Raw genomic sequence first — 72089 nt, 5'->3', positions numbered from 1 at the left:
GGCTGGTGGTCCTCAGACCACCGGCCTTGCAGTGGTGGTTGGACTGCGTGGCAGTCCAACTGCCACATTACAAGCATGGCGGGCGGACCCACATAAAGACCGCCATCTCCATCAAGATCAAATATCCCGCTGGGGTGACGGCGGTCTTGGTTGTAGTCAGCCAGGGTGGCTCCAAGCTCAGCGCAGCCTGGCTGATACAATCTTTTTTTTTGTCAGCTTTTTCATGGTGGTTTCCCCACCATGAAAATTCTGGCGGAGAACAAGTGCCAGGGGCCCCCGGCCCAGCACCATCAGAATGCGGACTGTCTGCTTTACAGAGAGTGCACATTCTGAGGGTGCTTTTCGGCACCCTCTGTGCTACAAGATAGCACTCACCTTCTTTAAGAGAGCTGAGTGCTATTTCTTACCACTGTTCCTGCCAGTCTCACCGGTTGGAATGCTCTGTTAAAATGCTCACGCCCATCAGACTGGCGGGAACATTGGCAGTGGCATCCTCCCCATGAATTTAGCAGTCCCGCATTAGGACTGTTAAACTCATAATGAGGCTATAAATACAGATATCTGGAGGCATGAACACTTCGCAAATCTTCTCTCGGCGTATTCATGAACCATAGAACCACAGAAACACTCTCATTGGCTGGCCACATCCTGATCTGAAAGTTGCATTTTCTATAATGGGGAATGGTTCCTGGGGCTGAAATGTGGTGAAATAATGTTTGAAAGGTGGCCTTGGTTATTGTGGCAGGTTATGACTTTCAAAAATGGGAAATTGCTTTTCTTTTCACAACCTGGGTGTTCACAGATCCAGTGAGACACTCCGTGTGGCCCCCTGTCTAGCATTGCAGTGAATTTTCAAATATCAGAATAATAGCAAAAAAATAAAAATTGGCTCACTCACTCATCCACTGAGACAGTCATGCACCCTCCCACAGACCTACTCAGTAAAACATGCACCTGCTCACAGACCTACTCACACACCCACTCAGGCTGTCATGCACCCACTCAGGCACTCACACACACTCACAGACCCACTCAGACACTCATGCACCCACTCACAGACCCACCCAGGCACGCACAAACCCATTCACAGACCCACTCAGACACTCATGCACCCACTCACAGACCAACTCAGACACTCATGCACCCACTCACAGACCACGTGAGTCACTCATGCACTTACTCACAGAGCCACTCAGACACTCATGCACCTACTAGTAGACCCATTGAGACACTTACACACCCGCTCACAGACTCAGTCTGAGAAAGGGCCTCTTTTGAGATGGTAGCCCCTTACTTTTTGCCTGGAAAATGATGTGGTTTCAAACTGTAAGTGCCCGTGGGCCCAGCTAAACATGTTCCCAAGGCCAGATTTCTTTCTCCAAAACTGTACTTTGTATTGGCACGTCAGCCACCCTTGTAAGCCCCTGGTAAATGGTACCCCTGGTACCTAGGGCATGGGTACTCAAGAGGGCCCCCAGACCTGCAGCACCAATTGTGTCACTCTGAGAGACCCCACACCAGCCTCATGCAGACTGCCATTGCAAGTGCTTGACAAGGTATATTTTAAAGTCAAACACTCGACATGGCACTCACCAAGAGTGCCCTGTCCACTAACACTGCACGCACTCTAGGAAAGGCACTTCTGGCAGGCCTTACAGCCTTGTGGCAGGGTGCAGTAGAATGCATGTGAGAGCATATGCTTGCATGAACAAATATGCCACTACTGTATCTTTGGAAAACCTTATAACATAGTAAGTGTACAGAGGAGCCATTGCAAATACATGTACTAGACACGGGTCATTACAAGTTCCCCAACTACATGATGGTCTCTCTGAATACTGGGTTATTTGGTATCAAACAACTCAGAATTATAAACTCACCCTGGTGCCACTATTGGATTTATTATAAAATGTACCCAGAAGGCACTGTAGAGGTGACCACTGCATGCCAGGACTGGTTGCTGACTGGTTTTTACCAGCCTGCCACCACCACACACAAATCTGGACTTCTGGGATGAGATCCTTACAAAGCCTTTCCTGGGTGGAGGTGTTACACCTAGTCCCCCAGCCAGGCACCCAGGCCCAGAGTTCAGCTTCAAACACTTTACCGCCTTTGAGTCTGATATCTGACTTTGCAGCTAGCAGCAGATGGCCACCCAATTGTTTCCCTCCCCACTTTGAGTGATAAAACCTATGGGAAAATTTAGCAAGAGTATATATACGCCTCTCCCACCCCCCAGCCTGTACCACCCACCAGGTGTGACAGGTGAGGTGACCACTCCATTTTATTTCTCTCCATCTTGGATGCAGAAATACAGCCTATCATAGTTAGGGATGTGACCCCCTTCTTACAGGAAGTGGTCACATAGTGGGTGTAGCCTAACTGATGTAGGTGACTCATTGGCCACTACCAGGTACTCCCCTTAATGCCAACTGCCAACTAAATGAAGTAATTAGTGGGCATCCCTAGACCTGCAGATCAGATTTGATGGACACAAGAAGACCAGGGACAAATAAGATCCAAGTCTTGAGAACAGAAGTCATGCTGCAAGAAGGAAAAGGAGCCAAACCCTGCCTTCTGCACCCAGGACCCAACAATCAACTCTGAAGGGTCGACTGGACATCAGACAGACTCTAAGAAACCCCAGAGGATCTCCAACCTTCTAATTATTGCCAAGAACCAACCTCCAGAGTGAAGGCATTGCTCTCTGCACCCAGTAGGCAATGGCCAGTGAAGTACAGTTCACTGACTGGCTGCTTTTGAATGAACTGTACATAGCAGCCAGACCAACTTTTACCTGATAGACCCTGAGGACAAACCCTCGAAGTATGCCATGATTGGTGGCACTGCAGTTCCGGGGTCTACAACAGGCGTAGGTGGTCCAGTACTCTTGGTTCCACGCTAAACCATAGTGGCTTTTAAAAGCCTGAAGTCTCCCCGATGAGGCCCTACCTGTAATATTTGGTGGGTTTTTGGATTCCCGTAATGTGGAAGTCCCAATTGCTTTAAGGATTAGGTATGTACTATGGTCCTGAAGAATCGCATTAGACCATGTATTGGCTAAAAAAAAGGCGAGAAACATGTTGACCTATGATATTGAGTAACACAGGGGACCCTGTGGTTACTTCTTTTTTACTACTCTCGATTATGAGATTTAGTAAACATACTACTTTATTTTTATACGGGGAGTGTAGGCATTAATCTACCATATCCCTGTGCATTGTTTTTAATCATGTCAGAGGTTTCAGTATTAGAATAAATTTGCAGATCTGTTACCTCTAGTCATTTTTAATTTTTCCAACACCAATCCGTCACAAATTTTTGACCGGTTGTACATTACTTCCAAAAGATCTCCGGCAAAGAGCCCCTGTGTGGGGCCCGTCAGGCATTGCAGTGCCGGCCTGATGAGGAGCTCGGCCCTATGATGAAGCATGTCACCGGAAGGTGAGTGAGGGCTCTTGCTTCGACCATTTGTGGTTTCCATTGAATTGAGAACCACTGAGTGCGAAATAAACCGTTTGGCTTTTTTGGAACCGTGTGTATCTTTTTTTGATTCATTGACTGTCGGGAGCTTTACGCACGGGACCAGGAGGGTTTCCTCTGAATCTCCCACATTTGCCCCTCTTGTTGTTGTTTTTTGATAAGCAGTGCCATAGCCTGGCGTACTAGACCCCCAACGTCAAACACCCAGAAGAAAGTCCACTCTGGAGACCCCAAGGGCCAGAAGCAGGCATCAGTTGAGGGACTTCAGGACACCCTAGAACCATCCTTCAGAGTTATCCTGCTCACTGCAATCCTCCCACAAAATGACCTGCACCTGGCTCCAAAGACTTCTTGACGCCCGACCCGTGGCTGACCTATCTGTACTGCACCCGGATTCCCTGGCCCCTGCATCAAAAAAACAACTGTGTTCTAATGGTCCTTAACTCCTTGCAACCCCCTACACTCCAAGGGGACTCACCGAACACACATTTAATTCCACCTGTACAGTGTGTTTCTAAGTGGTCCCCTTCTCCGTTCTCCACCAGCTCCATGATTTTCAGCCGCTGCTCCAACTTGAACAGAGAACCACTCAAAATTCTCCTGCTGGCCCACAGGACATCTTGGTGACCTCGACCCAAAAGTAGAAGGTGACACTTGTGACAGCATTGCCTGATTTTATATGCATTTTTTAAGTTGTTCCCATTGACCCTAATGGTGCGTATTTAAGCACAAAAAGACTATGGGGGTTATTTCAACTTTGGAGGAGGTGTTAATCCGTCCCAAAAGTGACGGTAAAGTGACGGATATACCACCAGCTGTATTACGAGTTCCATAGGATATAATGGACTCGTAATACGGCTGGTGGTATATCCGTCACTTTACCGTCACTTTTGGGACGGATTAACACCTCCTCCAAAGTTGTAATAACCCCCTATTTCTGCTAAACTTTTAAAAATCATAACTTAAAAATCACTTACCCTATTTTGATGATCATGAATGAAACACTTTATAAAAATCTGAAGTATTTTTGTAAATTGGTCTTGAGTTATTATTTTGAGTGTGTCCACATTTATTTATACTGTGAGTACAACAAATGCTAGCACATCCCCAAGATAAGCCTAGCTGCTTGAGCACACTATCACAAAAGCAGAGCATTAGGTGGTCTGCTTTTAACTCTGTATTCCAAGGTGTTGTTGCACCATTTTTGTACACTATATAGAGAGCCATCCCCCTAAACCCAGTGAGACACTCACTCACACACTCACAGTGCCACTCAGACACTTATGCAACCTCTCACAGACCATCTCAGACACTCATGCACACATTCACATTTCCACCTAGACACTCATGTACCCAGTCACAGACCTACTCAAACACTCTTGCACCCACTCAGAAACTCACACACCAAGCCAAGACCCACTGAAACACTCATGCACCCAATCACAGACTCACTCAGACACTCAGGTACCCACTCACATGCCCACTCAGACACTCAATCAGACAGTCATGCACCCACTCACACACCCACTCACGTACCCATTCACATACCCACTCAGAAACTCATTCACCCACTCACAGTCCACTCAGACACTCATGCACCCACTCACAGACCCAGTTAGTCACTCATGCAAACACTCACAGAGCCACTCAGACTCACTCAGACACTCACACACACACTTACAGACCCACTCAGACACTCACACACACACTCACATACCCACTCAGACACTCATGCACCCACTCACAGACCTACTCAGACACTCTAGCACCCACTCACAGACCCACTCTAAAAACTCATGCACCCAGTCACAGACCCACTAAAACACTCATTCACCTAGTCACAGACCCACTCAGCCACTCACGCACCTATTCACAGACCCACTCAGACACTCATGCACCCCCTCACAGACCTACTCACACATCCACTCACTGACCCACTCAGACACTCGCACACCCATTCACAGACCCAGTAAGACACTCATACACACACTCACTGAGCCACTCAGGCACTCATGCAAACACTCACAGACCCACTCAGATACTCATGCACAAACTTACAGACCTGCTCAAACAGTCATGCACCAACTTACAGACCCTCTCAGACACTCTTACCCCAACTCACAGATCCACTCAAACACTCATGCACCCAAAGACCTACTCACACACCCACTAACAGACACTCAAACACTCACACACCCACTCACAGACTCACTCAGACACTCCTATATCCACTCACAAACCCACTGCACCACTCAAGCACCCACTCACAAACCCTCTCAGATATTCACACACCCACTGACAGACCCACTCATACATTCATGTACCCACTCACAGTCAGACAGTCCTGCACCCAGTGACAGACCCACTAGACAGTTATGCACCCACTCACAGACCTACTCAGACACACATGCTCCCACTCACAGGCCCACTCAGACTCTAATGCACCCACTCACAGACCCACTGATAAATCCACTTGTTTTGTATTTTTTTCACACCCTGAATATTCGTGAATCTACTGAACGCTTTGCACGAACCCCTGTGTACTGCTGCAGCAAATTCCTGAATATTGGAAAAAAAAAAAACATTGTCACACACACCCACCCACTCTGATAGTCATGCAGATACTCACAGAAGCACTGGGACACACACACTCAATCAATCAATCAATCAGTGCTTGTAAAGCACAACTACTCACCCATTAGGGTCTCAAGGTGCTTTTGGGGGGGAGTGTAGCGTTTACAGGTGAGGTGGTTCTTAAAAAAGCCATGTCTTCAGTTCCTTCATGAAGCTGAGCATGAAGGTGATTTGTCTGCTGTGGAGAGGAAGGGTGTTCCAGGCCATGGCTGCGAAGTAGGAGAAGGAGCGTCCTACTGTTTTGTTTTTCCTGATGCGGGGTACTTCTGCTAGAGAGCTGGGCTGAGCGTAGGGCCCTGTGGGGTGCGTCGAAGTTGAGTCTGTGGTTCAGGTAGGCTGGTCCGGTGTTGTGGAGGGCTTTGTGTGCATAGGTGAGGATCTTGAAAGTGATTCTTTTCTCTATGGGGAGCTAGTACAGTGTGCGCAGGTGTTGCGAGATGTGGCAGTGTCGAGGTAGGTCGAGGACCAGTCTGGCGGTGGACTAACAGATTCACTCATGCATCCACTCAGAGATCCATCAAGACACTTATGTACCCACTCACAGACCCACTCATACTCTCATATACACACTTACGGACCCAATGTGACACAAATGCACCCACTCACAGACCCACTAAACACTCACAAACCCAGTGACAGACACTCTCAGTCACACACCCACTGACAGACCCACTCATACACTTATGTACCCACTCACAATCCTGGTTAGGCCATTCTGCACCCACTCACAGACGCACTCAGACACTTATGTACCCACTCACTGACCCACTGAGACATTGATGCAGCCACTCATTTTGTTTTGTTTTTCACTACCTGGATAACATTGCAGTGAATTCGTGAATATTGGAAAAAAAATAAAAGCACTGGCACACTCACCCACCCACTCAGACAATCATGCACATACTCACAGAGGCACTCAGACACTCACACACACACTAACAGACTCAAACAGACACTCACACACCCACTCAGCCACTCACATACCCATTCACAGACCCACATATCCAGTCATGCACTCACTCACAGGACCACTCAGACACTTACACACCCACTCACAGAGCCACTCAGACACTTATGCACCCACTCACAGACATACTCACACACCCATCCACCCACTAACAGACTCACTCAGACACTCACAGACCCACTGAGACACTTATGCACCCACTGACAGACCCACCTAGCCAGTCATGCACCCATTTACAGATCTAATCACTTACAGACCCACTCAGACGCTCATGCATCCACTCAAAGTCCCACTCAGACCCTTACACAACCACTGAGAGACCCACTGAGACAGTTATGCACCCACTCAGACACTCACACATTTACTCACAGACCCATTCAGATACTCACACACCTACCTACAGGCCCACCCAGACACCTACACACCCACTCACAGACCTATTTAGACACGAATGCACTTACTCACAGACCCACTGAGAAACTCATGCATTCTCTAACAGACTGACTCAGACACTAATGCACCCACTCACAGACCCACTCAGACACTCACACAGCCACTCACAGATCCACTGAAAGAGGTACTCCAGCACCAACGTACATTAATGTACGCATTGTCATGTACAGACTTATTAAGGCAGTTGTACATTGTGAATGTGGTGGTATGGATTGAATTATTGCTTTTGTTTTGTGCATTCATGGCAGATTTGCAAACACTGAAAATGTCTAAAAAAAGGGATGTTAAATTAAAATTAACTAGTGTTTGAGAAATAGAATGGCTCTGAGAAGAGCCTTTGTGTTTATTATGCACCTGATGAGAACTACACATAATATAAGCTGCAGTGTTTCAAGTTGGTGAGACACACCCTGTTACCTTTGGCTCTGAAGTGAATGCCATGACTTCTATAAATTCCATCCATGTCAAACCCCAGTTCTCTGAGGAAAGTTGAAACAGTTGTATTACCATGTTTCGTGGCTTTTTCTATCTGTGGACAGAATTTGTTGGACCATCTCCATTTCTGCCTTTGGTATATGTTTGAAAATACCACAGGAGTATGAGGAAAAAGTGTCATTAATTGTGCAAAGGTATCCTTCATTAGGATTTCCAGTCCTACCCAGTGAGTATGCTCAGGTCTTTAACCACCACAGTGCACAATCATGAGGTGAGGTGGTTGGCAAACTTTAATGCTTTTTACCAAAGGCAGCAAATGATGCTACTTTAAACCTCCCTGGCCAAACCATTTTATTTCCATTTTTGACAAACCCAAGTCCCTGTCAGTGCCACTCTTCCTAGCACACTCACTAGCCCAAAACACAAAGCCGTGCTGTACAGTCCACACTCTGAGCACTGTGAAGAGAAGAATGAATATTTCAGAGAAGAAGGCTACACAAGAAAGATATATTCCAATAGTGGAAGGAAGTTAAAATGGAAGGAGCAGTTGTATGAAAAAGAAGGATACATTCCATTGGATGATTTTAATATGCAGATACCTAAAATTAGGTTGTGATTATTGACACTAAGTGTGATTGGCTGTGTTTGGAATAAAAAATAATGTATTCTTTGATATGGTTACATTTGCTTAGAGTGAAGCGCACCTGTTGAATTTCAGTTGAACAGTAATGTGCAGTTTCTAAAACATATGTTGCCTTTTTTACCTACTGATTCTACAGGGTTGCTATAGAAAGCCTGCCAAATAAGTGTTGGGGGTACAGTATTCAAGAGATAGTTCTACATTTAAGTGAAGTTAAACGTCTTTTCAGTTTTTATACTAGAATGAATAATGGCCTGATTACGAGTTCGGCGAACGGTTTACACCGTCTGCCAAACTTCTGACGGCAGGCTGCTGCCATACTGGCAACCTCCCTGCCGGGCCCATTAAGACGTTCCTGTTAGGTCAGCGAGTGGAAACCTGTGTTTCTGCCTTCTGGCCTAGCGGGAGACAGCCTAAAGCATTGTCTCTGGCTCATAATCGAGCCGGCAGCAATGCTGTAGGATGCAGGGTGCACCAGCACCCCATTTCGAGGGTGCTGGCCAGGGGGGCCTCTGCATTGCCCATGCCAAGTGCATGGGCAGTGCAGGGCCCCCTGCACCTATTTCCCCCAACATTTTTATGGCATTGCTTGCAGTGCTGCCCAGGTAGATTATGACCACCACCTACTGCCAGGCCGCCGGGTTCCCTGATCATAGCGGAGCTGACAGTCCCACCATGGCCGGACTGTCAGGGTAAAAATATGGTACTTGGACCACCGCATTGGCGGTGGTCCGACTGCCATCCACGAGTCTAGTGGTCTGTGACTGAATGACTCGTACTGAGGGCTCAAGTGTTTCCCTAATGAGGAGTTGTATTTGAAGTGTAGTATAACTTTAAAGTTTTTAAAAATTAAGCTAGGTATGTTGAAGGAAGTTGCTAGGAAGTGAAGAAAGGGTTAAGGATCAATAGACATTCAAAACTGTAGTAAAGAAAGATAAAAATGGAAGACATCTTTTGATAATTTGGCCCATATTTATACTTTTTAGCGCTGCATTTGCGTAGTTTTTTTACACAAATGTGGCGCAAACTCACAAAATACAATTGTATTTTGTACGTTTGCGTCGCTTTTGCATCAAAAAGCGACACAAAAGAGGCGCTAAAAAAGTATAAATATGGGCCTTTATCTTTTGCAGTATCATATTGTAAAGTTGAAAAGGCTGCCACTAATGGTTGCTTGGTGTGAGAGTGACATGCCATTCTTATGCTCAGTTTTAATATTTTCTGAGAGATTTGAAAGTATCTACTAAAAGCAGAAAAAACTAAGATTTTGACCAACAAATTAATTTTACAGGCATTTCCAATATATAAATTTATTTTAAAAAAGACAAGTTACCATGTAAATGTATGTGTCAGGTTTATAATAATTCATGGGAAAAACAGGGATCTTTGAATGGTTGTGTAACTCTTGATAATATTTAATATTTAAGAGATATATGTGTGATGTGCATTTGCACAGAACAATATTATTATAAATGTTCACACTTTAAGAGTCTTTTGTTCCACTGTTAATCTATACGGCAAGTCCTATAATTCATGGTAGAAATAATAGAGTGCAACAGTTTTTCACCAAGTTGTGGGTCTACTTATATATTTCACAAAGATATATGTGATGTACCTATATACAGAAAGATTGTTGTTTAAAAATTGGCATTTGTATATTCCTTAATGGCATTGTAAATAAATGCTACAATTCCCAGACTTCATAGTAAACATAGTAGACTACAACACTTAATCACATATTTACAAGTTGTCAGCTATGTAGTACATACTATATTGTCATGGAGTAGGTGTATTAGAGAAATAGTGCTTTAAAAATGGGTCAGGGTAGTACAGCTCAGTCTCAGTTCGTATTTTTACATGTCAGCTGCACTTGACACTAAAAAACCTGCTTGATAAGTCTTAATCTGATTTCTTAATGCAGACATGTCACCCCTCGCAGGCCATGAGCCATGGTGCTATATGATTAAACCGGAGACATGTCCTTGACAGCTTCTCTGAGTAAGATGTGCATTGGCACGCCCCTAGGTCTACTTACATATATAGAGTCCAACTCATACTGCAACTCATGTATCTACTTAGAAAAGGATAGAAGCACTCAGACAGGCAGTCAGGCACTGGAAAAGACACTCATACATTGATGCACACATCCAAACAGCAGCTGTGCAAACTATGGTATTAGAACAAGTTGCTAACTGATACACTGGCTCACATTTGTAGGCAACTATTGAGAGTTGCTAGTCTCCAACCCAGAAAAGTATTCCTTTAAACATGGGTTGGGCCTACTACTGCTGAGTCTAATGGTGCAGTTTTAAATGTCAGCTCAACTTGGCAGTAGAAAATCTGTTTGACAAGTTTTGTACTGACCTATTACTGCAGAAATATCACCCCTTATGTAGGCTGTAGGTAGGCCATCATCTAAGATGCTATGCATATAAAAGGTGAGATATGGCCTTGACAGTTTCACTGAATTAGCTGTGCATTGGCCCACCCCTATGCTCAGTTAGATATGCAGAGTCCCAATCATACTGCAACTCCTGTACCTTATTATAAAAGGATAGGAGCACTCAGATATGTAGTCGGACACTGAAAGAGCCACTCAAAAATTGATAAACGCATCCAGACAGTAGCTGTGAATGCTGCAATATCAGAACCAGTTGCTGATACACTCACTCACATTTGTAGGCAACTACTGAGAGAAGTTAGTTTCCCATCCAGAAAAGTACTCCTTTACACATGGGTCAGGCTTAGTACTCCTAGAAACGTACTCTTTTAAACTAGGCCTTGGTGAACAACTCCGCTCCGGGGGTGAGTTTGCAGAATTCAGCAAATCTGTGTTCCGGAAAGAACGCAGAGTTACTGATAGTCTCTGCACTCTTCAACGTAGCAGAGTTTTTTTTGTTTTTCTCCCACTGGTGCGCGCTTTCTGTCATTTCACTTGCACAAGAGTTGAGAAAATAGACTTCCGGTAATTGGCGAGCACAAGTGAGATTTTTTACCCATTTGCGAGAGTCAGCACTGCACCAGCCACTTCCGGTCACCCCCTTTTTCTGCCTGATGTCAGTGTGTTTGACTGTGTTCTCTGGGATCCTGCTAACCAGGACCCCAGTGATTATGCTCTCTCTCCCAAAACTGTATTTCACCCATATTTGGCACACTGGTGCCCCCATTATAAGTCCCTAGTATATGGTACCTAGGTTCCCAGGGCATTGGGCTTTTCAGGGGATCCCTGTGGGCTACAGCATATATTTTGCCACCCATAGGGAGCCCATGCAAAGGTTGTTGCAGGACTGCCATTGCAGCCTGCGTGAAAAGGTGGAAGCACCCTTTCACTGCCTTTTTTCACTACACAATGTCACTTATTAGTCACCCCTATGGTAGGCCCTCTATCCCAGAGGGCAGGGTGCAAAGTACCTGTGTGTGAGGGCACCCCTGCACTAGCAGAGGTACCCCCACAAACTCCAGGCCCATTTGTTCCGGACTTGCTGAGCATAGAGACGCCATTTTACTCTTGTACTGGACATAGGTCACTACCTATGTCCATCTACATAATGGTAACTTCAAACATAGGCATGTTTGGTATCAAACATGTTGGAATCATATTGCAAGGCTTTTGCAAGCATTGGTTGTATTAGTCCATGCACTCTGGGGGCTCCTCAGATGACTCCCAGCATTGCCATTTCAGCCTTCTGAGGGTTTCCAGGCAGCCCAAGCTGCTGCCACCTCCCAGACAGGTTTCTGCCCTCCTGTTGCTTGAGAAGCTCAAGCCCAGGAAGGCAGAACAAAGGATTTCTTGTGAGAGAGGGTTTTTACATCCTATCCCTTTGGAAATAGGTGTTACAGGCTGGGGAGGGGTAGCCTCCCCAAGCCACGGGTGATGCTTTGAAGGGCACATTTGGTGCCCTCCTGCATAAACCATTCTACACTGGTTCATGGACCCCCCAGTCCTTGCTCTGGTGTGAAACTGGACAAACGAAAGGGGAATGACCACTCCCCTGTCCATCACTATCCCAGGGGTTGTGCTCAGAGCTCCTCCAGAGGGTCCCTGGGATTTGCCATCTTAGATTCCACGTTGGCAGGGACCTCTGGGAGCATCTGAGTGGCCATTGCCGGCAGGTGATGTCAGAGCCCCCTCCTGATAAGTGGTCACCCAGTTAGGTGACCAGTCCCACTTTCAGGACTATTTAGGGTCTCTCCTTTGGGTGGTTCCTCAGATTCGGATTGAAAGACTCCTGCAGGAATCCTCTGCACCCTCCACTTTGACTTCTGACCAAAGAAACTGCATCTGGACTCTTCAGGACCCTACAAGCTGCAACAAAAAAGCAAGAGGCCTTCTGCAACATTGTATATCCGGCTCCTTCCAGCAACTGCAACATTTCCCCGGTCATGCATTCTCTGAGGAACGCTCATCTTCAGCATGCATCAGCAGAAAGAAGGAATCTCTGCTGGAGTGAAGGAGTCACTCCCTTGCTTTTGCAGGCACCAACTACTACGAAGAAAGGCTGTGTGGATCCCCTCTCCTGCCAAGCCGCATGGATCATGCATCACAGGTGTTGGAATGAAGTGGCCTCTCTTCCAACTGTGTAACTTTGGTGGAGGTAAGACCTGGCCTCCCCACGCAAGACAGGACCCCCAGACACCACATCCTTTGCAGCTGCCAACGGCTTGTTGGCATCCTTCCTCCACGATCTTTGTGCACCTTGAAGCTCCAGCTCCTAGCACTGCTTCCTGCGATGCACAGCTCTCTGATTGGTTCTCCAGCGGTGTGGGATCCTTTCTTGCAGTGCTGTGCGGGTCTCTTCTGTGACTTTTCTGACACCCTCCTGTGGGACTCCTGTGGGCGCTGACAGGTCTTCTGTCTCTCTGTGCTGCTGAGGGCCTCCTCTGACTCCCCCTTCTGGGAAAAGTCCACCTGGTCCTTCCTGGTCCCCAGCAGCCCCATTTTCCACTAACCGAGAGCTTTGCATGGGCCAAGGCTTGTTGGCAGATTCCGACGACGTAAACCTGACTGCAATCCTCCATCCAGTGTGGGACATCACCTGCACCCTCCAGAAACCGACTTCATCTTCTTGGGTGCAGTGCTGACCCTTCTTCCTCACCTGTGGTTCACTTCTTGCACCTTCATCCTGGTGGGTCAGGACTCCTGCCCTTCCTGGACTCTTCTGTGCTTCTTGGACTTGGTACCCTCTTTCCACAAGTCCTCTGGTCCAGGAATCCACTGTTGGTGTCTTGCAGTCTCTTCTGGGTTTTGCAATATTATCTGTTCTTCTTAGAGTGTGTTCTAGGAAACTTACTGTGATTTACTCCTGCTTTCCTGGTCACTGAGGTGGGTTGTGGTACTTACCATTGGGCTTTCTAAGTACTCCCAGCTCCCATCTACACACTACACTGACCTAGGTGGGGGACAGACTTTTGTATTCCATTTTTTTAGTGTATGGTTTGTGGTCCCCCTAGGCCTATTTCTCTCTATTGCAATTTTCACCAATTACACTGTTTTCTAACTGTGTTATGCCTATTTCTGCATACTAGTGTATTTAATTTGTGTATTACATACCTCCTAAGGGTGTACAGCCTCTGTGGTATTTTTGGTATTTGTGTCACTAAAACAAAGTACCTTTATTTTTGTAACACTGAGTATTTTCTTTCATGTGTGTAAGTATTAAGAGGGTCATTCTGACCCTGGCGGGCGGCGGGAGCCGCCCGCCTGGCGGGAACCGCCGGATGACCGCACCGGCCATTCTGGCTTTCCCGCTGGGACGGCGGGCGACCGCCAAAAGGCCGCCCGCCGGCCCAGCGGGAAACCCCCTGCAACAATGAAGCCGGCTCCGAATGGAGCCGGCGGAGTTGTAGGGGTACGACGGGTGCAGTGGCACCCGTCGCGATTTTCACTGTCTGCATAGCAGACAGTGAAAATCTTTGTAGGGCCCTGTTAGGGGGGCCCTGCACTGCCCATGCAAGTGGCATGGGCAGTGCAGGGGCCCCCAGGGGCCCCACAACACCCGTTCCCGCCATCCTGTTCCTGGCGGTGTAAACCGCCAGAAACAGGGTGGCGGGAAGGGGGTCGGAATCCCCGTGGCGGCACTGCAAGCAGCGCCGCCATGGAGGATTCCCTGGGCCAGGGGAAAACCGCCGGGAAACCGCTGGTTCCCCTTTTCTGACCGCGGCTTTACCGCTGCGGTCAGAATAGCCCAGGAAGCACCACCAGCCTGTTGGCGGTGCTTCCGTGGTCCCCGGCCCTGGCGGTCATGGACCGCCAGGGTCGGAATGACCCCCTCAGTGTGACTACAGTGGTATTGCATGAGTTTTTCATGTCTCCTACATAAGCCTTGACTGCTCATCCACAGCTACCTCTAGGGAGCCTGGCTTCTAGGAACTGAATACACTACACTAATAAGGTATAACTGGACCTGGCATAAGGTGTAAGTGCCGTGGGTACCCACTACACACCAGGCCAGCCTCCTACAGAGAGTGGTCGCGAATGGCTGCTGCTGCAACCTGGTGAAGCTGAAGCAGCTAAAATCCACAACTTTAAGTGAAAAATATTCTCTAATTGACTGTTTGCATTCATATTGTTGTGCGAAGAGTACTTTTTTCCCCAACAGCAGGAAGTGCCCCAGAGAGTCCAACTTCCTGTTTCTGCCCAGCAGGCTCCTCCCTCTGCTTTGTCCATTTCCTGGTCCCTTTTCACTTGGATTTTGAACTGGAAGGATCACTTTTTTTACCTCCTTGAAATATCATTGGGTTTAAGGACTTTGTTGCATTTGAGATTTAACAAGTAAGTTAAAAAACACTTGTATAAGGGTGTTGTACAACTTGTTTGTTTGCTAGAGGGCATGCACCAGGATTTAGCTACACTTTTATAGATTTTTTTTTAGATTTATTGTCGGGGTGGCCTGCATTTGGGGTGTTGTTATTGTTTTACTTGTACCTTTTTGTTTAACAAAGGAAAAAGTTTCTCGATGATTTGTTTTGTAAATTTTCGATGTGCATTGAATACACTATGTTAATGTTAAGTGGCCTAGCCTGCTAATAGAAAAGGCCTTCCAGCTGCTGGCCCAGTACTAGTCATGGGTGCATGATGAAACAACTGTTTGTGGTGACTGTGGAACTGAAACACCATGGGTGGCATTAGATTTAAGAGAACAAAATGTTGTTTTTGGCAGTATTTCATTTTTTTTTTTGCAAACAGTATGTGGTGGGGTTATAGTACTTGATGACTTTGATGACTGAGTGTGTTCTTTAATTTTACTTTTTGGGGTCACTAACTGTGAGAAAGTAGCCTCTTTCTAGCATGAATACCCCCATTTTTGGCTTGTTTGTCAGTGTGTTTTGACTGTGTCACCGGGATCCTGCTAGTCAGGACCCCAGTGCTTATAGTTTGTGCCCTACATATCAGCATGTTTCACTGTTTTTGTCAGTATGCTTGACTGTGTCACTGGGGTCCTTCCAATCAGAACTTCAGTGCTTATGCTCTCTCTGGTTCCAAATGTGTACTTACACACAGGTAACCCAGTATTCCATTCCAAATTGGCACACTGGACACCCTTATAAGTCCCTAGTATATGGTACCCAGGGCATTGGGGGTTCCATTTCTTTTGCCACCCATAAGGAGCTCATACAAACACTTCTTCAGGACTGCCATTGCAGCATGAGTGAAATAGTGTAAGCACTATTTCAGAGCCATTTTCACTGCACCAGGTAATTTATAATTCACCTATAAGTCTAACCTTCAGACCCTGAAGGCTAGGTGCAAAGTTACTGTGTGTGAGGGCACCCCTGCACTAGCAGAAATGCCCCCACGTTGTCCAGGCTCATTTTCCTGGACTTTGTGAGTGCAGTGGCGCCATTATAAGTGTGCACTACATATAGGTCAATACATATATGTAGCCCAGAGCTAATCCAGAGTGTCTCTGAGTTTTGCCATCTTAGATTCCAAGGTGTTGGGTTACTCTGGGAGCATCTGAGTGGCCAGTGCCAGCAAGTGATGTCAGAGACCCCTCCTGATAGGTCCATACCTGGTTAGGTGACCAATCCCTCTCTGAGGGCTATTAGGGGTCTCTCCTGTGGGTGTTTCCTTAGATTCGGATAGCAACACTCCAGCAGGACTCCTCTGCTTCACCTTCTACCATTGGATCAAACGCAGAACTGCTCCAGGAAATCTACAACTTGCAACAAAATGTCCAAGGCGACTACTGCAACTCTGTAACTCCAGCTCCTGCCAGCATCCGCAACAGTTTCCAGGTTGTGCATCCTCAGAAGCCTGCCTGTCTTCAGCCTGCACTGAAAGAATTTGAAGGAATCTCCTGTGGAGTGATGGAGTCACTTCCCTGCTTCAGCAAGCACCTTTCTGCAGTGACAACCAGTACTTGGGGTCCCCTCCCCTGATGACGAGCGCAGTCCCTGGAACACAGGTAGTAGACTGAAGTGACCGTGACTATCCAAAGGTCCAGCTATCCAAACTTGGTGAAGGTAAGAGCTTGCCTTCCTGTGTCAGACAGTACCCCTGTGCACCGTGTTTTTTTTTGCAGCTCCTCCGGCATCTGTGCGCTTTTCCAAGAAATCCTTTGTGCACAGCCTAGCCCAGGTCCCCAGCACTCTATCCTGTGATGCTCAGCTCAGTGATTTGTTCTCCAGCAGCGTGGGATCTCTTTGTGTAGTGCAGCAATGACTACCATTTGCAACTCCTTTGTCCCTGTGTACTGGGACTCCTCTGGGTGCTGCCTGGTCTTCTGAGGGCTTTCTGAAGTGCTGAGAGCCCCCTCTATCTCCTCATCCTGACTTAAGACCCCCAGGTCCCTCCTGGGTCCAGGCAGTGCCTTTTCCTGCCAAACACGTTTCTTGCATGAGCCAAGGCTTGTTGGCAGAATCCAGTGACGAAAATCCCCTGCACCAAGCAGTACCCCACAGCTGTCTTCTTTGGTGCATTTCTGACTTTTACTTCCAACCAGAGGTTTCACTTTTGCACCTTCATCTGGGTTAGCAGGAGCTCCTGTTCTTCCTGGACTCTTCAGCAACTCTTTGACTTGGTCTCCTCTTTCCACAGGTCCTCAGGTCCAGAAATCCATTGTGGGTATCTTGTCGTAGTTGGACACATGCAATAACGAAGATGCAGTAAGGTTTCAATAGTTTTTATTCAACACCTTCTGCAATCTGCGATAAATTATATGGGCTGTAATGATTAGGATAATGAACAGTACAAGAGACAGAATGGTAAAGATAAGAGTCATGATTATAAAGCCCCCACCATCTTGCAGTAGCATGGAAAGACATAGGTGGTCATTACAACCCTGGCGGATGGTGTTAAAGCTGCGGAAATACCGCAAACAGGCCGGCGGGAATTACGACCCTGGCGGAAACCGCCAACAAAGACAGCCACTTTAACACTTCGCCCGCCAAGGCGGTACATACAAGTAGCACAGCGGTTACCGCCAACAGACAGGCGGGAGACAATGTACCGCCCACACTATTACAACCCGCCAATCCGCCCCCTTTTCCGGGGCGGATTCACCGTGGATAAAAACACGGCGGAAACAGCTTTTGCTATTGCAAAAGGCTCACCTGAACACATCCCACGAGGAAGGAGGCCACCATGGAGCCGGAATTACAAATACTTCCTGCCCTGGTCTTTCTGCTCCTCTACGACCAACAGCTACGTAGGTGCCGAAGACACCGGTGAGTACTGCACCCACGACACGGGGGAGGCAAAAGTTAGGGGGACACCCACCAAACACCCCCACCCTCGCATATTACAACATACACACCAATGCATTCACAAAAAATCACAGTAGCAACCCACAATCCCCCCGGAAGAATGCAAAGACAATGCGAAATTCGGTCAAACATTATAAAGTGCCAATATACATGTCATACAAAAATATGCAGATATATATTTCAAAATCACTCATAATTATATATACAATACGAGAAGTAGTGCAGATATGTACACAACAATGTCCGTGCACCAACAGTCCAAAAATGCATGGGCGAGGCCCACAAACGATACCTGACCACTATCGGAGAGAACACTGCCGGAGCATCAGATCGAAATACTACAGGCACCTCAGGGTGAAGGGAAAGGGGGGCACCTCAGCCACATGAATGCGAAGCCAGATCCACGACGGGGCTCCATGCCCATTGATGTATCCTGGGGAGTGCAAAGCCACAGTCTCACAAGTCTCTACAGTGGCTGGGTTGCCCACTGTGCCATCCTGGGGAGTGCAAAGCCACAGTCTCACAAGTCTCTACAGTGGGTGGGTTGCCCACTGTTCCATCCTGGGGAGTGCAAAGCCACAGTCTCACAGGTCTCTACAGTGGGTGGGTTGCCCACTGTGCCATCCTGGGGAGTGCAAAGCCACAGTCTCTCAAGTAGATGCAGTTCTCTACTGGTACTGGGTGGGACTGGTGCCCAGACTGGATGAGTCTCCCCGTGAAAGTTCATGTCCTGTCACTGTCCCAGCTGCACATGGGATAAGGATGCCTGATGTGGCGGCCTTTTCATTCCTACACGGTGCTTGCCCTGTTCAGCAGTCTTCACCATGGCGGTCCTTGCCCTGTTCAGCGGTCTTTGCCCTGTTCAACAGTGCTTTGCCATGGCGGTCTTTGCCCTGTTCAGCGGTCTTTGCCCTGTTCAACGGTGCTTTGCCATGGCGGTCTTTACCCTGTTCAGCGGTCTTTGCCCTGTTCAGCGGTCGTTGCCCTGTTCAGTGGTGCTTTGCCATGGCGGTCTTTGCCCTGTTCAGCGGTGCTTTGCCATGGCGGTTCTGATACGGACATTGGTGTGTGGCATGACGATCTCTACACTGGGCATTGGTGTGTGGCATGACGTTCTCTACACTGGGCATTGGTGTGTGGCATGACGTTCCATCATTGCCCTGCGGGGCTGTGGCAGCCAGGGCCCTCCTGCGCTGTGACTCTGGCGGTGGTCTCTGGACCAGTGACGATACTTGTGCCCTCCTGGGCTGTGACTCTGGCGGTGGTCTCTGGACCAGTGACGATACTTGTGCCCTCCTGGGCTGTGACTCCACCAGTGGTCTCTGGACCAGTGACGATACTTGTGCCCTCCTGGGCTGTGACTCCGGCGGTGGTCTCCTGACCAGTGACAATACTTGTGCCCTCCTGGGCTGTGACTCTGGCAGTGGTCTCCTGACCAGTGATGATACTTGTGCCCTCCTGGGCTGTGACTCTGGCGGTGGTCTCTGGACCAGTGACGATACTTGGGCCCTCCTGGGCGGTGACTCCGGCGGTGGTCTCCTGACTAGTGACGATACTTGTGCCCTCCTTGGCTGTGACTCTGGCGGTGGTCTCTGGACCAGTGACGATACTTGTTCCCTCCTGGGCTGTGACTCCGGGGGTGGTTGCCTGACCAGTGACGATACTTGTGCCCTCCTGGGCTGTGGTTCTGGCGGTGGTCTCTGGACCAGTGACGATACTTGTGCCCTCCTGGGCTGTGACTCTGGCGGTGGTCTCTGGACCAGTGACGATACTTGTGCCCTCCTGGGCAGTGACTCCGCCGGTGGTCTCCTGACCAGTGATGATACTTGTGCCCTCCTGGGCTGTGACTCCGGCGGTGGTCTCCTGACCAGTGACGATAATTGTGTCCTCCTGGGCTGTGACTCTGGCGGTGGTGTCCTGACCAGTGACGACGGTGCTGGCGGTTGTGTCTGGACCGCCGGAAATTATGGCGCACTTCTCCGCCGTGACACTCACAACAGACTGGGCAGACTTCCTCTGGACCTTCCCCACCTTTGTTGGAGTCACAGCTGACTCACCAATCCCCTTCGAACCCATGTCAGTTGTTGTCCCACCAGGAGTCTTAACACGGTCCCGTCGTCCACTCTCCAATTTTAGAGCCTTTACAGGGGGTGGGCTGCCAGTGCCTTGGCTCTGGGTCCTACTGCCTGCCCTAGTGGCCGGTGCAGTCCACAAGCCTTGAACAGCCAACACTGGTATTGGAGGCTTTTTGGCTGAGGCGCTACGACAGGACTGATGAATTGGAGGGGTGGGTGGGGGCAAAAAGGTAAATTTTACACAGGGACAGTTTCTGACGAACACTGGGATGGGTAGCTGGAGGGGGTCTGGGAGTGGAGGAAGAGGAGGTGGTTGTAGGAGGTGTCACTTTAGCTGTTTTGGGTGCAGGTGCAGGTACTGGAGGCTGTCGTGAGGTGGATGGATGTTGGGTGAGTGATTGCCGGCGTTTGTGTACTTTGGGAGGGGGCGTCACAGACACACTGGGAGAGGACACAGGGGACGTGTACATGGCAGTGGACGTGGTGAGTGCAGGTGAGCGGAATGGGGTGCTGGGTCTCCTTGTGCGACTCATGGTGCCTGTAGATTTGGTGCATGCAGGTGTGTGTGTAGACGAGACTGGGAGGGAGGAAGGAGAAGAGGAGGAGGGGGACACAGTGGAGACAGTGGATGTTGCTGTGTCTGTATGGGTGTGATGCTTGTGTGAGTGCCTGTGGGATGTGTGGTGCCTATGTTTGCTTGAGCTACGTTTGGGTGTTGACTTGTGTGCATGCTGGTCTGTAGGTGTGCTTGGGATGGGCTGGGGTACAGAGGATTGGGTCTGGGTGGAGGAAGTTGGAGGGGGAGGCTAGACACAGGGACAATGGCTGCCATCAGTGCTGAGGCCAGAGATTGCAGGGTTCGCTGAAGGACAGCCTGACCAGTATGAATGCCCTCCAGGAATGCATTACCATGTTGCAACTCTCGTTCTACACCCTGGATGGCATTCACAATGGTAGACTGCCCAACAGTGAGTGACCTGAGGAGGTCAATGGACTCCTCACTGAGGGCAGCAGGGGGGACTGGTACAGGGCCTGAGGTGCCTGGGGCGAAGGTGATGCCCACCCTCCTGGGTGAGCGGGCACGCGGCGAACGCTGACGGGCTGCTGGGAGGGCGGTGCTGGTAGGGGAGGTGGCAGCTGTACCTGTTGAAGTGGGGGGCACAGATGGTGCCACCACCACAGGGGAGCTCCCATCGGCGGATGAGTCCGTGTCGCTGGTTGGTGATCCGTTGGCCGACGTGAAGCTCCCCTCACCCTCCGTCCCACTGGTGCATTCAGAGTCCGTGGTGTGGCCTTACATGGCCATGTAGGATGCAGCTTCCTCGTGCTCCGGTGCCACTGTACCTCCGCCTGTTGATGCTGATGTACAAAAGGACAGGGAGAGCAGGAAAAGGGGGGGAGACAGAAGAAAGAGAGTTTTAGTGCATGGCATTCCACTACCGTTGGCGGACAAGACAGACGCAGCAGGCCCCTGCATAACGCCGTGCTCCTGCACTCAGCACATGCAATTTCTGGGTTGTGGCCTATATGGCAATGGTGGACATCTGCGCACATGGATGCCACAGGGGCAACTATACCTCGACTTGGCACTCTGCTGAGGTGGGGTTGAGTGCCACATGGCCTACATTACCGAGGGGCCTTGCCTACCTAACTCGCACTGGCCTAGGGACACCCACAGCCCACCTCCCCCACCCAGACACCTCCACTGCATGCAAAGTCCGCAGATTTAGAGTGTACTCACCCCCTTGTGTCTGCTGTGATGTCCTCAAGCGCCCATCCAACTCCGGGTAGGCCACCGCCAGGATCCGGAACATCAGGGGGGTCATGGTGCGACGGGCACCCCTCCCACGTTGGGAGGCCATCCCCAGCTGAGCCTCCGCCGTCTTCTTGCTGCAGCGGCGAATGTCCTCCCATCTCTTACGGCAGTGGGTGCCCTGTCTCTGGTGGGCCCCCAGGGTCCGGACATCCTTGGCGATGGCACGCCAAATGTCCCTCTTCTGGTGGGCGCTGACCTACATGACATGCACAAGGGAAGAGGAACAGTCATTACCAACTGCACCGTCAATGTGAGTGGCCCCCTCCCTACTCTGGCCATGTGGCCCATTCATTCCCATGCATTAATATTCTATGAACTCTGCCCCCTTCCCTCTTCCACCCAGCCCTCTCCACCTAGGCCTAGCCCATACAATGTGCTCCCTGTGTACTAACCTGTTGGTCTGGAGGACCGTAGAGTAGCGTGTACTGGGGAGGACCCCATCCACAAGTTTCTCCAACTCCTGTGCAGTGAAGGCAGGGGCCCTTTCCCCAGACGCAGCAGCCATTGTCGCTTCCAGACCGAGGTCACAGCAGCACTAGCAGTGTAGGTCCTCTCCTGTCGAAGGTCAGGTATCTAGTGATTGAACAGATAGAAAATGGTGGTGACGTCCGCGGCGGTGCGCATCATCACCGCCGCATCTGTTTATTGGCTCCTGGGACCCATAGGGTCCAATGTTAACCAATGCAGCATTGCGCCGGGGTCTACGACCGCCTACCGCGACAGTGTGCAACGCGAACGCAGTTACCCCACAATCCCATTGTCCCAGTTTAGAGGTCAGGCAGCCGCCATTTCAGGGGCCCACATGGCTTCATTTACTACTGCGTCACACATAGCTAGGCCTACACTCAACACACATACAGGAAGGGTTTTGTGTCTGGTGTAGTCTTGTGTGTAACTGTGGGTACATACCTGGAGGAATAGTGACTGGTTCTTCGCTGTTGTCCTTTGTAGGCACCGTCAGCTGGGACATATGAGAAGATGGCGGAATCCTCCTGTGTACCGACCGCTGGTGGACCTGTTGACAATGGAAGAAAGACATGTCATCGTCACCTACAGGTTTGACCGTGCCACTATCCAGGAACTATGTACCCAGTTGGAGCCAGACCTGATGTCACCAATCCGCCATCCGACTGGAATCCCCCCTGACATGCAGGTGCTGTCAGTGCTCCATTTCCTTGCAAGTGGGTCATTTCAGACTACTGTGGCCATGGCATCAAAGATGTCCCAGCCTATGTTTTCCAACGTGTTGTCCAGAGTGTTGTCTGCCCTGCTGAAACACGTAACAAGATACATCATTTTCCCTGAGGTGGAGGATTTGCCTACAGTAAAAGGTGACTTTTATGCCCTTGGACATATCCCCAGCGTCATAGGTGCCATTGATTGGACCCATGTAGCTCTGGTCCCCCCCCACAGGAGTGAACAGGTGTACAGGAACAGGAAGAGTTATCATTCCCGAATGTACAGATGGTCTGTTTGGCAGACCAGTACATCTCGCAGGTAAATGCTTTGTTCCCTGATATGATGGCTCAACTCCAGAGGCACCGTGTATGGCTATTGGGGGACTCTGGTTACCCCAACCTTTCCTGGGTCTTGACCCCAGTGAGGAATCCCAGGACCAGGGCAGAGGAACGCTACAATGAGGCCCATGGGCGGACTAGGAGGGTGATAGAACGCACCTTCGGCCTCCTGAAGGCCAGGTTCAGGTGCCTCCATATGACAGGTGGATCCCTATTCTACTCACCGAAGAAGGTGTGCGACATCATCATCGCCTGCTCCATGCTCCATAATTTGGCTTTGCGATACCAGGTGCCTTTTCTGCAGGAGGATGATCCAGATGACGGTGTTGTAGCAGCTGTGGAGCCTGTGGAGCCTGTGGACAGTGATGAGGACGAAGCTGAGGCAGAAGAAAAGACAACAGGGAGTCAGTCATACAGCAATATTTCCAGTGACACACAGGTGAGAAAATTTTCTGGTTTAACATTAAATTAACTTTCACACGTCAACCTCTATCCTGTTCCTCCATTTCAATCACTATTTGTTAACTGAGTTGTACCCTTCCATTACAGTTTCACAGGTGTGGTAACCTACGTGTCAACTGTTTGCATCCTTCAGGGGCTTGTGATGTGTGACATAGGTATGTTAGCCTCACAGTGGTACAGCCATTAGGACACTGTCATTGATAATACAAAGTACCAAATCATAGACAGACTCCAGATTGTTTTGTGTTTCAACGGTGTTTATTTAAGTGCTCCAAAAATGAAGGGGGTTGTAAAATGGCGATCGGGATGGTGGAGGAATGTCCATGGCAGAGTCCAGTCTATTAGTCTCACAGGTGCACTGCTCATCTGGGCATAGGAAGTGGAGCTGGGGCTGTTCGAATATGGACAGAGTAACAAAGTGGGACAGTGGGAGGACAATCAGGGTGGTCTCATTTCCTGGCAGGGGTCTTGCCATCTTGCTCTGTCCTGTTCCTGGATCTCAGGGACCGCTTGCATGGTTGTTGTCCGTCTGCAGGGGATGGGGTGCTGGTGTGGTGGTCCTGTGGCGGGGCGTCCTGTCCACTAGCACCGGCGGAGGTGGTGGGCATTTCATCGTCCTGGCTAGTGTCAGGGGCCCCTTGGAGTGCCACGGTGTCCCTCAAGGTCTGCTGTATGTCCTTCAGCACCCCTACGATGGTGCCCAGGGCGGAGCCGATGGTCCTGAGCTCCTCCATGAACCCCAAATACTGTTCCTCCTGCAGGCACAGGGTCTCCTGCAACTTGTCCAGGACCGTGGCCATCGTCTCCTGGGAGTGGTGGTATGCTCCCATGATGGAGGAGAGGGCCTCGTGGAGAGTTGGTTCCCTTGGCCTCTCCTCCCTCTGTCGCACAGCAGCCCTCCCAGTTCCCCTATGTTCCTGTGCCTCCGTCCCCTGGACCGTGTGCCCACTACCACTGCCCCAGGTCCCTGTTGTTGTTGGGGTGGTGGGTTACCCTGGGTGCCCTGTAGTGGTGGACACACCACTGATTGACCTGTCCTGGGTAGGGAGGTTTGGGCCCGCTGGGTGGGTGCTGTGCTGGTGTTACCAGAGGGTGGAAGGTCGGTGTTGGGCTGTGCCTGTGCAAGGGGAACCGACTGTCCTGAGGCCCACGATGGTCCGGGCTGGTCATCAAGATCCAGTAGGGCAGAGCTGCTCTCGTCACTGTGGGCCTCTTCTGTGGATGGAGTGGTATTGTCTGGACCCTCTGGTGTGGTAACGGTCCTTTGGGTTCCTGCAGGGGCATGAGAGCATGATTATTGCATGTGTGTGTGTAATGGTGTGCAATGGGTGGGTGTGCGTGAACCCCAGTGCACGCATTCCTGTGTGGGGGCTTGTGTGATGATGGTTGGGGGGGTGTTCTGGGTATGTGCAGTGAGCATGCTTCAGTGAGGTGTGACCATGCTTAGTTGTGTCATGCAGGGCTTGTTGTTGGGATGGGTGATTTGTGTTATGGGTACATATGTGAGGAGTTGGAATGATAGGGGAGGGTGTGAGGGTGGGGGGGTGTGAGAGCATGCAGGTAGGGTGGGGGATATGATACTTGAGATTTGACTTACCAGTGTCCCATCCTCCACCAACCCCTCCGAGGCCCTCAGGATGCAAGATGGTCAAGACTTGCTCCTCCCATGTTGTTAGTTGTGGGGGAGGAGGTAGGGTCCGCCGCCAGTCCGCTGCACCGCGATGTTGTGCCTGGAGACCGTGGCACGCACCTTCCCCCGTAGGTCGTTCCACCTCTTCCTGATGTCCTCCCTATTTCTTGGGTGCTGTCCCACAGCGTTGACCCTGTCCACTATTCTGCGCCATAACTCCATCTTCCTGGCAATTGATGTGTGCTGTACCTGTGAGCCAAATAGCTGTGGCTCTACCCGGACGATTTCCTCCACCATGACCCTGAGCTCCTCCTCGGAGAAGCGGGGGTGTCTTTGGCGTGCCATGGGGTGGTGTGGGTGAGGTGTGGGGTGGTGTATGTGGTGATGAGTGTGGTGAGTGTAGTGGTGTGTGGTGTTTTGTGCGTGGATGTTGTGTGGATGATGGTGTTGTGTGCCTCTGTGTGATGGGGTTGTCAATTGCTGTGCTCTCTCTCTGGCCTTCTTTCAGAATTTCTGGTCGTAGGGGTTTGTGGGTGATGTGGGTGTGTGTTTTATATTGTATTGGGTGTTTGGGAGTGTTGTTTGTATGTGTATCAGGTGTGTGTATTTGTAATTGTCCAATGTGGCTGTGTTTTGTATATGTGTGTGTATTTTGAGCGCGGCGGTGTGTACCGCCAATGGAATACCGCGGTTGAAAGACCGCCGCTTGGATGCGTGTGTCGTAATAGCATGGGCGTGTTTCTGTTGGCGTGGAGGTGGAGGATCTGTTTCTGCATGTTTATCACTGACCTTTGGTGTGGCGGTGTTGTGTGGGTGTCTGAATTTCGGCGGACTCCGAGATGTGTGTCATAATAGCTGTGGCAGTCTACCGCGTGTATTGGCGGTCTTCCGCATGGCAGTAAGCGCCTTTTACCGCCAATGTTGTAATGACCCCCACAGAGTGCACACTATGTCCTATTACCCTATTCTGATAGACCGAACCTTCCACCTAAAGGAGTGCAGGGTATGTTAAACCTAATCTGCCAATGCCATGTCCCTGAGAAGAGCCCCCAGCCCTTGTTATCTTGGAACGAGGTCTCTAGCTCAGACTCCGTAGGAACACGAAGTCCGGGTCAGCATCAAGGCGACGTGCAGCATCGATAGCAGCGATGGTATCTGGTCAGAATCCCTCTGATTATCTGTTTAAAGTTAGGTGTATTTATACAGATCTACTTGGACCCCTGACCCAGGTTGTTCCCAAACAATCGATAACACAGCATGGTTGGGACAGTAATTAATATATATACAATTCCCTCACCTAATGTGAACACCTACAGTTTGTTTGACTTTGTCACTTGATTTGACGCCTTAGCGCAGTGGCACTGATAACATAAACTTAAACAAATGGCCTAACTATAAACACAGCAGCCATCTTAGAAGAATTAATTAAATAAATGGGCTAAGACAGAGCAAGCTAAGTAGGTTAAAAGTCACTAGGTGACTGGGGCACAAGTCTGCAAGCCAAAGGCTAAGCTTACTCCTGTTTTCCCATTAAAACAAAGTAGGATTCACCACAGTCTTGCAGTCTTGCTTGGTTTTTGCATTATTCTTTATCACAACGTCTAGTGTGTTTGAAGAAACTTGTTGTACTTTACTCCTGATTTCCTGGGCTCTGGGGTGCAGTATTTTATTTACCTTTGGTGTTTTCCTACACTCCCTGTGCCCCTCTACACACTTCACTTGCCTAGGTGGGAAACCAAAATTCACATTCCACAATTTTAGTATATGGGTTGTGTTCCCCCTAGGCCCATTGCAACCTGTTGTGATTTTCACTGTTTGCACTATTTTATGACTGTTTACTTACCTGATTTTGGTAACTAGTGTATATGTTGTGTATAATACTTACCTCCTAAGGGTGGACATCCTCTAATATATATTTGGCATTGTATCACTAAAATAAAGTACCTTTATTTTTTTTAACCCTGAGTATTGTCTTTCATGTGTATGAGTACTCTGTGACTACAGTGGTATTGCAAGAGCTTTGCATGTCTCCTAGTTCAGCCTTGGCTGCTCTGCCTACAGCTATCTCTAGACAGCCTGGCTTCTAGACACACTGACTACATTTCACTGAGAAGGGATAACTGCACCTGGTATAAGGTGTAAGCACCTGTGGTATCCACTACAAACCAGGCCAGCCTTCTACACTAACTTAATGCTGTTTTTTTCTCCTGTACCAATGCCTTCTTTGTCTGGCCAGTGCATGAGAATGTTTGTCATAGGCCACCATTTGTCTTTGTTCCCGATGCCATGTGGCCTGGGGACCTCTTTGTATAGTCAATTATAGTCCTATACCTATATGTGTTTTTTGTTTTCTATTCATCCTGCTTGTTGTTGGACCATATGGCTGGTGGCCATTTTGTTTAGGCAGGCAGTAGTCCTGCATGTGTTCTTCTTTGCTGTGGTGGCCATGCCTCCTTGCTGGTTTTTGTTTGTCCATGTGGTTAGCGGCCATTTTGTATATGCAGCCAGTGTGCTTTAGGATTGCATGTGTTCTTCTTTGTTGTGGTGGTCATGCCTCCTTGCTGGTTGTTGTATGACCATGTGGCTGGTGGCCATTTTATGTAGGCAGCCAGTATGCTTCAGACCTGCATGTGCTCGTCTTTGTTGTGGTGGCCATGCCCCCTTGATGGTTGTTGTTTGACCAGGTAGCTGGTGGCCATTTTGTGTAGGCAGGCAATGTGCTTTAGGTTTGCTTGTGTTCTTCTTTGTTGTGGTGGCCATATCTCCTTGCTAGTTGTTGTTTGACCATGTGGCTGGTAGCCATTGTTTGTGTTATTCAGGCCTAGTAGGCCAATGCTTAGTAGTAAATGTACTGTATGTGCATTTTAAACAAATATTTTATTATATACTTTATTGCATTTTTCACCTCCACCACTCCTTGTCTCCCAAATCCCTGTTTTTTTTCATGGTAGTCCCCTTCCCCTAGAACATCAACAATTGAAATCTAGTTTTTATTAAATGTATTCCTTTTTTCTAATTTGATTCACAAACTGTATTTTATTTAATTTTATAATAACAGTTTAATAATAATAATAATAATAATAATACCAACAACAATAATAATATTTCAATATTTTTTTAAATTTGTTTTCTAGTTTTAGAACATTGGTTTTTAGTGACACTAGCAAAGAAAAAAATCCAAGCTACTATTACTGCCATGTTCAGGCAGGAGCTGCAGTACGAACGCAAAGACCCAATGGCACGTTTGTGCAATGAGAAGCTGGCTAAAATGCTAGATTTGGACCTCCTCTCTTTCTCTTATGTAGAAGGAGTGGATTTTCTAAAATTTGTGGTCACAATCTGCCCAAAATGGAAGGATCCCAGACAGACCTATTTCGCCAGAGTTACTGTTTCAGCGCCACATCACAATTTGCTGGCAATTAGTTGGACAAACTTTGTAGCAGAGTGCTGTGCACACAATCCACCTGACGATAAACATGTGGACCAGTTGCCAAGCCACTGATTACATGTGCATCACTGCACACTGGATCTCTTTTGTGGGGATTAGAGAAATGATATCTAAAGGTGTTGACACAGCTGGAATTTTTAATGATGCTCAGAAGCATGCAACTGTAGCTATGTTCGCCAAGGAGAGATCTCATACAGCTGCAAACATCTTGGAAGACTTTAACAACAAGGTCTTTGAATAGCTGCGCCCCGGAGGGCTTCACACTGGATTTTTTGCCAAAGACAATGACAGTAATATAATTAAGGCCATGTCAGATGGTGGCTATTTCAGGGTCCTGTGTTTGGTGCACTGCATTAACATCATTGTACAGAACTTCCACATAAAAGAACCCCAAGTCAGCAACTTACTGTCAACATGCCGAAGAATCTGCACTCTTTTAGCCTTTCTTTTAAAGCCCGCAAGCTGTTGATGATTATCCAGCATGATAATAGTATGCAAATTAAAGCCTTCATACAGGAGGTGCCAACACGTCGGAATTCTACTTATTACATGTTACAGTATCTGTTTGAGCAGTATACAACGGTCAATGGAAAAGTCATGCAAAGAGGGGATGTAACTGTGAAAGGCATGACCATTGAGATGTACCAATGGGGCCTGGTAAAATGCCTGACAGAGACACTGCTTCCTTTTGAGATTTTCACATGGGAATTCAGCAAGGATGTTTGTACCGTGGTTCAAGCTATGCCATTTGTGTAAAAGCAGCCAAAGGAGGTGTCTGAAATGTACGCAGGTGTGGATGAAAAAACAGATGCACAGGAGTTGGCAGAGAGCTTAATCTTTTGCTTATCTGTTAATACAAGGCTTCAAAGAGATATTGTGATATCCTGTAGTGTGGTCAATTTTATGTATCCTTTGCGGGTTAGCTTCAGGCGTTAGGCCTTTGTGCACTTTGCCCTGGATTTATTTTATTCCTTTGCTCGCAGCATAGAGCCTCTGTGCACTTTGCTCTAAATGCATTTTATTCAGCTTCGTACTGTTATTTTTCAAATAGCCAGTTCTACGGTTTTGTTTTATGTTTTATATCACACTGTTTAGCCTACTTCAGCACTGGAGTTTTCAATAACACATTCTTGCTCACTCTGTGCTTCAGTCAAGGATACAGTCTGGTACATTGCCGATAGACGTGGTAGGAGTTTAGTCTTTGGATTGCAGATATACATTCTTGCGTAGGGACATTTTGTGATCACACTGACATGTTAGTTATAAAAACACTTCCTTGTCCTAATACATGCCAGAGGGAGATTCCGACCAGGGAACCACAACTAGACGCTGACTGCTCTGTTGCAGATGCTGAACCAGATCGCAGGCCTTTGCTCAGGTATGAGGGTTGATGTCTTCCCGGGGAATCTGAAAGGCAAGTTAGTAGCTTAACATGCTGTGCTCGAAATATAACTACCTGAGAGAGAGAATAGAATCCATTAACACCATGATAGTGTTGTTTTTATGTTTCACTCTCATCTATTTCAATCCTACTGTGTTGTATGGTTCTGGTTATTGCGGCTCATGCCTTATTATCTAAAATGCAGTCGTTTTATTAAAAGCAATATATAAAACTCAAACTGCCTTTGTCATTTGTATATAAGATCATACTGTAAATGAGAGAGCTTGTTGGGATCTGAGTGACCACGACTTCCCTGAGAAGTTCTAAAGATGTCATGTGCTCGGCTGCCCAATCATCTCTCCCCCTTGGGAGAGATGAGGCACTGCTAGTTAGCCAGAGCAAAACCGGATTTAAGGTGACAGAGGTCCTTCCAAGTGGGTGAGACTCAGTCCCCCACACCAGGAACAACCCTGCTACCTAGAAATACAGTACTCTCATTTAGGATAATGAGAGCCCACACAACATGGCGCCGCCAACGTTTGGTCTGGCTCTAATTTTCGGGACGTCCGTGGTACTGAGGATTTCCCCCACCGCAGTATAGGTAGATCCTATTATTTGTGGTTGGTTGTTCAAGCTTGAACTCTGAAAGGAAAACCCCGATACTGGTGTGCTTTCTCTGAACTACGCTGTTTTCATAATGGCGAATCCCCATGTAATGAACATTGCAGTTAATATGCGACATCCGCTCACGAATCATCTGCTAGCACATGGTCTAACTAACCAGGGGGGTCCGGTCACATTTGTGGTGGACGCCCATGCAGCCTATAGAACAGAACTTTTTTGTTCATGGGTCATATTTCCAGCAGTTGATGGGAATTCAAACACATTTCACGATTACACTCTTGCTAATGTCCCTGGACAATAAAGCGCATATATGCATATTTAGAAATACCTCTATCTTATAAAGAACATAATAATTGGCTTGATGGCGCCCTACCACACACCATAGCATCAGTTAGACTAGGTCCACTAAGTAACGATGGTCCTACCTGGCCTTTATTGGCTACATATACACCACATCCAGCGGTTGCTAACTTAACGGTGGCTGAAGTTCGTCGTTTATACACAGAATTAACGGCTACATATAGACGTTTAGTCCAATTTGTAATGCTGACACTCAACACAAACCTAGCGCGTGCTGCTCCAGCACAACCACATGCAGTGGTTCCGGGTTTCAATCCAGCCACTGTACACTCAGTTATGGGTAAGGTGCCGGCTAAACGAGAGGACACTCCATTTTGGCTGACGCAAAAAATTAATACGCTGGAAGCAGTATTTCCCCATACGGGACCTCAGGATAAACATAGAATATTGACAATGTGTTTACCGTTTGGTATGGTTCCTACAGTGGACCATTGTAATACTTGGGGCACGTTGTTTGCCGCGCTCTACACTACAGAACACGGTACACCGACATTGGCTAATTTACCGGAAGCGCTTAAACAAATTCAAGATGAATATGGGGCTGCCCTGGCCTTAGATCTAGGGATGCAACTGATTGGCAATTTTTCCACGGTTTCTTCCATCATACTGAGTAATTTAAAAGGGGAGGCAGTGGCGCTAGCAGTGCGTATGCGTCTTCGTGACGTCCTGCAACTTGATCAGGAGCAGGAGCTGCCGAGAGTAATAGCGGAAACATATTCCAGTATTGGTCGTGATAGCCTAGGGGCTAGACCACAGAAACCACAGTTTCAGGGTAAGGGTAGTAAAGATGCTACTAAACAACAGCAACCTGAGGGTACGAAAAAGCGCTGGGAGACAAAACAACAAAGGCCTAAAAAAAAAGAGGGGAGAATCTCCGCGACCGGAGACCCCGCAGACTAGGTATAATCTCAGAAATAGGGATAATTTGAAGACGTCTGATAGATATCAATATACTGATACACGTCAATCTCGTTCCTTTCAGGACTCATTGGAAAAGAGAAATGAGTGAGGTGGGCGGTCAGAGCGGAGAACAGAGTTCGTGAAACCGAGACAGGAATCACAACGCTCATCTGAGGTTTCTGTCAAGAAGGAGGAGAAACCGATCCAACAAAAACGGCAGTTTAAAAAGAAGAAAGTGGCAGCTGTCTCAGTTAGACATGCCACACAAGAAGAGAGTTCTCTTGAAGAACAAGACATGGGCACTAGCACTGTTAGATAGCGCGGCAGAGGTCACAATAGTTCGCCGGAATCTTCTAGAGCATCTGGAGGTGAAAGCAACTGATGACTTCATACAAGTTGAAACAGCAGATATGCGTGTCTCTGATCCCGATAGAGTTTATACAGTAACTTTGCAATTAGAAGGGGACATTGAGCGCACTATAAACGCCATCTTTTGGGATCGTGTAGTTAAACTGTATGACATTCTGCTGGCCGAACAAGATTGGCCCCAGGCTTTGTTCGCGACTGTCCAGTTGGGGAGGAGGTTATTACACCTTCGTTCTCACCACTTGTTCTGGGAGAACTTGCAGAGTCCTATAGCATTAAATGGGCTCTGGCACAGGCACCCGCCTTATCTAGAAATCATGTGGGGTGGGATAGGGATTCACCTTATCATGTCATTCCGATTAAGGGCGAACCTCAGCCGCAACCGCAATATCCTATAAAATTTGAAGCAAGGGCATCGGTAAGGAAAATACTTACACAATTGGAGTACCAGGGAGTAATTGAACCCTGTGTCTCGCCGATGAATAATCCCTTATTTCCTGTGGCTAATCCGGACCATTCTTATAGGATAGTGGTGGATTATAGACATTTAAATGGACATACACGCACATATGCAATACAAAATTCACACAGCGCAGCGCTCATGAATAATATTGTGCGTAAAAAATACAAAACAACATTAGATATCTCAAATGGTTTCTTCTGCCAGAATATAGCGCCTGAAAGTAGGGATTTTACTAGCTTTAGTGCGTTTGGCTCTCAGAAAATTTTTGTCGTTTGCCTCAGGGGTATAAGAATAGCCCAGGACTGTTTTCGGCTCGTGTGACTGAAATTTTGTACGAGTTGGACCCTGAAGCTTTGTCATATGTCGATGATATATATCTAACAGATGACAAGTTACTACAACATTTAACGCGGGTAGCCCGCATTGTTGTGGGATTTGCCGAAATTGGCTACAAATTTAATTTTAAGAAATCAAAAATTGCCTTCCTCAGCATCATTTTCCTGTGATATGAGCTGTCGAATGAGAGCAAGAGCTGAGCCCCACACTTTTTGGAAAAATGTGCACAGTTGCAACCTCCTAATACGATTAGGAAACTACAGTCGTTGTTGGGATTTCTAAATTTTGGCAGAACTTACATTCCTGATTATGCTACACGTATAAAGCCATTGCACGAGTTGATTCACCCTAATTTTTCGAGTAGATTTTGGACGATTGAGCATACACATATTCTTCGAGATTTGCAAACTGATCTCTTAGCTGTAAAGCATTTACACACACGGGACAATAAGACACATCTGGTCATCAGGGTTATAGCTGGGGCCGTTGGGTTTACGTATGTCACCTTTAATGAGGGTGAGACAGTCCCGATAGGATACAAGTCCCACTTGTATTCTGCTGCAGAACAACATTTTGCACAAACTGAAAAAATTCTCACTGCTGTACAGATGGCTGTGATTAAAGAACGACCTCTTGCCCAGGGCCAACGCATCATTGTCGTTTCCCCGATTCCAGCCTTAGAGGCTGTTACAAAAGCGAGTGTTCCTAATTCGAAAGCATTACACCCACGATGGATACAATGGGCAACGTCTTTGACAGCCACTGATGTAGATTACATATTTGACCCGAAACTGCAGACACAGGAATTTCTCCAATATGAAATGGAATACCCAGTTCCCGCTGGTACGTTGCCTATTGATCAATATCAAGTGGTCATGTACACTGATGGCTCTGCGCAACCTGCGGTGGGAACTAAACAACAGTATTCTGTGCATGTGCGGTGGTGAGCGGCTATATGGACGGGGAGAAGTTCAGCCCCCAATATACTTATACGCAGACCTTGGGAGACTGTACGGAACAGTTGGCTGAGTTGAAAGCTCTGTTGTTAGCCTTGGAACATGAGGATCCGGCACAGTTTACACTGCTTGTTTGTGATTCCTATTACTGTGCTCATTCTTTCAATGAATATTTGCATTACTGGAAGATGAATGGGTTCAGAGATTCGAAGGGTAACATCATAAAACACAGGTTACTGTGGGGGAAGGTTGTGGATCTGAAGGAGACACTTCCTAAAGTTGATGTTGTGCATACACTTGGACACAAGCGCGTTGGAATACACGTTGCTGGAAATACTTTGTCTGATGAAGCCGCAAAGTCGGCAGTGGCAGTTGCCACTGTGGCGCAGTAACTCGTTCGAGTTCCAAACCAGACACAGAGATTTTGGCTGCCATAAAGGCTACAGCTGATGGCACGCCTTATCCTAAAGGATTCCCTTCTAAATATCATTACTACATGGGTGTTTTGCTGAACGCTGAAGTTAAAATACCAGCCGTTGGTGTACGCGAAGTGCCCAATAAAATTGTGCGACCTCAATTGATTACTGCAGCTCATGAGGGGGCGGCATCTGCACATGCTGGCGTGGCTGCCACAATTTCACTCTTACAGGCCTGTTACTGGTGGCCTGGTCTCTATAAAGAGACAAAGCAGTATGTCCTTTGTTGTGACATCTGTCAACAAATGAAAGTTTCCACGGCTAGACGCCCGCAGCAGACGCCCCTTCTAATATCGAATAAACCATTACAGTGTGTGTATTTGGATCATTGTGGTCCGCTGACACCAAATAGTGCATACAAATATATCTTGGTAGCTGTAGATTTGTGCTCCAGGTTTGTGTGGGTCTGGCCACAGCGCTCGGCTGATGCTCGAACTGTTATTAAAGATTTGCGCACCTTTGTCGATACATATGCAGTTGCGGCATTCCATTCGGACCAGTGCCCTGCTTTTGCCTCTAAGGCATTCAGGGACACCATGGCTTCATTGGGGGTCCAACTCCAGTTTTCGTCTCCATTTCATCCCGAGGGAAATTCTGTGTGGAGCGTTTAAATAGTGATTTAAAGCAATCCTTAACGGCCAGAGTTATAGGTACGTGTCGTAGTTGGCTAGCCCACCTGTATGGAGTACAGAGAGCACTGAATAACTTGCCTAGAAGGTCCCTGGGGGGTCATACCTCATATGAGTGCCTGTTTGGAACACAAATGTTTGTCCCAGATCTAGATGGTCCTGGTGTGGAGGCGGCAGATACGCCCTTTGACATAAATGATGGTGTCACTGTATTGCAGGATTTACAACAATTCCGTGAAGACAACTCTTCTGCCAGTGCTGCCTCCACAGGAATTAAGGATGAACCAGTAAAGCCTACTGGTTGGATTCCCAGAGTTGGGGATCTTGTGTGTGAAAAGGTCGCAGTAAAAAAAGAATTTGGCCCTTCGTATCGAGCACCATTCCCTGTACTGGGAATCCACGGAACAAGAACTCTGATTTTGCCGCCGTTGCAAGGTGCCAAAGGAAATCGCTTTGTTTCCATCGACAATGTCAAGTTACAACATGTGGCCGATTCTGCACAGCAGACCAAGAGGAACGCCCAGTAGTTCCAGAATGCCTCTCACTACTGGGGACGATGTTCCGCTGCAGGTGATTTGCACCAACGCTGTTTCCTCTCCGAGCTTGGGGAGGGTGGAAGCTGATCTTGCGATTGTTCCACTAACGGTGAATAATTTAGAATTTTTTGATCAAGTTGCTGTGTCTACTGATGTTGCTGAAGGTGTTATCTACAGCGTACCACGGCGAGAGACACAATCTGTTCCTTTGTTTACGGTTGCCCCTTTTGCGAGAACTGCCTCCGGCTGTTTTGACAACATTGATGATGCAGTGTCGGACTCTTCATCCTCTTCAGCACCAGTCCTGGGTCCACGTAAGCTGCTGTGTTGGCTCAAACACATGTATTTTGTTGTTCCTTGGAACTATCTGTGGCTTTTCATGACTGTGATGACTTTTTTCCTATGGCTGGGGTTTGTTGTTACCTTTTTTCTGGTGATACATGGTCATTTTCTTCCTGAACGATCTGAGATTGAGCAGGTGGAGAAGGTGTTGAAACCGCATTTTTCATCACATATGGTTCGAAGAGACTTGTCCTTTGTGAACATTTCTGCTGTACCAATTCCGGATGGGATTGTGTGGGATAGAGTATTGTTTGATATATATGGTCCCACTGAAATAATTCAAATACTGTATGTTCTCAAGTTATCAGTGAATGATATTGTAATACCAGGCATTGTATCTGATGATTGGGATGTGAAGACAGTTGATTTCATGTTGACAGAATTGCAGTATTATACTGTCTATGAAAATGAAGATGCTTACCAGTTTAGAGATAATTATGGTGACATGTTTTGTTACACTAATTATGGACACCACTTTATTCATAAAGCCAGTAGCCCTAAATCAATATTTGAGTATATGCAATGGGAACATTGCCCGACTCCTCCACAGGGGAGTTCCAAAACTTATTCTGACAAATTTGCATATTTTTCTGGGCATCATCAACAAAGTGCTAAGTCGTATTATTTTAGAGTTACTCTGCATGCTAATAAGCAAATGTTGTTGACTGATACTAAATTACTGTATTCAAATTTGTTTGTATCCAAACTATCTGTTGAGGGGTATGAATACTGGTCCAAAACTGTTGATTTGAAAAGTGTTTGGGGAACGAAAAATTGGCAAATGCAGGGTTGGGACACATTGTTTAGAGCATGTATTATTCCTGTCCAAATGATTTTCTTAAATGACACTGTACAACAGACTAGCTGTTTGGGCTTAGCAACAATTAGAGAATTGAATTTGCCTGGCATACCTGTCCCTTCCAAAATGAAAAATTGGCAGCAACATATTAATGCCACATTTAGTGAGCTTACAGACTGGGTCCAGAATGGTACGCTTAACACTCATTGATACGTCCAGGCGGGTGGTTATTGTGGCCCATAGACACTAATAGGTGTCATCAGCGTTTTGTCTCCTCTTCGGGGGGTTCAGGACTAGTAGGGCAGACCCTCACTACATATCACCAGAACATGCTGATATCATTACTACATATAGCGTGGGGAAACATTTTTCAACAATGGTTAAAGTCATCCACGCTAGATGCAGTTAAGACACATCTCACATTACTGTCTAATTATACTGACTTGCAAGATTTTTTGTCAGGTCCAAGAGTGCCCCGGAAGAGACGTTTTTTGTATAAAGTGTACAATGAGATATGGAAACTTTCACAACAGGAGGCGGCGGCCCGGTTGAGGCAGGTAGATCAGGAGAATTTGAAACAAGCATTGTCTGTTGTGGATAATGGAATGCATACCCTGTCCGACCGTGTATATACGATTGATAACATTGTTTCCTCTGCTATAGACATTATTAGATCAGATATGTCTTCTTTATATCATGGGCAGGGTCAAACGCGGTCCATTATGCAGTTGGGTTGGACTCTACAGACATTAAAGGCAGGTCGCGTTCTGTGGCAGCATATCAGAGCCAGGGAGATATTTTTTTCCTTTAATTTGACACGTCAACAACAGCTGATGGCTAAAAAGGAAGCGACATATGTTATGTTAAATATTGAAAAGTTGGAGAAGTTGCCTTTTACTGTGGCTGAGATTCCGTCAGCTGAGTGGTTGATACACAAGGTTATAAATTTGCCTATTTCCACTCTGCAATTCACTTCTTGTTTGAAGCATATTCCGGTGGGCAGATATGAGAAATTGGGAGACAGCTACATACATGAGGTGTGGGAGCTTCCCTTTTTATACAGATGTCTTAATGGTATGAGGGATGTTTTTCTTAGCGGTAGTGAATGTGAAACTTCTGTCAGCCATTCGATGGTTTGTAAGCAGCTGTCCTTGCATGGGGCGTGTAATGCCTCGGTTGCGAACTTGGCTTGCTATCTAAAGGGAGTTCCAGTCCCCGTGATTAAAAACACATTCCAGGTGCTTTCAAACGGCAGCTACGTCCTTCTTAACAGTGAAGCCTGTTGTGGCATGCGTGCCGGGATAGTTTACGCGGTCGTTGTCGCCAAGGCTGTTACGTGCTGCGGGAATGTGTTGTTTCCCTCCACTCAATTTAGGGAGGCAGCAGACATCTGGCCTCACATTGCTTCTTCCAAGGTGAATTTCGACAAGTTGAGTCGACTAAAGGCTCTATTGTTTCAAAAGCATGTGGCCCTTACATCTGCACGCGAGACCTACGCACTTCAGGTGGCGAGGTCATCAGCAGAAATACAGTCCCTGATAAATACTAACTTTCCGAGCCACTTTGGTGAACTCGTGGGACGTATTTTTTATGTGTCCAGCACTGCTGGAATTGCACATTTTTTCAAAGCAGTTGGTGTTGGTTTTGCTCATACCTTCTCTTCCATATTCGGTTTGATACCTTCGGCTATTCATTTTATTTTCGGAAGCATTTTTGGGGGATTTCCAATTACTTTGGCTTTATTGGCTGGTGTTTTGCTGTTGCTGTTGTTCTTCCGCAATGGCTGTCCCACCGCAACGAGATCCAATGTGGGCGCTGCCGTCAGCGGAGCTGTGTCGTGAACGCATGATGCAGAATTTTGGAGCAAAACACTTCTGGGACATTTGGAGTGTGACTGGTCTCTGTCATTCCGACCAGTTTTGGATTGTGTGCAACCCGTGTTTCGGTGCCTTGGTGCTCGTTTGAACATGCACTGTCTCTCTGTCTCTCACTGTAGCGCCCCCCAGTGGTTGATGTTAATCTGTTGATGTTCCCGATTAGGGCTCATTCCCAGACATGTGCACTGCGGTTGCGTTTGCTTCGTGAGGCAGTTTACGGGATTCCCTTCCTGGAGGAAGATGGTATTGTCTCATTCATAGGCCCTGCACGGGGTGCCGCCTTGGATGGTCCGGGGGCTTTGGAACACACCTGCTCCATGATAGTATTTGGCGTGGATTTTCGGGTGTTGACATCTGCCGAAGTGGAGGATCTCCTGCTTTCCGTGGCTTCCATTTGAGATTGGGTTTCTTCTAAATTGACATTGTAACAATTTGGCTTTTCCGTCACATGCTTACAAATTTAAATTTAGTTTTGTGCTTTGGTGTCCTATGGACTTGTCGAAATATCTGGGGCATATTTTTATTTTCGTTTTGATTAGAACCACTTGCTACCGACAAGGGGAGGGTGTAGTGTGGTCAATTTTATGTATCTTTTGAGCGTTAGCTTCAGGCGTTAGGCCTTTGTGCACTTTGCCTTGGATGTATTTTATTCCTTTGCTCGCAGCATAGAGCCTCTGTGCACTTTGCTCTAAATGCATTTTATTCAGCTTCGTACTGTTATTTTTAAAATAGCCAGTTCTACGGTCTTGTTTTATTTTTTATATCACACTGTTTAGCCTACTTCAGCACTGGAGTTTTCAATAACACATTCTTGCTCACTCTGTGCTTCAGTCAAGGATACAGTCTGGTACATTGCCGATAGACGTGGTAGGAGTTTAGTCTTTGGATAGCAGATATACATTCTTGCGTAGGGACATTTTGTGATCACACTGACATGTTAGTTATAAAAACACTTCCTTGTCCTAATACATGCAAGAGGGAGATTCCGACCAGGAAACCACAACTAAACGCTGACTGCCCTGTTGCAGATGCTGAACCAGATCGCAGGCCTTTGCTCAGGTATGAGGGTTGATGTCTTCCCGGGGAATCTGAAAGGCAAGTTAGTAGCTTAACATGCTGTGCTCGAAATATAACTAACTGAGAGAGAGAATAGAATCCATTAACACCATGATAGCGTTGTTTTTATGTTTCACTCTCATCGCGACTATTTAAATCCTACTGTGTTGTATGGTTCTGGTTATTGCGGCTCATGCCTTATTATCTAAAATGCAGTCGTTTTATTAAAAGCAATATATAAAACTCAAACTGCCTTTGTCATTTGTATATGAGATCATACTGTAAATGAGAGAGCTTGTTGGGATCTGAGTGACCACGACTTCCCTGAGAAGTTCTAAAGATGTCATGCGCTCAGCTGCCCAATCATCTCTCCCCCTTGGGAGAGATGAGGCACTGCTAGTTATCCGGAGCAAAACCGGATTTAAGGTGACAGAGGTCCTTCCAAGTGGGTGAGACTCAGTCACCCACACCAGGAACAACCCTGCTACCTAGAAATCCAGTAGTCTCATTTAGGATAATGAGAGCCCACGTGACATGGCGCCGCCAACGTTTGGTCTGGCTCTAATTATCGGGTCCGGCTGACTCTCTCGGTCTCATATATATATATATTGACTCCTCGGTTCCGTTAACGGAGACATCCATGGTACTGAGGATTTCCGCCACCGCAGTATAGGTAGATCCTATTATTTGTGGTTGGTTGTTCAAGCTTGAACTCTGAAAGGAAAAACCTGATATTGGTGTGCTTTCTCTGAACTAGCTCTGTTTTCATAATGGTGAATCCCCATGTAATGAACATTGCAGTTACTATGCGACATCCACTCACAAATCATCTGCTAGCACATGGTCTAACTAACCAGGGGGGTCCGGTCACATTTGGGGTGGACGCCCATGCAGCCTATAGAACAGAACTTTTTTATTCCTGGGTCATATTTTCAGCAGTTGATGGGAATTCAAACACATTTCACGATTACACTCTTGCTAATGTCCCTGGACAATACAGGGCATATACATATTTAGAAATACCTCTATCTTATCAAGAACATAATAATTGGCTTGATGGCGCCCTACCACACACCATAGCATCAGTTAGGCTAGGTCTACTAAGTACCGATGATCCTACCTGGCCTTTATTGGCTACATATACACCACATCCAGCGGTTGCTAACTTAATGGTGGCTGAAGTTCGTCGTTTATACACAGAATTAACGGCTACATATAGACGTTTAGTACAATTTGTAATGCAGACACTCAACACAAACCCAGCGCGTGCTGCTCCGGCACAACCACATGCAGTGGTTCCGGGTATGAATCCAGCCACTGTACACTCAGTTATGGGTAAGGTGCTGGCTAAACGAGAGGAGACTCCATTTTGGCTGGCGCAAAAAATGAATACGCTGGAAGCAGTATTTCCCCATACAGGACCTCAGGATCAACATAGAATATTGACAATGTGTTTACGGTTTGGTATGGTTCCTACAGTGGACCATTGTAATACTTGGGGCACGGTGTTTGACGCGCTCTACACTACAGCACACGGTACACCGACATTTGCTAATTTACCGTAAGTGCTTAAACAAATTCAAGATGAATATGGGGCTGCCCTGGCCTTAGATCTAGGGATGCAACTGATTGGCAATTTTGCCACGGTTTCTTCCATCATACTGAGTAATTTAAAAGGGGAGGCAGTGGCACTAGCCTTCGTGACGTCCCGCAACTTGATCAGGAGCGGGAGCTGCCGAGAATAATAGTGGAAACTAATTCCAGTATTGGTCGTGATAGTCTAGGGGCTAGACCACAGAAACCACAGTTTCAGGGTAAGGGTAGTAAAGATGCTACTAAACAACAGCAACCTGAGGGTACGAAAAAGCGCTGGAAGAAAAAACAACAAACGCCTAAAAAAGAGGGGGGAGAATCTCCGCGACGGAGACCCCGCAGACTAGGTATAATCTCAGAAACAGGGATAATTTGAAGACGCCTGATAGATATCAATATACTGATACACGCCAATCTCGTTCCTTTCAGGACTCATCGGAATAGAGAAATGAGAGAGGTGGGCGGTCAGAGCGGAGAACAGAGTACGTGAAACCGAGACAGGAATCACAACGCTCATCGGAGGTTTCTGTCAAGAAGGAGGAGAAACCGATCCAACAAAAACAGCAGTTTAAAAAGAAGAAAGTGGCAGCTGTCTCAGTTAGACATGCCACAATAGTTCACCTGAATCTTCTAGAGCATCTGGAGGTGAAAGCAACTGATGACTTCATACAAGTTGAAACAGCAGATATGTGTGTCTCTGATCCCAATAGAGTTTATACAGTAACTTTGCAATTAGAAGGGGACATTGAGCGCACTATAAACGCCATCTTTTGGGATTGTGTAGTTAAACTGTATGACATTCTGCTGACCGAACAAGATTGGCCCCCAGGCTTTGTTCGCGACTGGCCAGTTGGGGAGGAGGTTATTACACCTTCGTTCTCACCACTTGTTCCGGGAGAACTTGCAGAGTCCTATAGCATTAAATGGGCTCTGGCACAGGCACCCGCCTTAGCAGCGATGGTATCTGGTCAGAATCCCTCTGATTATCTGTTTAAAGTTAGGTGTCTTTATACAGATCTACTTCTACCGCTGACCTAGGTTGTACCCAAACAATAGATAACACAGCATGGTTGGGACAGTAATTAATATATAAACAATTCCCTCACCTAATATGAACACCTACAGTTTGTTTGTCTTTGTCGCTTGATTTGACGCCTTAGCGCAGCCTCTGGATTCTCTCTGCAGGCGTCGCTGTGGGGTCTCAGGGGGGGGGGCGTCTCTGGTTACTCACAGGCTTGCAGTCACTGGGGAGTCCTCCCTGAGGTGTTCGTTTTCTGCAGGTCGAGCTGGGGGTGTCAGGTGCAGAGTGTAGAGTCTCACGCTTCCGGCGGGAAACGTGAAGTCCTTGGAAGTTGCTTCTTTGTTGCAAAGAAGTAGCTGGTTTTGAACAGGGCCGCTGTTCACTGGAGTTTCTTGGTCCTGTAGTCCAGGGCAGTCCTCTGAGGTTTCAGAGGTCGCTGGTCCCTGTCGGATGCTTAGCTGGAGCAGGTTTTCGAATTTGGGGACAGGCCGGTAAGGCTGGGGCCAAATCAGTTGTCGTCTTCCTCCTTCTCTGCAGGCTTGTAGGTCAGCAGTCCTTCTTCTTTCTTTTGCAGGAATCTGATTTCCTGGGTTCTGGGGAGACCCTAAATACTGAATTTAGGGGTATGTTTAGGTCTGGGAGGGCATTAGCCAATGGCTACTGTCCTTGAGGGTGGCTACACCCTCTTTGTGTCTCCTCCCTGTGGGGAGGGAGGCACATCCCTAATCCTACTGGGGGAATCCTCCAAACTCAAGATGGAGGATTTCTCAAGGCAGGGGTCACCTCAGCTCAGGACACCTTAGGGGCTTTCCTGACTGGTGGATGACTCCTCCTTGTTTTTCTCATTATCTCCTCCAGCCTTGCCGCCAAAAGTGGGGGCAGTGGCCGGAGGGGCGGGTATCTCCACTAGCTGGGATGCCCTCGGGTGCTCTAACAAAAGCCTTTGGAGCTCACCACCAGGTGTTACAATTCCTGCAGGGGGGGTGAGAAGCACCTCTACCCAGTACAGGCTTTGTTCCTGGCCACGGAGTGACAAAGGCACTCTCCCCATGTGGCCAGCAACATGTCTGGAGTGTGGCAGGCTGGCAGAAACTGGTCAGCCTAAACTAGAAGTCTGGTAGGCAATAAGGGGTCATCTCCAAGATGCCCTCCAGGTGTATGATACAATAAATTGCACACTGGCAATACTTCCCAATTTTCAGTTTAGCCATCATGGAACTGTGGAGTTTGTGTTTGACCAACTCCCAGACCATATACTTTTATGGCTACCCTGCACTTACAATGTCAAAGGTTTTGCTTAGACACTGTAGGGGCATAGTGCTCATGCACATATGCCCTCACATGTGGTATAGTGCACCCTGCCTTAGGGCTGTAAGGCCTGCTAGAGGGGTGACTTACCTATGCCACAGGCAGTGTGAGGTTGGCATGGCACTCTGAGGGGAGTGCCATGTCGACTTAGTCATTTTCTCCCCACCAGTACACACAAGCTGTGAGGCAGTGTGCATGTGCTGAGTGAGGGGTCCCCAGGGTGGCATAAGACATGCTGTAGCCTTTAGAGACCTTCCCTGGCATCAGGGTCCTTGGTACCAGTGGTACCAGTTACAAGGGACTTACCTGAATGCCAGGGTTGTGCCAGTCGTGGAGACAAAATTACAGTTTATGGAAAGAACACTGGTGCTGGGGCCTGGTTAGCAGGGTCCCAGCACACTTTCAAATCATAACTTAGCAACAGCAAAGGCAAAACGTTAGTGGGTAACCATGCCAATGAGGCATTTCCTTACAGTCCTGTTCCAGCTGTGCAGGATCTTCAAGGTGGACCGCACAGACCACAAGATCAATCACTGGTGGGCAGACCTCATTGCTAGAGAAGGCGATCTCCTGGATTACCTGGTGGTTCGGGTTCGCGGACCTGTTTATAAGTAAACCTATAACATTGGTACATCTTCCTTTGCATGTGCATGACAGTAAGCCATTAGGAAAATAATAGCATTTCATGAGAAAGGTGAGGACACCAAAGGGCAGGAAAGTGTCACTGCACCCCCCTGTACAGTGCCTCTTAGCACCCCCCTACCGCCATCATGCGTGCGCTATATCTAAGATATGGTGCACATATGGTGGCAGTAGGGGGGGTTCTAAGTGGCGTAAGGAAAGTGGTGCTGCACTGGGTGCAGCAACACTTCCCTATTATCTACTGATAAGCTTTGCTAAATTAACAGTGCCCTGTCCCACAGTAAGTGTGGCGTTTGCATCACAGACATGTATGTATGAGTGAGTCACATTGCTATATATGTTTTTGGATGCTGCCTATAGCTATGTGACTGACATGTTGTAGATGGCAGTGTGTCATTCCGAACACTAAGTTGACTAGGTCACTCTGCTAAACAAGTGCAATGTGTAATAGTTGTCCATGCTCATCTTTGTTCACAAATCATAAAGCTATGTATTCCTGTCATGTGTTGCAGGCAGACATCCAAACTACACCAGAGGAGAGGTTTCCACGTTTGAAGACCCCAATGCAACCAGTAAGTGTCATCTTGTATGTCACATATGTACATACAGTGTTGTGTCTGAGAGGGTTTGATGTGTATTAAGCCATGTAAAAATGGCATGTGCGTCAATTTCGACACCATCATCTATTGTTAGGTATCAGCATCATGTCTGATGATATGCTGAGGATGTGGAATTTATAGAATGTTGCACAGGTGCCAACATGTGCTGCCGTGGATTAGTGGGTCTCAGGAAATGTTTTGTTTGGCCACAAACACACTGATGCCAGTCACAATATGTGTCAGAGGTGCTGGCTCTCTGTAATGCATGGATGTAGCAATCATTGCCTCAATGTGTGCCACATGTTGCAAAAATTTAGTCAGGACAATATATGTACCTGGGTATAGCTGTCCAAGCTCTCCAAGGGCCTTTTGCAAGGAGCCACTTGCGCCCCCGGTGTTTTATTGCTCTTCAATAATGAAGTGAGGCACCAGACCAGACGTTGCTCTGTTGAGAAAGACAAAAGTCAGTTGAGTACACATTGAGATTTGCCCTCTTCTCCAGATGGATGTGGGACAAGTCAATGGATTGTAGAAAATAGGATGTGTGCAGATAAAACAACAGGTTTTTGCTATCATGATAGCTGTGTGCAAGCATGATCACATCACGTTTCCATAAAATGTGCATGGTGATTGTGTACCTGGTAGTTAGGGGGTGAATCAAGTTTGTGCACAGATAGGGGCAAATACAGGTAAACAGGTGCTAAAACAAAGTGCTGCACCACTTCTCTTGTGGTCCTTAGATCCCCCCTATCTGCCACCATGTGTGTGCTGTATATGATATATGGCACACCATGGCACTGGTTATATGCCAAATGACATTTACATCTTGATTTACATGATGTACCATGCATGGTTAGTGCAGGAGAATCTAGATGGTTTGCCCACGGCTTGGTCCTGAGGAGTTCAAGGCCACAGTCTCTCAAGTGGGTGGTTTGCCAACTGCTTGGTCCTGGGGAGTGCAAGGCCACAGTCTCTCAAGTGGATGGCTTCTTCACTGGTTCTAGTGTGCTTCATCCTGGAAAGGAGGGGGTGAGTGGATGGCTCCTTCCACTGGTTCTGGAGGGGGGCTTGTGCCCAGTGTGCTTCATACTGGCAAGGAGGGGGTGAGTGGATGGCTTCTTCCACTGGTTCTGGAGGGGGCCTTGTGCCCTGTAATGCAGATCTTGGAGGGTGCAAGGTCACAGTCTCTCACTTGGGTGTCACACCTACAGTTTTTGCAGGGTCCAGGACGCACTACAGCACAAGGAGGCACGACTACACACTGTCCGCCGGCAGTGACCGCTGCTCAGTGGTGACAGTGGCAGTGCTGGTGCCGGTGCTGCCAGTGGTGTGTGGAGGAACCAGCCTTTCCCCCACAGTCTCGGACGGCTGCCCACTGTGACTGCTGCTGGCAGTGGTGCTGGCAGTGGTGCTGGTGGTGGTGCAGGTGGCGGTGCAGGCGGCAGTGCTGCCTTTGGTGGGGGGAGGCTCCAGCCCTTCCACCGCAGCCTCGGATGGCTGCCCATTGGGACTGCTGCTGGCAGTGGTGCTGGTGGCGGTGCAGGTGGCGGTGCTGGCAGCTGTGCTGCCTGTGGTGGGGGGAGGCTCCAGCCCTTCCCCCGCCGCCTCAGACGGCTGCCCACTGGGGCTGCTGCAGCTGGCAGTGGTGGTGGTGGCAGTGCAGGTGGCGGTGCTGGTGGTGGTGCTGGCGGCGGTGCTGGTTGTAGAGCTGCCTGTGGTAGGGGGAGGCTCCAGCCCTTCCCCTGCAGCCTTGGACGGCTGAAGTGCCATTGCTGGTGTTGTTTGCTCAGATGCTGCTCCAGCACCAGGCTCCATATCCATCCTGCTTGCGGCATCTGTGCCTTTGTAAATGCCCTTGGCAGCTGGTGTTCCCTTCCTGCCCTTGGCAGCTGGTGGTGCCTCCTTGCTTCTGCCAGCAGGTGGTGCTTCCTTGCTTCTGCCACCTGGTGGGCTGGTGGTGCCTTCTTGCTTTTGCCAGCTGGTGCTCCCTTTTTGGATTTGCCAGCTGATGCTCCCTTTTTGCCCTTGGCGGCTGGTGCAGGAACACTGGCTGTGTGGACAGGTGTCTTCACAGAGACTCTCACAACTGCATTGGCTGCAGAAACGAAAGTGGCCGTGGACTGGGTGGCTGAGGTGCTAGCCTGGGTCCCGACCACCCTGGCCCCAAGTGAAGGATGGGGGGGAGGGGCAAGGAATAGGTCAATGGTTGAGAGGAAAAGATTTTTGGGGACACTAAGGCTGAAAGATGGTGAAGGTTTGGCAGTGGAGGTAGAGGGGGTGGTGGTAAGAGGTGTCTGTGTTTGGATGCAGGTGCATGGGATGGATGCTGTTGTGAGGTGGATGGCTGTCTGAGTGCTTGCGTTTGTGTACTTTGGGAGGAGGGGGTACGGACACAGTGGGAGAGGACACAGGGGACGTGTGCATGGATGTGGGGGTGGTGACTGCCAGTGAGGGGCGTGTAGTGATAGGCGTGATGGAGGTAGTGGATGAGGATGTAGTGCATGCAGGTGTGAGTGGAGACGCTACTAGTAGGGAGGTGGACGACGCGTAGGAGGGGGACACAGTGGAGGCACTGGATGTTGGTGTGTCTGCATCTGGATGGTGCTTGTGAGTGCCTGTGGGATGAAGCGTGGTGCTTGTGTTTGCCTGAGCCACTTCTGTGTGTAGATTTGGGTGCCTGCTGGTCTGAAGGTGTGCTTGGGATAGACTGGGGGTGAGGGGTTGAGGGGAATGGGATTGGGTAGAGGAACTTGGAGGGGGAGGCTAAAGACAGGGACAATGGCTGTCATCAGTGAGTTGGCCAGAGCCTGGAATGGTCTCTGTGGGCCGCCATGCCAGAGTGAAGGCCCTCCAGTAATTCATTTGTTTGTTGCAAATGCCCTGCCAGACCCTGGATGGCATTCACTATGGTTAACAGCTCAAAAGAAATGGATTGCAGGAGGTTAATAGACTCCTCACTGAGGGCAGCAGGGCTGACGGGGGCAGGGTCTGAGGTGCCTGGGGCGAAGGAGATGCCCACCCTCTTGGGTGAGCGGGCACAGGAAACACACTGAGGGGCTGCTGGGAGGGCAGTGCTGGTACGGGGGGCAGCTGTACCTGTAGTTGGGTTGGGCACAGAGGTGTCTGCCACCACCAGGGAGCTTCTACCGGAGCAGGTGTTGCTGGCCGATCTGTCCCCTCCAGTCTCCGCTGTGGTGCTCCCCTCACCCTCGGTCCCACTGGTGCCCTCACAGTCGGTGGATTCGGCCTCATGGGCCATGTGGGATGCAGCTCCCTCCGTCGACGGTGCCACTGCTCCTCCGCCAGATGATGCCAATGCACAGAAGGACAGGGTGACAAAACAAAAAGGTGGGGGGAGAGACAGAGGATACACTTGGTCAATGCCAGCAACTACACCATTGTTGGCGTGCACAACACACAGGGAACAGCCCTATGCACTAGGCCATGCACTACCAGTTCCAATGCTAGTCACCAGCCATGGAGTACAATGCCTAACGCCAATAGCAGCACAGCTGAAACCCAATGTGCCCTGCTCAGTAGTAGATGCCCACTAGCATATTTGGGGTTGGAGTGCATCAGACCTTGCCCATCATGGAACCTACCCTGCCATGTTCGTCCTGGCCCAGGGGCACACACAGACCCACATCCCCCACCCAGATAACACCTCAACACGCGCTATTTTCTGATTCTGAAACTGTATTCACCCCCTTGTGGCTGCTGTGATGCCTTCATGCGCCCATCCAACTCTGGATAGGCCACCACCAGGATGCAGAGCATCAGGGGGGTCAGGGTATGATAGGCACCCCTTCCTCGTTGGGAGGCCATCCCCAGCTGGGCCTCTGCCGTCTTCCTTGCACAGTGGCGCAGGTCCTCCCACTGTTTGCGACAGTGGGTGCTCCACCTGTCAAAGACCCCCAGGGTCCGCACCTCCTTCGTGATGGCACACCAAATACCCTTTTTCTGATGGGCGCTGACCTGCAGAAAAAGATACATAAAAAAAGGTATTAGTCATACTGTCCAGACTGTTACACTCATGGCCCACCATATCCCTCCCATCCCTTTATGCACATACATTGACCACCATACATGCAGCATTCTGCCCACGACCCCTCAGCCACCCCTCCCCTTACACAAGGCTTACACACACAGCACTCCATGCATTCATGCCCCATGCATCGTGCTCACAGTGTACTCACCTGTTGGTCTGGAGGACCATAAAGTAAATGGTACTGGGGTAGGACCCCATCCACCAGTCTCTCCAACTCCTCCGAAGTGAAGGCAGAGGCCCTTTCCCCAGACACTCGAGCCATGGTCGTTTCCAGACACAGGTCACAGCAGCATTTGCAGTGTAGGTCCTCTCCTGGTGAAGGTCAGGTAGTAAGTGAGTGAACAGATAGAAAATGGTGGTCACGCCCCCGTCACCATTGGCTACTGGAACCCATAGGACCCAATGATAACCAATGAGGTGTTGCACGACGGTCGTTGACCGCCTCCCGCAACGGTGCACAACATCAGTGGAATTACCTAATTTCCACTTGTCCCTCCACACAGGTCAGGTGGCCACCATTTCAGGGGGGCAGGCCATGGCACCTAACTGTGTCACTGCAGACATAGGCACATTTACGGAACTACACGTTAACATAGTGTTTGTGTCACAACATGCACAGCATTTTACTCTGATGATATGTTTGAATATGACCATCTGCTCACTGTTTTTCACCCTAGAGTTCAACCGCTGTGGATGAATAGGAGATGGAGACATCCCCCGTTTACAGATCACTGATGGACCTGGCAACAATGGAGGACAGGCACATTCCCCTCACCTACAGACTTGATAGGGCCACAATCCAAGAGCTGTGTGCCCAATTGGAGCCAGACCTGATCTCAGCTATCCTTCACCCCACTGGGATCCCCCCTCTTGTGCAAGTCCTATCAGTGCTACATTTATTGGCAAGTGGCTCCGTCCAAGCTACAGTGGACATGGCAGCAGGGATGTCACAGCCTATGTTCTCAAATGTGCTGACCAGAGTGTTGTCTGCCCTGATGAAACACATGCACAGCTACATAGTTTTCCCAGAGGTGGAGGATTTGGCCACAGTGAATGCTGACTTCTATGCACTAGGACATATCCCGCACATCATTGGTGCTATTGATGTTACACATATTGCCTTTGCCCCCCCCGGAGAAATGAACAGGTGTACAGAAATCGAAAGAGCTTTCACTCTATGAATGTGCAGATAGTGTGCCTGGCGGACCAGTACATCTCCCATGTGAATGCAAAGTATCCTGGGTCTGTGCATGATGTTTTTATCCTGAGAAATAGCAACATCCCATATGTAATGGCTCAACTCCAGAGGCACAGGGTGTGGCTAATAGGTGAGCCCATTGACCCCAACCAGTGTATGTTGGTATATGGGTTGGGGTTGGCCCTAAGGGTGAGTGTCTGGCTAACAGGTATCCCTCAATATTTACAAGTGACTCTGGTTACCCCAACCTCTCATGGCTACTGACCCAAGTGAGGAATCCCAGGACAAGGGCAGAGGAACGTTACAATGAGGCACATGGGCGAACAAGGAGGATCATTGAGCGCACCTTTGGCCTCCTGAAGGCCAGGTTCAGGTGCCTCCATCTGACAGGTGGATCCCTGTGCTATTCACCCAAGAAGGTGTGCCAGATCATCGTTGCATGTTGCACAGCCTGGCCTTGAGACGCCAGGTGCCTTTTCTGCAGGAGGATGAGGCTGGAGAGGAGATGGTCATGTGGCAGTGGTGGAGCTTGTAGACAGTGACAAAGAAGAGGCAGAGGAAGAGGATGTGGACAACAGAACAACTATAATACAACAGTACTTTCAGTGACACACAGGTAAGACACTGTAACCTCACCTTCCATTGCTGCTTTATGAAGTGAATTTTCTCTGGCTGGCTGCTGTTCACACTACAAAGACCACTTATTGTACCCTTTAACATGTCTATTTGCAGATATTTGTGCCCTCCTGTGGCTCCTGGTGTATTGACTGCATCACATCACATCACAGGTCATAACTATGTATACATCACCGTACAGTCTATTTGCAATGCCTACTGATTGTTAAACAACTACATCCTTAAATCATTTGACATACTCCATACTTGTTTTCAAGTGTGTTCATTTCAGTGCTGTAAATGGGGATGTGCAATGGGCTTGGGTGATGGTGGAGGAAAGTCCAGGATAGGGTCCAGTCTATTTGTTTCACAGGTGCATTGTCTAAGGGGGCATAGGAAGTGGAGCAATGGCAGTTCAAGGCGGACAGGATGACAGAGTGGGACACAAGGGTGACAATCAGGAGAGTGTTATTTCCTGGCGGGGTCTTGGCAATGTTCTCTGGCTTCTGCCTGGATTCCGGGGGTGTTCTCCTTCTGCAGGGGGTGGAGTGCTGGTGGCCTGTTATTCCTGTGGCGGGGCCTCCTGTCCACTAGCGTCAGCGGAGGTGGAAGGCTGTTCATCGGTGTGGCTAGTGTCAGGGGCCCATTGGTGTGCCACTGCCTCCCTCATGGTGTTTGCCATGTCTGCTAGCACCCATGCAATGGTGACCAGGGTGGTGTGGATGTCCTTCAGGTCCTCCCTGATCCCCAGGTACTGTCCCTCCTGCAGCCGCTGGGTCTCCTGCAACTTAGCCAGTATCTGGCCCATGGTGTCCTGGGAATGGTGGTATGCTCCCAGGATGTTGGTGAGTGCCTTGTCGAGAGTCAGTTCCCTGGGCCTGTCCTCCCCCTGTCGCACAGCAGTCCTCCCAGCTTCCCTGTTGTCCTGTGCCTCTGTCTCCTGAACCGTGTGCCCACTGCCACTGACCCCAAGTCCCTGATCATCCTGTGTTTTTGGGGTTGCATGGGGTCCCTGTAATGGAGGACACACTGATGATTGACGAGTCCTGGGGACAGTGGGATGGGCCTACTGGGTGGGTGCTGTGCTGGTGTTTCCTGAGTGGGGAGTCTCTGTGGTGGTATGGGACTGTGCCTGGGTAACCGACTGTCCAGGGGTTCCTGATGGGCCAGGTTGGTCATCCTGATCCAGGCGCGCAGAGTTGCTGTCATCACTGTGGGCCTCTTCTGGGGGGGGGGACTGGATGTTGCTGGCACCTCCTCTCCGGTGATGTTGCGTGGGGGTCCTGTGGGGATGTAAATGCAGTGTTATTGTTACTGCGTGTGACATCTTGTGCATGGTTATGTTTCCCTCTATGGTTGTTATTACAAAGGCAGCTTTGGCTTCTGTGAGTTGTAATTTGGTTGGCTAAGTGATTGTCACTACTGTGCATGCTGTGGTGATGGGTGTCCACACAGGGCTTTGAGTGGTATCCATGCATTGGTGTTGCATGCAGTGCTGGGTACTGGGAGGGGTGGGTTGTGATGGTGGGGTGTATATGAGGTGGTGGGCTGATGGGTTGAGGGTAGGGGTGGGGGTATGTGATGGCATGCTGGTAGGGGAGGTGAAAGTAGTTTAGATTTGACTTATCAGAGTCTAGTCCTCCTGCTACTCCTGCCAGGCCCTCAGGATGCAGTATTGCCAAGACTTGCTCCTCTCATGTTGTTAGTTGTGGGGGAGGAGGTGGGGGTCCACCGCCAGTCCTCTACACAGCTATCTGGTGTCTTGCAACCACGGAACGCACCTTCCCCCATAGGTCGTTCCATCTCTTCCTGATGTCATCCCTTGTCCTGGGGTGCTGTCCCACGGTGTTGACTCTGTCCACAACTCTCCACCATAGCTCCATCTTCTTTGCAATTGATGTCTGCTGCACCTGTGATTTGAATAGCTGTGGCTCCACCCGGATAATTTCCTCCACCATGACCCTTAGCTCCTCCTCTGAGAATCTGGGGTGTCTTTGTGGTGCCTTGGGTGTAGTGTGTGTGGTGTGTGTGAGTGTGTGTGGGGTGATGTGTTGGGGTGTGTGCTGTGAGGTGCGTGAATGGTGTATAGGTGATGGTGTTCTGTGACTCTGGTTCTGTGGGTGCTCCTGGTGTCTCTTTCTTTGTGTAAATTGTTTGTAGTGGTAAAGGGTTGTGGGTGTGTGTTTTATAGTGGTGTGGGTGTGTGGGTCAGGTGTGTGTTATTTAAATTGACCAATCTAGTGGTGTTTTGTTTGAGTGTGTGTATTTTGAGTGCAGCAGTATGTACTGCGAATGGTTTACCGCGGTTGAATGTCCACTGCAGTGATTCGTGGGTCATAATGCTGTGGGCGTATTTCTATTGGCGTAACAGTGTGGTTTTGGTACCGCCATTTTATCACTGACCTATGGTGTGGCAGACTTGTGTGTGTTTCGGTATAGTGGCGGATTTCTACCTCAGCGATCGCTGTATGTTGGCGGCAGTCAGCATGGCGGTAAGCGGCACTTACCGCCAATGTCATAGTGAGGGCCTTAGTCTCTTTTTCGCATCCAAAATGTTCATCCAGGACCAAGTTAAAATTCAAGCCGTCCTCCCTGGAGCCCTGCTCGGATCCTTTGCGTGGGAAGTCTCGGTCAACTTTTTACATTCGAACTTCGTCACTTTTTGGAGCTGTTTCTCTCCAACACTGGATGACCCTCCACAGCAAGTCAATTTCGAGTCAATGTCGTCGGATTGCCTTTCCAGGAGCTTGTGGTGAAATCCTGGAAGTCTGTGGCTCCTGAGCTTTTCAGCAGGACGTATCTGCAAGTCAGACGGGGTTGTGGTCGAAGTAATCCGGCTTGATTCACAACGTGAGGTCGGCACCTTTAAAGGGATTTTTTTCAAAAGTTCTCCAACCTTCTCCAAACTTCTGGATCTTCTGCAGAAGGTCTTTGAAGGTTCTTTGGGGGTCCACAATTCACCCCAAGGTTCTAGAAGCTCTGAGTTGCTCCTTGAGGGTTAGGACTTCAACTCTCAGAATGCACCTGATTCAAATCCAAAAATGACCACTGGACAGTGGTCAGCTGGTCAGTTTCTTCAGGTTTTGATGCAGGGGACTCTGGTTAGCTAGTTTTTACATGTAGTAAACAGGGAGTCCCTTCTTGAACCAGTTGAAGTCAGGCAAAGTTCTTTTTGAGGTGAAGCCCAAGACTGCAGCTGGTGCAGTTCTTCAGAGTGCAGGGTCAAAGTGAAGCTCAGTGATCCAGCAAGGCAGTTCTTCTTTTTCTTGTCTTCTTCCTGGTAGAGATCTGAGGTGTGGGTGCAGCTCTGCCATATTTATCCTTGCTCCTGGGGTGAAAAGCAGGGGTTCCAACTGTCTAATCACAGCAGGCCGCTACCCTCTTGTATTACAACTTCCTGGGAAGTGAGGCAAAAATCAATCCCAGGGAGCAACACTCCTCAAAAATCCAAACCATTGGTGCCTTTGGAGCCCATTCACTACAATGAGTGAAAACAAATTTGGCTATTTTCCCTCACCAGGACTTAAAAAGCGTGTTTTGAAAGGTCCATGCTTATGGTTGCAATGCATCCTACCCCGGTGGCACCTAGGGCACACCTTAGAGGTGACTTATATAAGGTATTAAGACTTTGGAAGTACTTTTAATTCTAAAGTAGAAATTGAAGGTAACTTTAATTTAAAAACAACCAGCAATGCAGGCCTGCCTTTAAAATGGCATTGGACACCTCAGCAGTGCACCTATGGGTCTTTCAATGAACAATTGCTACAACTGGAGAAAGAAGAAATCTTGAAACTAACATCAAATGAAAAAATTGGAATACCGAAAAATGACGATACTGTTGACTGAAAAGCTACAATCAACTGAATTAATTGGAGAAGTCTGTTGCTGAAACTGCAGACTTATAAAAGTGTTTACGTGTTTGTAAGAACTGTAAGGTGATTTTACTTCATAATTTAAATGTTGAGGAAGGATTAGTTAATAGAGCAGAGGATACAATAATTGATTTAATTTTGTATCAAAACAGAAACAAGGCTGAATACCTAGCAATTCAATTTGATCAGTTTGAAGGTGTAAAACAGATAGCAAGGTCCTGCTTAAAAAAGACTTGTATGTTCACAGAAAGCATTTTCAAACATCTCTTGCATATGCAGTAACAATTCATAAGTCTCAAGGATTAAGTGAAGATGTAACATTAACATTGGTAGCACCATATTCATGGAAGGTATGTAATATGTAGCAGGGTTAGAACTTTTTCCGTTTTGTATCTGATAGAGTTTGATGATAGTACAGTAAGTGGTGATTTGATTTGTGTGATAGAGTACAACCATTTGAGAGGCCTTTATGGTTCTGATTTAGAACAGTACCCTGTTTACGAAAAGCCTAGAATTTTATTGAAACAAAAGATTTTAAAAGATCATGCTGACGTTCCTGAGAAAAAGAGGCACAATTATACATACACTGGCACACCCAAGCACACACTAATAAATACACAGACACACACACATTCACTGACATATATACTAACAAACCCAAGCATGCACTGTGTATACTAGAACAGCCAGGCACAAATTGATGCATGTACTGACACACCAAAGCACACTCTGGCACATACACTAACACATCTAGACACACTATGATATGTACTCTGACATACCACGGCACACCGTCATGAATACACTGACAAACCCTTCTACACACTTATACATACACTGACACACACAGACACATACTGATGCATACACAGACACAACCAGACATACACTGATGCATAAACTAACACACTCAGGCACACACTAATGACCAAGCCACCAGGTATCCAGAGGCAATACCCCTCAGGACACTCACTGCTCCCACAGTGGCTAGGGCCCTGCTTGGTGTGTTCACCAGAGTAAGATTCCAAAGGGGGTGGTCTCAGATAGGGTCACAAACCTTACGTCTACCTACCTGAAAGCAGTGCTGGATGAGTGTAGTGTTACCTATAAGTTCACCACACCCTATCATCCCCAGACCAATGGTCTGGTGGAGAGATTTAACAAGACTCTGAGGAGCATGATAATGAGTTTGTCTGACAAACTCAGGAGGAGATGAGATGTTTTCCTCTCATGCCTGCTGTTTGCATGCACCGAGGTACTACCTTGTCTGGGTAATAGATGTGGCTTAATAGTTTGCTATCAGCAAATTGACATCTCCTATATCAAGACATCTCCATGTCTGCATGTGGAAATGGTCAAATGACAATGCCACATGTATTCCCCTATCCTGCCTTTTCTATGGATGTGAGCTTGTGTATCACCCTACCCATTGAGTATGACCTGGTCCATTAATCAGTATATGAGCATTAGTGACTCTAAGGTGTCTGTCCACTCCCATATGTATCAATTACATATATTTGCAACTGGCTGACTCTCATCTTTTGGTAGAGGAACTATAGACATCTAGTACTGGTACAGGTATCGACTCCATGTGAGGCAGCCATCTCATTTACACCACAGATATGGTCTGTATAGGACTGTACTTATGGCTTAGTAGTTGTTTCCACATTGTCTGTTCATCTTCAATATATGGGATATGTGAAGATAGCAACAGTAGGCTAATATGATTTGGGTGTCAGATTTTGTATAATTGGAGTCATTATGAATTTTAATTCGCATGACTTGTGGAGATATTTCTTTCTACCCAAAGGGTTTCTTATAGAGGAGTTAAGTGCCTAGGCAGTTCTCGCCTTTTAGAATATGCTATGGCAATGCCCTACAAATTACAGTGCAACATAGCTCAGTTGAAGCCTACATCATGTCTCAATTGTTACTTGGGGGCACATCTGAAGAAGTGGGACAATGACTACTAATCTTGGCCTAGCTGTTTTGGGTAATTGTGACAGGATAAGGTTTTCTTTGACTTATTAAATGGTGATATGATCAGCAATGGCAGTCATGTAGGTTCATGTGTGCATAATGCCTACATGTCATTTCCAGCTGACATGTGTGTTGTCTAGACTTAGGTACAGGTAATCACAAGTCATGAATGGTGTGAGTGATGTAGTTTTGCTCATGTTGTGAAGTCAAACTACTGTAACTGCATGTCAGTTGAAATGGTAGGGGTCCTATGATGTGATATTTGGCTTCCTATAGTTAATTAGTTGTAACACTGCACTCAGTGATTGTCTGTGAATACATCATGTGTGCTATGTAGGCCATTGTAGATGCACATTGATGTATGAATAGTTGGGGTATATATGTATTAGATGTCTGCAGATCTTCATCTGTGATTGTGTCAAACTAATCACATGGCTGTAACCAGACTTGCCTTCTGCTCATCAAATGTCACCTGTATCAGAGTACAACTTGTAGTGGCTACATCAGTGAATGGATCCTTAGTGCCATTTCTGTACCTAGTGTTAGGTCAGCCATGTCATGTGACCGGCAGGTGTTGTGTGGTCTGTGAGTGAAGTAGTCTTCACTATCAAGGTACATTACAGATGGACATGGACTGATCAGGTGTAGTTCCATTACAAGTGTGATGTGTATTGTTTAGTCACCTGCTCTTTCATTAGGATGGTGGGAGTATGGAGAGGTATGTTCAGGAATCATGTAGTCATTAGTACTTAAGCCAGGGAATGATATGCATGCAGACATGACTTTGCTGGTGATCATGTGGATTACTTCAGTCATGATAACTTACTTGGAATTTGATGTGGGTGTGAGGCTTGACATACCTGGGTGGCTAGTATGTGACATGTTGTGACATGATGTAGGATATGTGTAATTTCAACAGAGACAGCCTAGCTAGGAGATGTTTATCTACAGATGTGCCTATTTATATGTGTGTATGTGAGGTTTATGCTAACCCTCTCACTCACTCTACCTCTCAATCCCTCCTTCTATTTGTGTGCATCAGCATTGGCAGGTGCGGGAGATAAGGCACAGGCGTGTGGGGATGCTACAGTCCAAGAGACCCCGAGTGCTACAACCAGCGACAGCGAGGGACACAGTGGCATGGAGGGCAAGGGGAGTGCCATGGGGGAGACCGGATCTTCCACATCATCCTTGGAATCCTCCTCCAGTGAACACTCCCTGCTGGTGGGGGACCCTTCTGGGACCAAACCAGCACCATCTTTGGCCACCCCCTTTACTACCAATGCCCTCCCTGTAGCACCCCAACCAGTTGTCCGTGCCTGCTCACTCATGAGGGTGGGCAACTCTTGTGCTACAGGCACCTCTGCCCCTGCCCCAGTCAGCCTTGCTGCCCTCAGTGAGGAGGCTATTGACCTCCTGTGGTCGATCTCTGTAGGTTGGTCAGTCAACCATTGTGAATTCCATCGAGGGATTAGCAACTCAGGTGCAGCAGAGCAATGCATTCCTGGAGGGCATTCACGGTGCACTGGCTGGCCTACAGAGATCCTTTCAGGCCCTAGTTTCCACGCTGACGGCAGCCAATCACCTTTTGCCTTCCATCCCCCCTCCACCTACCTCTTCTCAATCCCACACTCCTCTTCCCTATGTGAGCCAAAGCACAGACAGACAAACATCCACCTCAACATCCAAGGCTACAGCTGACAGACACAAACACCACAAGACCCACCACCGGCATGCACACAAACAACACCCACCTGCAGACACACCAATATCTACTACCTCCACCACCCCCACCTACACAGACACTACATCGGACACACCTGCAGACACCACACCAACATTCTCCAATCCAGCCACCACTCCAATCCTACCCACAGTCAGCACAATAGCAGACCCGCAGACATCCATCCCAGACATCCCATCCACAAACACCACAGCCACCAACACACCCACATGTAGAACATCGTCCATACCTGCAGACACCACCCCAACAGACAGTCTCCCATCCACCATGGCATCTCCCAGCATCTCCTCCCAAGACACATAAATGCCCACACTCACCTAGCCAACAGACACCCAGCATCCACAAGCATTCCTCACACACACATGCATCCAAGACATCCACCAAGACACCTCCTACAACCACTCCCTCTCCCTGTACTCCCAAACCCATTTGCAATGACCACCACATGTGTCTAAAAAGGTGTTCCTCTTGGATTTTCCCTCTTCCCCACTCCTCTCCCACCCCATGATACCCGTAAATGCTCTGTGTCCCTCCCCAAGCCCAGCTCTTCACCTTCAAGTCTTCCCTTGCACCACCTGCTACTACCCATGCCCCTCTCCTGTCAAGAAGTCGACCCCTTCCAAGTGTTCCCAGCCCTCCCCTAAACCTCACCCTAAGCCCCCTCGCATGCCCAAGCCCAAAGGCCCCCCTCCCAAACTGAAGCCCAAACACCCACTCACCCTGCCCAATCCCTAAGGTACATGCCTTCCCCCTTGATGCCTCTACCTTGTGGAGGTCATATAGCAGTCAGGAGTCATGTAAGGGCACACTGATGTGCTATATGTGCATTGTGCACATTGTTGTATGGACTGGCCTATGGCCTTTTATTTTGTACATAGTTCCTTATTTAGTTCCATATTTGTTTTTCTACCATGTCTGGGCCAACCAGTTGTCTGTCCCATGGTCATATATTTGTCCCGACTCTCTTTCAAAATGGCTGGTTTTGTCTTGCCTGCTTTGGTTTGTGTGTGAGTAACTTTTGTGTGTGTGTTGGTTGTGCTACCAGTTGTGTCTGGGAAGCATGTGTTGATGTGGCCTTAGCATTTGTCCCGCAGTAATGGCTGTGTATTGTTTGTATGACATGTTTGTGTTTGGAACATGCATGAATGTTGATATTGTGTGTATTGTTTGTGTTGACATGTGTTATTTATAGTGCCGGCTGCCCTTGTGTGGTTGTACTGTGTGCATACATGTGTATGGTGATTGGTATAGCAGACCTGTTGTGTAGTGTGTTTGCGCAGTATGACGTATGCTTCGGTGTATGGTTGTGTGATTTTGTGTATTGGTTGCCAGGTATTTTTACATGTTGTTGTATGTATGTAATGTCAGGTGGAGGTGTGTATTGTGGTTGCTTGACAATGCGTTTGAGGTGTTAAAGTTGTGGTGTAGTTGTGTGTATTGCTGGTGTTGTGTATTGCTGTGTTCGAGTGTGCCAGAGCTGTGTGTCTGTGGGTTGGTGTGTGTTTTGGTAGTGTATGTTGGCTGTGGGGTGTGTGTGTGCTTGTGTGTATATGGCTGTGTGTGAATATGCATATCATTGTGAGGGTACATCTGTGTGTCGGCCTCGTCATCCATCCCAGATGTGTATGTTGTGTGTACCTAGGTACATTCTCAAATTACAACAGTGACAGGTAAGGGTGTGTACTTACGGTTGCCTTCATCGTCACCGGTTCTGGAGTTGTTAGGTGAGCAGGGACAGTGGGAGGACGTGCAGGTCAAGTTCCAAGGTGGCTCCAGACAAGTATGGCTTCCGGAAGGTGACTGTCTCCTTTTATAGAGTTGGTTTTTGCCACAATTTCCATGGTGGTGCGACCGGAGTGGAAACCTTGGTGGTGTGCAGCCTTGTAATCTGCCTGGCAGGAACGTGCTCTTCGCCGGCCTGAAGTTGGCTACCGACGTCCGTGGCAGGCTGACCGCAGTGGCGGTGCTGGCGGAGGAATGGCTGTATTCAGTTGTGAATACCGCCAAGGTCATAATTTGCTGGTCTTCTCCACCGGCCTGGTGGCGGTACGACAGCCACCACCAATATGCGGTCCTGTGACCTCCAAACTTCCTAAGTCCGAAGGTAAACTTTTGATAAAGGCCATCCCCTTGCTCTTAGCGGAGCAGGGCTCCATCACAGTCGACCTCGAGGTGCGACCAGATAACCTGAGTGATGCATTTAGTTTGTAAGCACTAAAAAACATTTATTCTCTAAAAATTCATAAGTCAGGTTCCCTTTTATCCTATTTTATTCATTTTGGTGTCAAATTAAAGATAAAAATATTTTCTATTTGTATAAAGTGGTTTTGGATTTTTAAACTGTTTCCTGTGTTTTATTTAATTACTGTTTTGTGATATTCAAATGCTTTACACAATTTGGGCCTCATTACGAGTGTGGCAGTCTGAAGGCCTCCACACTTGCGATGGCGGTCGACCACCGCAGATGTGCCAGGGTCTGACCGCCGGCACCGCCAGGTTGCCCCCTGTCAGCAGCCTAGCAATCTTGGTGGTCGCAATCCACAATGGCAGTGCTACAAGCAGTGCTGCTCTGGGCATTACAAGTCCCCTCTTCGCCAGCCTTTGCATGGTGGTCTCACTGCCATGCAAAGACGGGCAGAAAGGGAGCATTGTGGGCCCCTGCATTGCCCATGCACTTGACATGGTGAGTGCAAGGGCCCCATGGACAACCCCAGGGCGCTTATCACTGCCCGAATCACAGGCTGTGAAATGCGCGACAGGTGCTATTGTACGTGATGCACCATAACATCGCCGCCGGATGGAGCCGGCGTCAACGTTGTGGTGAAGTTTCCACTGGGCCAGTGGACGGAAACTCTGTTTTCGCCCGCTGGACCAGTGGAAAACTCTTAATAGGGCAGCCAGCATACATACTGGCAGCGCTGGCGGTAAGTTGGCTGCAACAGCTTTGGCAATCTTATAAAAAGACTGCCAAAGCCATAATGAGGGCCTTTGTCTGATAAGTTATGCCTTGTTGTTCATTACCAAGCCATCAACGGTTTAGCTGGGGTTAATTTATTGAGACTTAACTGGACCTAGTGGGGGTTAGTGCCCTATTGCTAAGTGTAAGTACTTACCTGCTCTTATCAGTAATCCACTTTCCAACGACTATCCTTTTTTTCATTCCCTAGCTGGTCACCCAGTAAAGATTATGGGTGGGCAGAGCTTATGTAGTTTTACACAGTAGAATTATGCAGAGATACATAAAAACTCAGCAAGCTTCCACTGAGTTCTGCCCACCCCTGCTACTGTGCTCAAGGGTTTTCTGATGGCAGTGCAATGCAAGCATCATTTACCCACAGATGAGTATCATGGTATGATTTCTCGCCATCCTAAGGCTGGAAACATTACACATCCACCAGTTCTTGCTGCGTCAGGTGCCTGCACCGAGCACTATTCACCAACAAACACTCTACATGGTCGTAAGCAGACTGCACTGCTTCCAGAGACTAAGTGGAAAAAGGAGCAGAACAGCCCATGAAAAGATACCCCTAACAAAATACACCCACAAAATGACAACAAACGGCTTACAGAATTTCAGACACCATTAACAGAATGAGTGTTCAGGTACCCCTTACCGCCTTATCCTGGTGGACAAGAAAACTGAGCACTGCCCTCATAAGCACAGCACACCCACTGACAAGCACACTCCACTGCTAGACAGAACTGGCACCCTTAGCATCATACAGGGACTGCTTCCAGCAACACTTTGCACCTTCCTAGTTCAATCACATCTTCTTTAAGGCACCCTTGTGTCCCCTCACAGCAAACATTCCCTACTTGTACACACCCAGCACATGCAGGAACAATCGCACTCCACGATGGACAGAACCAGCACCACTTGCACAATTCTGAAAGTGTTTCTAGATACATTTTCATATCTCAAAAACATTGGGTTCGAGGCACCCTCCCGAACCCTTAAAAAAGGCACTGCTCACAGACCTAGCACACTTAGAAACAACAGCATTATCCCACTAGACAGAAACACTCTTTCGCATATTTCTGACACTCATTCTAGCATCAGTTGCACTTTGATAGTCTCAATAAAATCTTCTGTGACCCTTCCTCTTCTGAGGGACATCCCTTGCCACAGACAGGCTGGCCTTGTACAAAAATGCTGGAAGAGGTGAGAGACGTAAGGGTCCATCAGCTCATGCAACCACACATGCAGCACAGTGAACCTGTGAGTGCCGGGAAATATTAATACACAGATGTGTAAACAAGACCTCTGCAGGTAAACAAGTGCCCCTTCACCAGGGGTGTGTTACTGCTCAGGGGTATACGATACCCCAAGCAGATCCCTCATCCAAGCTCGGACCGTAGCAAAAGCCACTCAGCCAGGAAATCCATGCCCTCTTGGGCAGAGGGGAGCTACCTTACTTATACTGATGCAGGCTGGAGATTCCCGCCATTCTCCATGGCTTGTAGCTTCAAGTACAAAAAAAGTTCCCTTTCCTTGACTTGTGGGACTAACCCTCAGCTGCAGCGAGGGGAGAAAGCAGGGATGTGGTGCCCTCTCTGGATATCCAGCGAGAGAGATATCAGTGAGACTGATGAGCACTTCAAGGGTATTCAGCTGGTAATGGAAGGTGGATTCCTTTATGGTGGATGGATAGAAAGGTGCCTCCTGGCAGAGCTGTGGACAAGTGCTCACCCTTGCACTGGTGCTGTCCAGGCAGCAGTGCCAGCGATGCACACAGTTTGGGCAGGGTGCTCAGGCTGCCTGTGATGCAGGCACAATGATCAGTAGTACTGAATGACTAATTCTGCTGACGGAGCAGAGTGGCAAAATATATGAGAAATTCTGTGTTACAGGAGTAATCCAAGATTACTAAATTCCTCCAATGCCGCCAGTAGAATTAAAAATACCACCTACCCCAGTAAAGATCGTCATTAATTATACAAGATTGCCCTAGTGAAAAGAGATACAATAGACAAATGTGCACCATGGTTGGAACAAGTAACTATTGCACCAATGGGCAGTACCTTGTGTGACTGATGATTTATGTGGGTGCTGGGAGGGTGTTGCAACTAATTTTTAAACTTGATTTGTAATGTTTGGGACATGGGGGATGACTCTGTCCGAATGCTTGTCTTGCTTTCACATTTCGCCATAATTACTTACCTGGCCTTTTTGTGTACTTCTTATTTTCCCTGTTCTTCTGACACTAGATGGTTTAGTTACCAAAACGACACAAAATGCTCAGATTCTTCAATTTATCTTGTTCATCCCCACTACAGGTCTATCTCATTCGGTCAAACTCAGGACAGGAGTTGGAAAAGTAATACCACAACAGCTGGAAGGAATAATTTAGGGACAATGCCTGTCTACTTCAATGAGAAACAAAGTGACTCATACTCTAAGAGGCCTGTTTGCTTCACACCTCAAGTTGTATGTACTGTCCTAACCTTTTACGAGAAAAAATACAATATAAATATTAAAAATGTTTGAAAACACAAAAAAAGAGCTACTGTAGAGTTTCATGATCTATGTTGTTTGTACTGTTTCCCTTTTTTTCCTTCTTTCAAACTCTTGAGACACTCTTATGAGAGTGGGAGCACCTAAATGCTTGCTCTCACCTGTATATTTCACCAACTCTCGCAAGAGTCTTGCAAGATCATCACATTTTTCGAAAATAGGAATTAACCATCTACCCATCACAGTACTTATGTCTTGCACACTTTTTCTCGCAACGAGCACCACATGATCCATTCCTACTAATAGGCTGTATTGTGAACTCATATACTCATTTTTACTATTCAAAATACAGCAAGAGTCCTGCAAGATCATACAAGTTAGAAAAAACCAATATACATTTATAATTTTCACAGTGGTCATCCCTTACACACCTCTTCTCTAAATCTAGAGGGACAGCATGCCCTTCTGCTGCCCCCTTATATATCTGTTTTAATTCATTTCCACAACACCTCCAATATTTCACAGAAAACAGTAATGGTGGCCATATATTTTTCTAACATTCCAACAGCCAGCCAATCAGAGTGCTTTCGAGACTCACAGTTACCAGGAGTGCTTGAATGCTTAAGGGAAAAACGGCCCTATACACCAATTACATGCCTCCATTTTTAAATTTTCACTCTTGCTGGACTCCTGCAGTACTCTTGCAAGCTCATATGTCCAAATATACAATTATTTGTGACTCATAATTTCTCAAAGACTACTGAACGTATTTACATCAAATCACAAAAAGCACAACCCTCGAACCACGTCTTAGCTTTCTGCCCACATTAGTGTAATACTGTTCTGCTGTTTTTGCCGTAGTTGTGTCTAAAGAAGTCTAAGGAAAATGCATGGGGATTTTACATTTTGGGAGCCCCTTTTTTTGGCTTCTACTTAAAGGATCACCCCAAAACTTTCCAGGTAGGAGCTGAGATGGACAAACCTTTGGAAAGTTTTATGAAGTATAAAGAAACTGGCCAAAGTTATTAGCAAACCAAAAAGTGCTCGATCTATGAAAAAGCAGACCTAAATATAACTACCTAATATAGCTTTCACCAGCTTGAATATATGTATATATATATATATAGATATATAGATATATATATACACACACACACACTATAAGCAAGTGAATTGACAGATATGGATGTATGGGATTGAGCAACATGCCTATTTGAAAGACTTCATTGTATGATATTTTGCTCTCATGGGTAACCAAAGACAACTCATTCAGAGTGTTTATTTTGAAAGGAGGACTCTAAATAGCTGATTGTGTATGGGTGAATTATGAACATTATTGCTGCTTTTGCAAATTAAGCCTATGCAGGCTAGATGGTGCCAAATGGCTTTGGAGGTTCGTCATTTCAAACATACCAGTATTGTAATGTGATAACCAGTAGGAATTGTGCATATTATGGCAAAAACCAATAGTGAAGCGGTATGGAACCAGGATGGTGCAGTGCTCTTTTGATGTCTAAAGCAACCCTCCAATGGGTATGTAAAACACCATTAAAAGAACTGTGCGATTTAGTCCATTTTACCTGACACCATTGAGAAAGACAGTAGCCGAAACGTGTCTGATTAAGAATCCCAATGTAAATTGTAATTGAAATTGTATTTATATAGAGCTTACTACCCCTGAAGAGGCATCAATGTGCTTTTCGGCGAGTAGCACGCTACTCCGGAACCCAAAAGGATTAGTGGTGGATTAATATAGGGAAATATGAGTACAGTATTAGTATTAGTATGAGTTGATTTGAGAAGAGGATATGTGAGTTTGTTAGCAGGTTTGAATAGAATAATGGAGAGATAGAGGAGGAAAGAATCCAGAAGTGTTAATTGGGAGTTTATAGTAATAGGATGAGTCTTGGGATGTGTACAGGAGAGATATAGGAAAGAAGAGTCTGTAGAAAGAGGTTAGGGAGATCATAGTAGTCTAAAGGGTTTTGGATGAATCAAAGGTGAGATATGGGAGGGAAAATTTAGCAGGGTTGTTTGGGAGATCATAGTAGTAAACTGAGGTTCGGGGAGAGCCAGGAGCAGTATTTTGTAGATCATAGTAGTAAAATGGGTTTAGGATGAGTCAGAGAGTGGGGATGAAAGTTAGATTGATAGAGGTATAGGGTGATGGGGAGACAGAGTAAAGCTTACAAGAGAGGGTTTGTAAAAAAAATGTCCTTCTTTTATTTTCCTTCTTGTACAGTAGTACTGAAGTACTAAATAGATAGGTAAATACACAGGCCCTTATTTATCCTTTTTTTACGCCGCATTATCATCATTTTCTGACACAAAAGCGACTCAAACTTACAAAATACAATTGTATTTTGTAAGTTTGTGCCACTTTTGCGTCAGAAACTGACGCTAATGAGGCACAAAAAAGTATAAATCAGGTCCATTGTAAGAGAATATACGTGTAAGGAATATAATAATGAATTTACTATTTTGAGATTTAAAGGTGTGTTCTATAAACACAAACTTTCAAGGTTAGCAATATGTGAGGTTAATTTATTTGTGTACTTTTCAAACATTTTACCTTTCCTGAATTTTCAATAGCGAAATGCTTGCTGATAAAATTGTCAAGAGAACATTTCCTCATTGTGATAAAGTGAAAGCAGGGATCCATAAGTATCTAATGTAACAACTTATCTAGGAACTATGCAATGACCTAAGAACATATTAAGCACAGACTTATATACACATATATGTATACATACACATATACAAATATACTGTATACATGCTTGTATATACATATATACACGCACACACACATATATACACTTAACCGTGAGTAAATGTGCATTTGTTAAACAGGCTTAAATAGTATGTACATATTTTATTATTATGAAATAGTAATTATACATATTTCTTAAATAAATACACATATTTATATATAAACAAATAATCAGATTATAAATGTTTCCCAACACAGGCATATGCAGTCCATTGCTGTTTAGATATGGTTGTTATGAAGGATAGAGCCAAATCTTGAGGATTCTTCTGAAGACAAGATAGTTATCTGTGGACCTTATATATGGCGGTAATTAATTCCATAGTTTGGCAGCTTGAACGTTGAAGGATGTACCACCTGTAGTCTTTTTCTTGTGTGCTGGTGTTTCAAGGCGAGGTGCCAACCTTGATCAGAGATATCTTTGTTAAATGTATTTGGTGATTTTATTTTTGATGAAAAGCAGTCCTGTTCCCTGTATTACTTTATGGGTGATACAAAGTAGCTTGAAGGTGGATCTTTTGACAACCGGTAACCAATGTAGTGCACTCAAAGCAGGTGAGATGTGGGCTTGTGGCTTTACATGTAGTAGTAGTCTGAAGTTCTGAATGCATTGTCGTTTTTTCATAGTAGATAGAGATGATCCATGTTAGAGGTCATTGCCATAATATAGTTTAGATAGTACAAGAGAGATAGTAGCTTGGACCTTGTGTGGAAATCTGAAGTGGGGGGAAATTGGTCAAAGAGTTTTCAAAGTGATGAAGCTTGATTGTGCTCATTTGTCCACTTGGGCATTCAGTGTTGACTTGGAGTCCATGATAATTCTAAGGTTTTTAACTTCCTTAGATACTTTAGGAAGTAGTTCCAGATCCTCAGGCGCACAGAGGGTCATATTTTCCTGTTGCAACACATGAGTATTTCCGTTTTGAAAGCATTCAGTTTGAGATAGCTCCAAGCCATCCACTGATCAATGACTCTGAGGCAACTGAATATTTGTGAGTTTCCAATGCCTTTGGGGCTTTCCAATTTAAGGATTATTTGTGTGTCATCTGGATATTTGTAGCATGTGAGTTTAAAGTAATTCATCAATTGTGATAATGACATCATGTACATGTTGAAAAGCACAGGTGAGATGATTGATCCGTGAGGGACCCCGGCTTTTGGGAAGTAGGGTTTGGACAAGAAAAGGGGAGAATTGATGACATTTGTTCTATTTTGAAGCTAGGATGTGATCCTGTTGAGAGCTACTCCTTCTATGCTGGTTTCATGGAGTTTTTGGATTAGGGTGTCATGGTCAACAGTGTGAAAGGCAGCTGAGAGGTTCAAGAGAAGTAGTGCAGCAACTCCATTGCAGTCAACTGTGTTTTTAAGATCATCCCAGATTGCCATGAGTGCAGATTCAGTGCCTCTTCCTGGGCAGAATCCAGTTTGGCTGCCTGAAAGTATGGAGTTATCTTAAATGAATTGTGACATCTTGGTGAATGCTGCTTCTGTCAGTTTGTCCATGAAAGGTGCATTTGTAATTGCTCTGAAGTTGTTGTACATTGTCTTAAGTTTGTGTAGTTGAAATTTGTCTTGAATGTTGTTTGTTTTGAGCCACGTTCATTACAGCCTTCTGATTTGTTGTTTTATCTTTTTAGTTCTGTATTACTCCAAGGTATTGGTCTTCTTTTGTCCTGTTTATTTTTTGAGTGGTATTAGAATATTGAACTCTTCCTGTGGCCACTCATAAAGTTTTGTAACAGAAATTATTATTTCTAGATCTGTGTTGGCTGTTAGTTGTGTTTCTAAGTCTTCAAAATTAATTGAGTTTGCTGCATTGTCGATATATGTATGTGAGGTGGTCTTGGGTGTGCTGGTTTGTGGTGTTTTATATTGGAAAGTTACCAAATGGTGGTCTGACCATGTGACTGATGTGATGCTTTGAACAGAACTAGTTTTGTTATCATAGTTTGACTATTTCTCTAGGCAAGACTGCTGGTTTAAGGATGACAGTACTTTTGTTTGTAGGCGACTAGGCCAATACTACAACAAGTCGCAACTGTCATCCCAACCCTCCCAGCTCACAAGCAGTACCTCACCAAAAACACAAACAGTAAAAGGTGATTTGTGGCAGTCTTAACACATGGACTCAAGAGTGCAACATCTCAGGGAGGTTGTGGTTAAACAGAGATTACCCTTTTCCCACACAAACAACATGTCTCAGTTAAACACAGGCAATGAAGGAGATGCAGTAGAGTTTTCAATACGTTTTATTAACACAACTGCAATCTACGATAAATTGCATGGGCTGCAATGATTAGGATAATGAACAATGCAAGAAACATAATAGTAAAAATGAGAGTCATGAATACCATGTAATATGAAATAGATGTGAAATAGGCCCTAATACTCTAGCATGATTAACCTAATCTCTAATCTAAAGTGAGATAGGTGGCTAAACCTAATCTGCCAGTACCATGTCCATGAGAACAACCCCCCAAACCTTGTTACCTCAGAATTAGATCTTTAGATCAGACTCCATGGGGACACGAAGACTGGGTCAGCATCAAGGCGACGTTTAGCATAAATAGCATCAATGGCATCTGGTAGGAATCCCTCTGATTATCTTGTCTGTGTGTGATGTATTTATACAGATCTGGTAGGACCCCTGACGCAGGTATGTTCCCAAACAATAGATAAGAAGGCATACTTGGGGCGGCAATTATATAAACAATTCCCTAAAAAGGCACATTATGTTACTGGCACACGAAAGTGGGAAAGTATATAATGTGAATACCTATGTATCTCATTTTTGTTTGACGCTGACAGTGACGCCTTTACAGAGTGACACTGATAACATGAAACTGAAACATCTTCCTAACTATAAACATGGCAGCCATCTTGGAAGAAATAGTTTAATAAATGTGCTAAAACAGAGCAAGCTAAGTAGGTTAAAAGTCACTGGGTGACGGGGCACATGCCTGCAAGCCAGAAGCATAAGCTAATTTCTGATTCCCATTAAAACTAAATAGGATCCACTACACCCTCCCCATTGTCATAATGATGATGCCAGAGAAAGTGCATGAGCCCAAGCTAAAATGCTCTGAACTAAAACAAGATAAAATCATATTAAAATCTAACTAAAATCTAAGTAAAAACTTGTTCAAAATAGCTAAAACATACAAAGAGACACAATGTCGACCATGACAAGCACAGCAGGCCAAAGTTAAAGGCAATGTTGGCAAACTTTAAACTTTAGTATAGGCCAATGGGCAAATTCATTTAACAATATTCATGATCTTGAAGAATGTCTAAGAAGCCATCAAATGGCAAGCCATTCAAGAGAGAAGCCACACTGTCGAGTGTTAGATCGATGACAGGATTGGCAGATGGATCCATGGAGCAGTAATCAGCCGTAGACGCAGGATCTCCCGCTATAGCAGCATCATCCAAAGTGCCCAAAGGAGCCAGACAGTCCACCAAGGGGCCGCTCATAAGTGGCCTCGTGAATCAGCCTCAGTCTCATGGGGCACAACCTTGAATGAATCCTCATCGGGAACATCAGCAGTTCCTTGTCCACAGGAGGCACTAGTAGAACAGCAAGTTACACCGAAGGTAGATGTTAGAACAGGCACCAGGTGCAATGAAAGACTGGTTGCACACACCATAGGACTGATCGGAATGACAATGAGTAATCATGCTCCAACTCTTCCAGCAATGGAGCACCAAAGAACTGTACCATGCGATCACTGCACAGCCGGGCTGGTGATAGTATCTCCATTGCTCCACTTAGCTGTCAAGGTACAACCACTGAGTATCAGGAGCAACAGGAGTAATAGCCCGCCAATCAATGCCAAAGTCACAGGGATGCCACCAAACACACTAGAAAAGAGTGAATGGATAGTTGAAGGAATGACTCTTAAACCAGTCTGAAGATGGACACAAATCCAGACCCAACAGCCTTAAAGAAATGGACAATCCCCGTAGTGCTCGTAACATTGAATATTCTGGATAGCAGCTCTGTAAAGTGCCTAGGGAAGTTTGTATTTAATAGGGATTGTATCTTGGCTAAGGATCTTGATATCTGGAGAGCATACGTCTCTCTAGCCGATGTCAACGCAATTTGTTTCTGGAACAGTAGCGCCTTTAGTCTGCTCAGCTTGACATAATTTACATTAGTAGTATCAATGTGAGACTGAAATTGCGTAGGCAATTCCTGGTCTCATACCGCAACAGCTTTGGTCGCTCAGCACCACATAACTTCCATTCAAAAGCACATGAAATGCTGGTCGAATTAAAGGGACAGGAGTACCCTTCAGAAAACAGGCCAAGATCGCGACCACTGCATTGCAAAGGCCATGAATGGACACCGTTTGGCAGATCATTTAATAACTAACAGTAGTCTCACATGTGCTTCCGCTAAGAAAGACCTGTTTCGCCGTTCAGACATTAATATTCAAAGGGCAACTCCCACTCTCCTTCAATATAGCTATCGCCTAGCTGATCGTATCTTCCCACAGCAAGATATTTCAAACATTTTGAAAAACAAAAAGGGGAAATGGGCAGATTTATCATGCAATGTACAAGCCATACTGTTGATGGACTTTCTGCAACTGTGAAAGGCAACTTTTCTAACTTTTCTATATTAAGCATGGTGAAACTTGTTTCCCTTTTAGCCATTGTCTGTTGTTCCCTGAACAAAGCAAAAGCAGCAAACAAGTCACTACTGTTAATATACTTCCATGGAACAATGCAGTTTTTCAGAATCTGCTGTGTCCAACCTAACAGCATGATGGAACGCAGTTGACTGTCCATGGTGTAAAATGGACATGTCATTCTGAATTATGTCAATCGCAGATGACACTATGGCCCTCATTATGACATTGGCTGTATATT

The sequence above is a fragment of the Pleurodeles waltl genome, chromosome 8 (genome assembly GCF_031143425.1).
Source record: "Pleurodeles waltl isolate 20211129_DDA chromosome 8, aPleWal1.hap1.20221129, whole genome shotgun sequence".
Taxonomy (NCBI): Eukaryota; Metazoa; Chordata; class Amphibia; order Caudata; family Salamandridae; genus Pleurodeles; species Pleurodeles waltl.
Note: the sequence above shows the minus strand (reverse complement) of the source record.